Source organism: Talpa occidentalis, unplaced genomic scaffold, assembly GCF_014898055.3.
Source record: "Talpa occidentalis isolate TD23 unplaced genomic scaffold, MPIMG_talOcc4v2.1 talOcc4.3, whole genome shotgun sequence".
Lineage (NCBI taxonomy): Eukaryota > Metazoa > Chordata > Mammalia > Eulipotyphla > Talpidae > Talpa > Talpa occidentalis.
The window spans coordinates 57,842,101-57,914,189 of NW_023603184.1; the positions used below are offsets into that span (position 1 = coordinate 57,842,101).

At 44.5% G+C, this 72,089-nt stretch overlaps 2 pseudogenes; both read right to left on the reverse strand.

Moving 5' to 3' along the window:
- Positions 1–4,585: 4,585 nt before the first annotated feature.
- LOC119255089 (40S ribosomal protein S8-like) lies at positions 4,586–7,723 on the reverse strand (annotated as a pseudogene).
- A 24,184-nt stretch (positions 7,724–31,907) lies between these two features.
- On the reverse strand, positions 31,908–47,231 carry LOC119255091 (40S ribosomal protein S25-like; annotated as a pseudogene).
- Between the last annotated feature and the right edge of the window lie 24,858 nt (positions 47,232–72,089).

Here is a 72,089-nt window from a genome sequence, read left to right on the forward strand (position 1 = left end):
GTTCTGTATGCCATATTTGGTGGATTGCTGTCTAGAGGGCTTCTTTAACTTCTTCCTTTGACTCCTATATTTCATATGAACTGGTGGTTGGATTCAGAAACTTGATTGGATTCTGGTTTACTTTTCAAGGCAAGAAGTCTTCATGGAAGGTGCTGTGGCTTTCTACTGCATCCCATAGGGAAGGCTCATCAAAGAGGTTCCTCTTTTAGTGGTGATCAATTTGATTGGTAGTTTGGGGAGGAACCAACCTGTTTCCAGATTCAGATGGGGCCTCCTGTCCCCTCCAGTATAAAGTTCTTCATCAAAATTCCCTTACTTGACTCTTTGATCCTTTGAAATACAGTTTTTAAGGGAAAGAGAGACTGAATGCATGATTTTGTACCTTTATTTATTAATCTATCAATTTTCAGAGTAATGAGTTGACAATTAACACAGACCAAAGATGACTGCAGAGGTTTTATTTTTATTTATTTTCCCACTACCAGCATCCCTTGTGTCCTTATCCCTTTCTCTCTCCCCTCCCTCTTAACCTCAGGACCCTCACGAAGTTTATTGATGCTCACTAGTTATTGAAAGTGTTTTACATTGTTGAGTTGTCTGCTATATGAAAGTTTTGTTTTTATTACTCTGACTAGCTTTGCTGCATATGTTTTTTTTTTAAATTCCCTCCATTTGTTGAAAATGACTGCTTTTCATCCATTTTTGTAGCTATGTAATATTTCTCTTTTCTTAAAGTTATTTTTGCAGTTTGAGGCCTTTTGTGGTTCCACACAAATTTCAATATATTTGTGCCATTTCTTTGAAAAATATTGCTGTGATTTTGATGGGGATTGCATTAAATTTGTATATAATTTTAGGCAAGATGTTCAGTTTGATTATATTGATTTTCCCATACATCTCCTTATGTCAATATCTAAGTCCTTTAATAACATCTCATAGAGAGTTCTTTATTTATTTTTAAGAGATTTATTTATTTATTTATACAAGCACTGGGTACAGTTAGAAGCATGGGAGGGTGAGAGAATTGACCAGAGCCAGAGCGGAGAACAGAATAGGCAGACCGACGAAATACACTGCTGAAGGGAGCAGCGGGCAGCAGGAGAGGTCTGCGCACCATGTGGGACTCTCGCCGGTGGCTGGGGATCGAAATGGTGCTGCAGAGGCTGCAGGCAGCTTCGCAGCCCACCACTCAACGACTGAGCCACCAGGGGAGGCCCTGATAGTTAGTTCTTGCATAGGTCCTTTATCTCCTTTGTTAGGTTGATTCAAAGATATTTAATTCTTTTTGAAGCAATTATAAATAAAGGCATTTTCTTAATTTCTTTTGCTTCTTGTTCATTGTTTGGATATAAAATTACTATGGATTTTTGTATGTTGATATTGTAGCCTGTGACTTCAGTATTCATTTATTATTTCTAATAACTTTTTAATGATTTATTTATTTATACATACAAAAACTGGAGTACAGGCCAGATGTGCAGTAGGGTGAGAGGATTCACCACAGGCAGAGTGGGGAACAGAACAGGCAGACTGACTGAAATACAGTGCTGAGGGGAGCAGCAGGCGAGACAGGAGAGGTCTGCCGCGCCATGTGTGTATCTCACTGGCTGTCCAGGATCGAACCCGCACTGCAGAGGCTATGGACAGCTTCACAGCACTGCGCTCAAGTGCGTGAGCCACCAGGGAGGCCCTCTAATAACTTTTTGATGGTGTCTGTAGGATCTTGTATATATAATATTATATCATCTGCAAATATTGAGACTTTCACTGCTCTTTTTCCTACTAGACTCCCTTTATTTCCTGTGTTTATCTGATAGTTCTGACCAAACCCTCTAATACTTAAATAGAAAAAAAAAAAGAAATGGTGAACGGGTACCTTGTCTTGTGACAGATTTTATGGGGAGAGCTTTCTGATTTTCACCATTGATTATTATATTGGCTGTTGATTTGTGACATATGGCCTTTATTATATTGAGATGGGTTCCTTTTATTCCCATCTTGTTTGGATTTTTTTTTAAATCACAAATGGGCATTGAATCCTATTGAATACCTGTTCTTCATCTCTTGATACTAACACATGATTTTTATCTTTACTTTTGATGACATGGTATACTACATTGATTTACATATATTAAACCAAAGTTGCATCCCTGGGATCAATCCCACTTTATCATGGTGTATTATCTTTGTCACATACTATTGACTTTGATTTGTTGGTAATTTGTTAAAAATTTTTAATTTGATGTTCCAAAGTTATTGGTCTATAATTTTATTTTTTTGTGCTTTTTTTTGCCTGGTTTTGGTGTTAAAGGAACATTGACATTATAAAATTTATTAGGGGGATTTTTTCTTTTACTGTAAAAAATAATCTGAGCAATGTGAGCATTAGCTCCTCTTTAAAAGTTTGATAAAATTAATTTGTAATTTTATTTATTTAATTTTATGTGATTTATTTATTTTATTTATTTAAGCCATCTGGTTCTGGGTTTTTATTTTTGGGAACATTTTTATGACTGTTCCAGTTTCCATGTTTGTGATCTGTTTGTTTAGTTCATCTGTTTCTTCCTGGGTTAGTTTTGGTAGATTATGTTGCCCTAGAAATGTATCAATTTCCTCAAGACATTGACTTTATTCACATGTAATTCTTCATAGTAATCTTATAATCTTTAGTATTTCTGTGCTAACTGTAGTGATTTTGCCTCCTTCATTTGTGAATCTATGAATCTTTTCTAACTTTTAATTTTGCTATTCTAGAGAGGATTTATTTATTTTATTATCTTAAAGAACCACCTTTTTATTGATATTTTTGTACTTTCTGTAATTTTTATTATTTCCTTCCTTTGACTAACTTTGGGGTTTACTTGTTCCTCTTGTTTGAGTTGTTTTAAGTATAACATTAGTTGTTCATTTGGGATTTTTATTTTTTAATATGGGCCTATACTGCAATTCTCTTCCCTCAATTACCTTTGTTGGTAAGGTGTCTTATAAATAGTAGAAGGTTGGGTTTTGTTTTGAAATCCAGTCTGTATCTTCTGTCTGGTGAGTTCAAGTTATCAACATTTAAGGTGATTATTGAGATATAAAAGTTTACTGTCATTTTCTTGTGTTTTCATTTTAATTGTCTTGAATTATTTTTTTTTTATAGAGGCATGTTTTATTTATTTATTTGCTTGTTTGTTTGTTTATACATGCACTGGGTACAGTCAGAAGCACGGGAGGGTGAGAGAATTCACCAGAGCCAGAGCGGGCAGCAGAACAGGCAGAAGGACTGAAGTACACTGCTGAGGGGAGCAGCGGGCGGCAGGAGAGGTCTGCGCGCCATGTGGGACCCTCCTCCAGTGGCCGGGGAGCAGCCGGGGATCGAACCGGCACTGAAGAGGCTGTGGGCAGCTTCGCAACCCAGCGCTCAACCGCTGCGCCACCGGGGAGGCCCTTGAATTATTTTTTATATTTTTTATTTTTGAGGGATTCCTTTCATTTTTTGGTTTGGGTTCCATTTCCATCATCTTATATGTTACTTCTATTATTTTTTTGTGGTTTGAGGGTTCTACCGAGGTAGTATATGATGGACTATTTTTGTGATCCATTGGACAGTCTGGCGCCTGGCTGATTTTAATGGGCCACATTTTTACTTTCCTCCTCCTCAATGTTGAGTAAATTAGGTGTCTGTTGCCTTGATATTTCACTCTTCTGTTTCTTTATAATAATCCCCAGGATTTCTTTTATATATATAGCTAATTGTATGTAGCTTTTATATGTAGCGTCTATCTTCATTGTCAGTCTCGCTGGATAGAGGATTCTGGGCTGGAAATCTTTTTCTTTAAGTACATTGATTATCTCTTTCCAGTCCATTTGTGCTTGTAATGTTTCTTTTGAAAAATCTGCTGATAGTCTGATTGATGTTCCCTTATATGTTACCTTTTTTCTGTTCATAGTTTTAGTATTCTGTTCAAGTCATTGGTTTTCAACAATTTTATTACTATGTGTCTTTTGTATGTCTGTCTGGTATTATTTTGCTGGTCACATAAATGGGAAAAATATTTACAATACCTTAATTGCTAAGGGGAAGAATTCATTAAATAAATTAAAAAAAATGGCAACAAACAAACCGACCCCATGAACAAACACTTTATATGAGGATTTATAACATCCAATCAACACATGAGAATTCGTCTATTTCACTCTTGGAACATGAACATAAAACCACCCAGAAGTTCCAAAGTCAACAGATCTGCAAAAGTTAGAGTTTCATAATCCTAAATGTCAATGAAGTTTTTGATTAGCAGGAGATGGCTGATGGGAGAGTGAAGCCTTCCAGTTTTCTGGAAAGCTCTGGTAACACCCTCTAAATCTAAATAGCCACACACCCCTGAGAAACAGTTACACTCCTAGTTCAAGGCACTAACATTTTGGTCAAACATTTGCTCAAACAGAACCCAAATGACCCCAACTGACAAGGTAGGGTCATACTCAGCAGCATGGTGGCTGGATGACTGTGTATGGAAACAACCAAACACCCACCACCATCGGGGAGATGGCTACACGGAGGTGCTTGTGCAGTCAAGACCACCCAGGCACCTGCAGGCTAGTCCACAGGCTGCACCTGATCCCCTCGAGGTCCCTGGCATCTGCGAGGTGGTGCAGGGATACTACCCCATAAGCTCAGCAAATGTCCTAGTGGGGGAGTTCTGTCCACAAGGACAGCTTCCTTAGACTTTGAGAGGAAGAAGGAGGGCTCCCCAAAGGGCCTACGTGGGGGAGAGGTTTGGAGGAGCCCTGCTAGGGGAGTAACACAGGGTCTGCCAAAGGGACTAGGGCCCAGGTCCCCACTGGAGCAACCCTGGGCAGAGGCCCTGGGGCTGGAGGCCCCAGGAAGGCCCCCTTGGAAGAATCCAAGGGACAAGATTCCCTCTTCAATCTTGCAGAAACACAGGTCCCCTGGGAATACAGGGCCCATGGAGATGGAGACTTTAACAAAGTATTGGGAAGAATCCAAGGGACAAGATTCCCTCTTCAATCTTGCAGAAACACAGGTCCCCTGGGAATACAGGGCCCATGGAGATGGAGACTTTAACAAAGTACTGAGTAAACCAAGGTTCCAGGTTATTTGACTGGCTCCCACTGAGAGCATTTGGCCCCATGGTTCTTTTTTCTTTAAAAAAAAAAAAACATTTATTTATTTATGCATACAAGAGTTGGGGTGCAGGCCAGAGGTTGGGTGGGGGGATTGAGAGGATTCATCAGAGACATAATGGGGATCAGAACAGGCAGACTGACAGAAACACACTGCTGAGGGGAGCAGCGGGCGAGACAGCGGGAGAGACAGCGGGAGAGGTCTGCTGAGCCATGTGAGTAAGCTCCCTGGCTGGGGATCGAATTCATGTTTCAGTGGCTGCCGAGACCTTTATAGTACTGAGACTTAACCCCTTGAGCCACCGGGGTTGGCCCTGTGGTTCTTGACCCACACTTGCACTTGGTCCTCTAACAGGTTGAGTCTGGGGGTCAGGGCACAGTCCCTTCCTTATCAGCCCTGGCTCCTTGAGGGCTGGGGAGTCACCTCTTCTCACAGTGTATCTCCTGCTTCTGCTGCTGTTCTTCCTAGGCCTGGGAATGGGGAGGAGGGAGGGTCCACAGATTCTTAGTTTTTTGCATCCTCGCCCTTCTTCTGTTCCCCACACACAAGGACTGGGGTTTCAATCCCACCGTCCTGGCTGCGCCCATCTAGGCCCCGCTGTTGGCAAAGGATGCCCTCTCCTTCACCTGCTGCAGTCCCTGCCCCTCGCCCCACACTAGCCTGGATTGATTCCTCCGTAGCTGAGCAGCTGCTGAAGGTGGCCCTGTGCTGTCTGGTGCCACTGTACGATCACCTCATTGGTCTTTTATGGTGCCCAGGGCCAGCTTTCATTTTATACATTGTAAGCCCTTGACCTGAAATTAGCCAAAGTCCCCAGCAAATGGTACTTAGAGAGTGCCATCTGGGTGTATGTGTGCTCAGTGTTTGCAGGTGGGCACTGCTGCCAGGTGTCTCAGTGGGCACAGCTAGAAAATGTGTCCTTCTTAAGAGAAAAATGCAACATGAGTTCATATTGCTATTTCTAATTCATTTTTAAGATTATAGGATTTATACTTCCTTGATTTTATACTCTATCATTTTATCCTGAAAGTTGTGACTCTAACAATGGCAACATAATCCTTTAATAAAAATATCGATACCAATAGTATGAGTGCTGAATGTAGTTTATGATTTCTTTCCATTTTTATTATCCACAGGATATCTCTTAGTTGGCAAATGTAGTCAAAATGCTGCATTTTAAAGCCCCATGAAGTCATTGTTTTCTTTGCACGGTTATGCACACACTACACATGCATTCCAGTTCACTTCCATATTTTAGGGGACTCTTTTGGTGACTAAATTTAAAACCTATGTAAAACATTTGTAAAATATAAACTATTAAAAAAGTTACATCCACAGAAGTCTTGTTTCCATAACTGTCCCCTTCACTCCTTTTATTCCTCCCAGGAACCATTAAACATTGGTTTTGATTTATCTTTTTATTGTTTTTTAGGATACTCTAAGTAAATTATCATCCATGTATCATCTATCTACCTATCGTCCATCCGTCTCCCTATCGTCCCCTTTCTCACATAAACGGCACCATATTTTTAAAATTAATTAATTACTTTTTTACATCATTGTTCATTTTTAAACAATATTTGCTTCCCCCACCCCCTCAGGTGTAGTCCCCAAAGAGTTTCCTTCCCCAAGGCACCCGTGCACCATCACCTCAGTCCCCTGTGCTCCTCCTTCCCTCCCTCTGATCCTGCTCCTTCCTCTTCCCCTGCAGGATGGCTCTGATTTATAATTGTCCATTTTTCCTTGTTGTGTTTTGTACCGTTATTATTTTTTCACACTGATGTTTTATTGGGTTCCCCTATATTCCTGCTATAAGTGAGACCATTCAATAGTTTTCTTTTACTTTCTGGCTTATTTCACTCAGCATAATTCCTTCTAGCTCCATCCACATTGCTGCGAATGGCATGAGTTTATCTTTTTTGATTGCTGAATAATATTCCATAGTGTATATACACCACATCTTCTTGATCCAGTCATCTATTTTTAGGTATTTGTGTTGGGCCTTATTTGTATTTCCGGGCCGGATATAAAATGGGTTGCCTATGTGCTCTTTGCCCTCGAGCACATCTGCTCAGCCACAGTGGCCTGTTCTTAAAGCAATGAATGCAAGAAGTTTGCCCTGCCAGAACTGCTCCTCCAAAAGACTGCTGATTTTGGCATTCTTTTTTCTTTCATTATATTTCTTCTGAATTTTCTTTGATCCATTTTAGTCATCTCTTCCTCATCAGGAGCCAGTGCATAGTGGGACTCATATCACTGCCAGTATGGTGTGCTGTCAATAAGCACGATGCAATTCTTCACTAGGGTCTTGGTGCAGACCACCTCGTTGTTAGATGCATTGTAGACAACATCAATAATCTTTGTTTTGCGAGTACAACACTCAGAGCCCCAACAGAAGTTCCCTACATCCAGCCTCAAGGCTCAGTACTTCTTGTTGCCTCCCCAAACACGATCCGTGTGTAAGCGCCGAGTGCCAATCTTAGTGTTGGCAGCTGGGCGTCCCAACTCAGACTTTCGCTTCTTGAGGTAGGGCTTTCTCTTACCCTTGGCCTTGTGGCATTTGTGCCAGTTGTCCCGAGAGAAGCCCATTGCTCTGTGCTGGCCACAAAGAGGAGCTACATTTTTAATATAATTTTATTATTTACTTATTTCTGATTAATTTAGATTGCAATACATGGCCATTGTCTACCATTTCAGACAGTTCCATATCTGATCAGGGCTACCTAGAAGTTGGCAGTTGCATGCGCTGAGTGGTTCTTGATTGGATCTTTGTTCAACAAACTGACTGTAAGTCTTTTTTTTTCTTTTTTCTTTCTTTTTTTTGGATAATTTTTTGGAAAGTTGACTGTGGTCTGGGTATGAGATGATGTTAGGGAAAATTTGTCATTTTTCTGAGGTGACATGATGACATTATTTCTACAAGTTAGTGTCACCTTGAAAAGATTCACATTGAAATGTCAACGTACCTATAACTTACTTTAAAATATTGTATCCAAAAAAAGTAAATATAAAAATTGTTAATAATGTTATAATTGTTAATAATTGTTATAAACCAGATCTATTTTAAGATATGAAATGTTACAAATTAATGCTATTTTATTTATTTTTACATTATGAAAGGACAGGTTCATTAGGAAAAGGAGAAAAATAGGGTTACCTGCATAGTCACAGGCAGGCAAGAGACAATAATACTATTTTAAAATAATTTTTAGCTTTGATGTTGAAAATAAATTCTAAATATAGGCTTTTCACTCTACTATTTGCAGTGAATTTTAGATTCTGCTTTAAGGAGGTTCACCTTTTTAGTGGATTTTTTTTTTTTGGTGTGTCAATATCATTGGTAACAACCCATGTGAAATCTCATAACTTTACAAGTAAAAATTAAAAATTTCCTTTTGAAATTGAAGTCAGAACTGAAGTTCTGAATTTGTGCCTTTCTTTGTCCCTGCCAGCTGGCACTGCTGGGCTGCTTCTCCCAGGACCCACCAGTGCCCTCTCCTCTCCTGGACTGCAGGCTCTGCCAGGCTCTGGTGCTGCTGGCTGTCGTCAGGCGGCCTTCTTCACCTCCTGTCTATCCCATATGGTAACCTGGGTCTCCAGGGTTAAACCAGACGATGCTGGAATTTCCAGCAGGAGATTGACTAGAGCTGAAGACATCTGGCCAACTTGGGGGCAGCCAAGGTGGTGGTCAGGGTTGCTTGGAAAGACAAACTGGTCTGAGTAAAAAGAGCAAATGGAGTCTATTTGAAGGGATTATTTTAGGGGGGGTAAATACTTCTTTAGCTTCCAAGCAATCTTGCAGTTCCCTATACTTTGGGCAAAGAAATGAGTCAGATTCTGCCCCCAGTAAGGCCACAGTCTTGAGAGAGCCACACCTGGGAGTTGCGATGAGGTGTAATTACCGTGAGTGTTTGGGTCACCCTCTGCTTCCTTTAATGTCCAGCCCAGACCGCTCCTTTAGGCTTAAAGTATAAATATCCAGTTCACCTAACTGCTGCCATAGATTTCTCAAAGGTATCCCAGATCTGGCCACCATCTGAGATAAAAATGTATGTCTTGAGGCCCCCCAAGCCTCCTCCTCCTTCGTGAGAAGCATCTTTTCTCACCCAGAAATGGAATAATTTTGACCCCCTTCTTGCTGTTCCTCCCCCTCTCAGAGTCTACCTGAACCAAGCCTGGTTGGTTTTGCTTCCCTGGCCAGATGGCACATACTCCTGCTCCACCCTCTGTGCTCTCCCCCAAATAGGGATCTCCTCACATTGTACAGAGTGGCCCCCAGGAGCGGAGGGGAAGTTTCAGGTTCCCTGCCCCACCCAAGGGAGGTGGAGCAGAGCAGGGAGAGAAGAAGCTGCAGAGGAGACTGAGAAGGAAGGAGCAGGATGGAGCCAGAAGGAGACCTGGAGGAGGCACATGGAGCCGAGAGACACGTGAAGAAACTGCGCTTGCCTTTTGGTCGTGTACTGGCTGACACAGATGTGGGTGAGAGACCCGTGGGGAGGTGACAATGGTGGCTTTTATCTTGATGTTGATTTTGCTCTTTTCCTCCCAGACTTGTCTGGTTGATTCTGACCTTTTTCTGTGGGTCCCCACTGGAAAGTGCTTTAGACTTGGGGCAGCTTCTGGGCCTTGCTCTGGGCCCACACCCTCTCCTGCCTTTGTCTACTCTTTGTCCCATTGTCTACTCCAGTTCCAGTTCAAGAGGGAGGTGGGCTGGACAAGAAGGGGCTCTTTCGTAGAAGCCTTGTGAACCACAGCCCTCGGTAGAAGAGGGTGTCCCTGCTGGTGATCACAAATCTGCACTTAGCCAACAGGAGTGCTCCTTTCATGGGGACATTGGGTTTTAACAAACTCTGCTGGCACCTCTGCTAAATTCCTAAACCCAGATATTTGAGGGTGTGTTTGTGGAATGACATCTGTGACTTTCTGACAGGGATTTGAAACCTATTGGCTTTAAGTTGTTCCTTGAGCCTGGGTAGCATGCATGGTGGGTCACTCTTTAAATCCTGACTCTTCCATTTAGCAGAACACACCTCCCTGACTCTCAGTGTCTTCATCCATAAAACTGAAAAATTTCTTCCTTTTCTGTCTGCCCCAGTGGATTGCTTTAAGACTGAAAAAACCCATGCAGCTCATCTTGTATGGGAAAGGTGACCACATAGGTCACTGATTCCAGTTTTGAGAGTGACAGGGCGTGCTATTCATACTTCATGAGGGATGGCAGAGCAGCAGGGACAGCTGCTCCTTGTATAGGTGGACATTCTTCCTCTGCCCTTGGCCTTTGCTCTCACAGATAATGGCAGAGCTGAAGATGAGCAGGACTGCCAGGCAGGGTGTGAAAATGCACTTGTAAATTGCTTTGTACCACAGGCCCTGCGGAGGTGATTTCAATTCCTTAGAGAATGCAAGTAAACAGAAGGTTTGGTTTTGGAAGCTACTAAATTATTGCCTTACACTTTGCTACTGTGTCTGGCAGACGGCAAATATTAGCTCTTTGAAGGGAAAGCCTTCAGGTCTGGCCCAGGGGCCGCATGGGCAGGAGAGGGACTATTTGCATGAACTCTGGTGATCACTGAGTAGAGCCCAATCTGGGATTCAGGTTGATTCAGGCTGACTTGTCATCCCTCTCGCACAGTACGACCCAGCAGGAAACGGCCTTCACGAGAAGTCTCAGAGCAGTTACTTTGGGCTGGACCTAGGGTGACAGTGGGATCGAAGTTGTCTTGGGTACAAAATTAAAATTTTGGGGAGTACACCAAAAAACTCAGGGATCCAGAGAGATAGCATTTTAATGCATATTTTAAAAAGAATAAAAATAAGGCAAAAATTAAAAAAATATATACTCTTTTTCTTACATCTTTCCATAGTTATTGTTCCCCTTCGGTACAGTTAGCCAGCAAGAATCCACCCGTGTACCACCACCACCCAGCTCCCAGTGTCCCTCTCCCCGGCTCTGATCACTCCCATCCTCCGTGCCGCAAGACTTGTGGGTCTTGTCTTTTTCCTGGAGCCTTGTCCTTCCCTGGGTGAGCTCCTGGGCTCCTGGACCGCAGCAGACCAGGCTGCTCTGTGCAACTGTGCAGAGGTGCAACTGTGAGGCAGAGTCGTTCAGGAGCCTCCTGTAGGGACGGGGTGCAGAGTGCTTCAGCGGACTCAGTAAGGCTAAAATTTCTATGATGAACAAATTGTGAAAATTTTAAATGAAGACAAAAATCAGGGTTGCATCATGTTGGAGCCTGAGACAAAAGGAAACAAGTATCAGTAATCAATCCCATTTTTAACAAAAGTTTTGACATTTTAGTTAACATGGATTTTGGGGGGAGGGACATTAAAGCTGCCCCAGGGGCATCTAAAGCTGAAGCACCATGGAGACTCCTTTCCCCTCACAATGGGGTGTGCTTCTGCAAGGGGGCTGGGCCCCAAGGAACCTCCCATTGCATGCCCCCCAGTGCAGGGGGAGAACTGTCAAGACAGAATTCCTCCAGAGGAGGCAGAGGCTAGAGCTTCAGGGGACTGTGAGGGCGGCAGGAAGCAGGTGTCTGCAGGCCCGGAGCTTGGGATAGACATAGGCCTAGGAGGCCCAGAGCATGCTTAGAAGAGATTGGCAGATCGTGTGTGAAGAATCCTCACTTTGTGGACACGGAGAGTGAAGGTCTTGAGCTGCTGGGTTGCCAGCCATTCAAGAGTGGCTGCTGATGTGTGCTGACTCCCCGGGTGGCTGACATTCAGCCTGGCCTGTCAGAGCCCACAGCTAGGTGGGGAGGCAGTGACGCAGTTACAAATGACTGGCCTCTCAGATAAGAATTAACATGTTTGGGCATCCCCTGGTGGCGCAGGCAGTTGACTGCTGCGCTGTGAAGCTGTCCGCAGCCTCTGTAGTGCTGGTTCAATCCTGGCCAGCTGGTGAGGGTCCCACGTGGCTCTATAGACCTCTCCTGTCGCGCCCGCTGCTCCCCTCAGCAGTGAATTTCGTCAGTCTGCCTGTTCTGTTCCCCGCTCTGTCTCTGGTGACTCCTCTCACCCTCCCGCGCATCTGGCCTGTATCCCGGTTCTTGTATAAATAAATAAATCTTAAAAAAAGAAAGAATGAACACATTTGTCTTCCCCATCTCTTACAATTTTCCCCTTATTTGACAAGTTTACCTTCTTTATGATGGTCTCTCAGATAAGCATCAACAAATTTGTCTTTCTCCTATTTCTTGCAATTCCCCTCTTGTTTGACAGGTTTGTCTTCTTGCATTCCAAGGAGTTGAAAAAAGCAAGCTGGTGCCCACCTGTCTCCATGCAGACCCTCACCCATCTACCCCTTTCTTCCGCTTTGTATAAATACCCCTGCCTCTGCCCAAGAGCAGCACGGTGGGCTTTCAGGCACAAGTCTGCCGCCCTCCTTGTTTGTCAACAAATTAAACCACTTTCCTTTTCCTCAAACTCTGTTTCCTTTTATTGGCTGAGAGGAACTGAGGCTGGCATTTGGTATCAGCAGGGTCTGGGAGACTCCCGCTCCGCAGCCCCTTTTGGGGAGATAGAGTTGTCCTTACACATACTCTACCTTGGCCTCTAAAATCTCTGCTGGAACTTTCCCCAGGTCTGAGGCAGGAAGATAACTTTGGAGATGGTGGCCCTGAGAAGGGAGCCCCCAGGCGTCCCTTCTACTGGGGGTCTATCCCTCTGGGTGCGGGAGTCAGCACCTCTGCAGGAGGGCAGTCTGGAATAAACAATGTGCTGGTGGGAGTGCTGAGGAAAGCCCCTTCCCCCACCTGATGCTGAGGAGCAAAGCACATTTGGGCAGAGAGAGAATGAGGCCTTGATGTGGCTGGAGGCCGCCCTGCAGATGGATCTCCAGGTCATTTGGAGTCCAGACTGGGGTGGCATCCACTGGGCCCCAGGAGGGAGCAGCCTGCTTGGGCTCCAGCCTTCCCGGTGGCAGCTCCTGTAGGGCCCCTCATCTAGCCATGCTTGACACAGCACCTCTGTGTTTGTGCTCTCTCAGGCTCTGCCCTGTGGCTCCTCAGAACTGCTTTGTTAGCTCTGGGAGGCCCTGCCCACCTTCCCCACACAGGAACGTCTTGTCTCGGGAATGGTTGTGCACACCTGTGTGCCTCTCTCCAGACTCTCCCAGCATGAGGCTGTGGAGAGTGCCAGACCCCGAAATTCCGAGCCCGCGCACACTGCAGGTGTGCTCTCCTGGAAAGACTCTGAGGGAAGCCTGGGTGCAGTAGGCCTATTTGGGAGGTGACTCTAAAGGGGCGTTGGAGAGAAGGAGTGGAGTAGAGTGAGACAGAGCCAATGTCAGCCAGTGTTGGAGGTAGCCACTGTGGGCCATAGGGTCACATCCAAGGACTGTCCACCGGGGGGTCAGCACATTGTGCCTGGCCCCACCTATTGGTGGGGGACTCAGGGGCATTAAGGATGTGAAAGTCAGGGCATCCCTGGCCCCGGGCACCCACTCTACCTGAGCTCCTGGCCCCAGGGCTTGATTCTATAACGGAGCACACATGGGTGGAACCACATGCCTGCCCCTCATTTTCCTCATTTCCACTGTAGGCTCATGGTCTGGCCCACAGCACAGCCCGCACCAGACTCGCAGTCCTGCATTGACTGATTAAATGAAAGTGGACTACAGAAGACAGAGTTGTCTGCTGACTCCACGTGCAGTCCTGACACCGCCCCCCAGGTTTCATAGGCCACATAACGCCTCTCACTTCAGATACCAGTCACATGCTTTGGGGGCCCGAGGCCACCTATGCTTCTGATCAACTGGTTGTAAATTCAGGGGTGACCGCAAACACCTCAGATTCCATAGTTTACTAGAACGAGTCACAGAATGCAGCGAAGTGCTCTATCATGATTGGGGTATTTATTATAAATGATAGAAAACAGTCAAATCAAGAGAGGAATAGGACCAGGTCTGAGAGGGCCCCCAAATGCTACAGCTTCTTCTTCCACAGGATGTATCACTTTCCAGGCTCATCAGTGATTTACGTCAGCCAGGAAACTCACGTGAGCCTGTGTCCAGGGTTTTAACTGGACTTCTGTTATGTATCCACAGCTGACTCAGGGTTATGTAGTTAAACTTGATGTCCAGCCCCAACCCTTCCCAGAAGTCAGAGGTTGAACTGACATCACTTGGCTCAAAGCCCCACCTCTGCCATCAAGCTTGGTCCTTTTGGTGTGGCCAGGCTTCATCCTGAAACTATCTTGGGTCCACCATGAATCACCTCATTCGCATAAGCTGTCAGAACCCACCATTAATAACCAAGGCACTGCTATTAATCAGGAAATGCTAAGATCTAGAGGTCACCCTCCAGGAACTGAGAACAAAGACAACCCAAATTCTTTATTATACAACATGTGCCATTTGGGATCCATCAGTAGTGGCTGCTTTGAGCACTGAGTTAAGATTCTGGTTTATAGTTGCTTGTTGATTTTGATTTTTACTTATTATAATTAGTCTTTTTCCTGGTCCCTTATTTAGGTTTTCTAAATTCCTGCTATGAGTGAGACCATCCTATATTTTTCTTTTTCTTTCTGACTTATTTCGCTGAGCATGATCCCTTCCAGCTCCATCCATATTGCTGCAAATTGCATGGGAGTTCAGGTAGGAGAGATTACAGTCAAAATAAGGGGGGTGGGAATTGTATGGGGAATATAACCAAGATGAAAATGCACACATTGTGCAATAATGAAAAATGATGTAAAAATATATAAAATAAAGCAATTTTAAAATGAGAAAATAAAAAATAAAAAGGAAAGATTTCGAGGCTCAGTAGAGTGAGGACCAAGCTGTGTGAAGGGGAGCAGTGCTCCTGTCCCCTCTGACATCCCTGCATAGATTTATCATACAAAGGAGAGGCAGTTTTGTGGACAGAATTGGTTTTAAATTTATGTATGGAACCCATTACCCTGGCCCAGCCAAAACACTTGGAACATAGGTTTTTGTGACAGAGGAAAAGACCATTTCAGCGGTGACTGTTACATTAGTTTAGGTGCAAAAGTGGGAGTTCACTCTTTCCGACACAGATCTCTAAATATAGGGAGATAAACTCTAGCCCTACGGGGGCCAGGAGAGTCAGGCTGGGCAGGTCGTCAGAGAGGGCTTCCTGGAGGAAGCCCTGTATCAGGAGGACTCTGAAAGGAGAGAGGTGGCTAGTGTTTGGGAAGGAAAGAAATCAGGCTTGAGCACTCTGAGAGGGCCCAGAGGAGTGGTGGGAAGGTGACCATCCCCATGGGAGAGGAGAGAGCATGGTCACTTAGAGGCTGGTGGAGGGGCCTGGTCTGGAAGTGTAACCAGACAGGGAGTGTGTCACCCAGGTCCCTGGCAATATGGGTGCTGTGTTGGCTGCTGTTTCATCTGCTGGGAGCCAAGAGGCCCTGGTTCAGGTGGAAAATCCAGGGGCTCCTGGACAAATTGGTGCCCAGTTCCCCAAAAGAAACCCAAGCCCTTGAACATCATGAGACTAAGTGTAGAAAAAGGAACTCAAGATGCTTGTTAAAGGAAAGATTTATTGAAAGGCAACAGAATAAGAAACAGAGCCCAGGGAGACCTCCAGGGCCAGGAGTTTATATAGTTTTAGGGCTAAGAGTTGAGAACAAGGGAATTAAACTCATTGGCTGAGAATAGTGGGCCTGGCTAAAGTCCATTTGTCCATCTGAGTGGGGCCCATTTCTTGTTGCTAACTCTGAGCACCCGCAGCTGCAGCTGGGCGATTGCACACGACTTGTGGCCCTCTCGTGGGGGAGGATTTCATGGAGACCGTGTGCACATGGCTCCAGTTGACTGGTCTAGTCTTAAGTCCTGTGGAGAGCGCAGGAATTCATGGGGGCGGGGGGGAAATTAGTGAAAACAAACAAACTAACTAACTGTTGTAGAAATGAATTCTAGCCTTTTCCCCAGGCAGAGGAAGAACAAGCGGTACTTCAGGAATGGTGAGGTCAGAAGCATTATGACTCATGTATGAGGCCCCAGACCTGGGGAGCTCGTAAGATCTCCATAAGCTCCGTAAGATCTCCATAAGCTCCGTAAAGGGAGCACCCCTTTAAAGACCAAGGGTTCCTTTTATACACAACTGTGTCCATATCTGCTACATGGATAGCATCGTTTTCCAGCAGGCACAACCATTTGTGGCAAAGTCCCCAGACAAGGGGGCAAGGCAAGGGGGGAAAGATGCAGGCATTCGGGGATGGCCTTGGAGAGAGAGACCAGCTAGTTGGCTGCCCAACCTTGTGGATAAGGGTGCTGAGGCGCTGGCCATGAATCTTGACAGGAAGGAGCTGTAAGGAAGCAAACTTGTTGATGATGCCTGCAGTGGAGTGTTCATTGCACGTGGGCTGGAACTTCTGCTGAAATCTTCATTATTTCATTTGCTCAATAATATATTTTCCTGACAAACAACAGGAAAAAAACCACTATGGGCCGAAATCAGGTGTCTGGGCCTAGAGTCAGATTTCTTTATATTTACTTACCAGCCTAATAAAAGCAACAGGAACAGCAAAGTTCTGTCTTTGAGTCCTGTTCTCTTTGTATCCTGGGAATATGCTTGTCTCAGAAGCACAGTAGTCGAGGGCCCAGAGGCTGCGCAGCAGGGAGATGAAAACAATAGCTCAGCCCCCCTGAGGCTCCCGTGCTCAGAACTGGGGCTAGCAGACCCACCTCAGTCCGTCGCACAGTGGGGATACTGACGTCAGAGAAGTGTGGGTGCTCACCCAGCTCACCCACCAGGAGATGGAAGGGTCAGCACAGGGGCTCAGTGTCTGAGGGCAGGGCTGCGCCTTGGGTAACACATGCGGTGCCGCCCAATGTGGGAGGCTGTGAGGGAGCAGGGCCCACACTAGGGCTGGAGGATTGTGTGTGTGGCTGGGAGGAAGCCCGCAGGGGTTGGGGGGTTAGAGAGGCGGAGAGCAGGAGAGGCATGCTGAAGGGAGCACCGACCAGGATCTGGGAGTGTAGCAGCAGGAAGGCACAGAGCAGGCTCTCTATGACCCGAGCAGACAGGTAAAGCAGGGTCCTGGAGCCCTCAGTGGCTTTTTCAGGCTTTTATTGAGCTTTTATATGTAGTGTGGCAACCAGGTACATGGCAGGCAGGGGTGCCGGGGGGTCCAGGAGGCTGGCAGGCGTCCCAGCTCCGGCCAATCTTCACTGTTTCTGGGCTCTCTGGCCTTCTCTTGTGGTCTCTGATGCTCTGCTGGTTCTGCTGCCTTCCTTTCTCTTGTTCTCTTTCTGCTGTCATTCTGGTTCTGTTCCCCATGACGCCGCCCCTATAAGCCCAGTCTCAGCCCAGGTGAACCCACCCACGCATGCCCATACCCCACTGCAGATGCCTGCTGTCAGGCATGCATTCAGGACCGCAGGGATCCGTCATCAGTGCTGATGGCGGGAGGGCAGGAAAGCCTGACAATCACTTACCCTGCAGGGAGGAAGAGGAGAGACAGTTCAGGGAGGGCGCTTGTGAGCACCCCGATGATTTCACGTGTCCTCCACCCAGGCCACGTCCTGAGGGCCGGCCTGTGCTCTGTTCCTGCTGCAGCTGAGCCTGCCATGGCTGGTACTTCCTGACCTGCAAAGGCGGGACTGATTTTCAGCTGCCAAGTTAATTAGTCATTAGGCTGAATGCTAATGAGGACCGTTGCTTACACCCGCTTATATTAGAGTAAACCCTGTGTGGGAGCTTCCGGTGTGGCCCGTGGGAGAAGCCAGTAGGAAGAGAAACAAGCCCTTAGGGCTCCACAGGTGGATGTGGTGGGCAAATTGTGCCCCAACAGCACTGGCCCCACCTACCGCTGTCAGTCACCCCTGTAATTCCCTGCCACTGTGGAGCGAGGTCTTGAAATCTTTGTGAACCACCATCTAAGCCCACAGCTACAGAAGGTGCTTCAGCGGCTAGGTAGAGCAGCTCACTCAGCGAGGCATTGATGGGCTTGGCGTCAGGCTCTGTTGCTCGGCGCCCACATCCATCCTGAGCTGTTTTCTTGATTCTGCCGCCTCCGTGCCTGGAAGCCACTCTCAGGCATGCTGGGCCTCGCGTCTGTGCGCCTGACATCGTCCAGAGGAAGAGAAACGTCTCCATTCATCCAGCCAACAGATGCTCACTGGGTGTCTACTGCACACACTGTGCTGTTCCAGGTGCTGGAGCCGCACCTGCGCTCGGAGCAGGTGGGGATACCCAGCCCGTGAGTGCGGGCCCTAGCAGGGGCGGTAGAGGACACACCTGCAGTGAGTCAATGTATTACTGCAGCGCCCGCAAGGCATGGGGCGGGCTTCGTGTGGTCCGGGCAGACGGTGAAGGAGGAGTCTTGGAGACTTCAATGGCTTTTTCAGGCTTTTAATGATCTTTCAACACTATTTTTAGTGAGGCAACCAGGTGCAGGGCAGGCAGGGGCCCTGGAGGGGGTGGGGGGGGCAGGAGTCTGGCAGGCCTCCCAGCCCCTGGCAAATCTTCACTCTTTCTGGGCCCTCTGGCCTTCCCTCGTGGCCCCTTCTCTGGTCTCTACTGCACTCCGCTCCTCAGTCCTCTGCCCCTACGCGTCCTCTGCTGTGCTGTCCTCTGCTGTGCGCGCTGTTCTCTGCTCCTGTACCTCTGTGGTGCTGCCCTTATATACTCAGCTTCCAGGTTCAGGTGCACCCACTCACGCCTGCCACACTCCAGGAGCCACACTCAGGAGCCGCACTCAGGAGCCGCCGTCAGGCACGCGTGTAAGACCACAGGTGTTAATCATAGATGCCATTGGCAGGAGGGCAGAAGAAACATCACTTCCATTACCCTGTGTAGGGTAAGGAAAAATGTCAGGCTTTTCTGCCCTCCCGCCATCAGGATGGATGATGGATCCTTGCGGTCCTGAATACATGCCTGATGGCGGGCACCTGGAGTAGGGTGTGGGCATAGGGAGATGGGATTCACCTGGGCTGAGACTGGGCTTATAAGGGCGGCGTCACGGGGACGCCAGCAGCAGCAGAAGCCGAAAGAGAAGCCGAGAAAGAAGTAGCAGAAGCCAAGAGAGAGGCAAAGAGAAGGCCTAAGGGCCCAGATAGAGTGAAGACTTGCTGGGGGCTGGGAGGCCTGCCAGCCTCCTGGCCCCCCAGTACCCCTGCCTGCCGTGTACCTGGTAAACCCAATAAAAGCCTGAAAACCCACTGAGGGCTCCAGGACTTCTCTTTCACCCGGTCTGCATGGGATCCTAGAAAACCCACACTGTGTCTGTTCCCGCCTCTACACCCTGTAATTATGTAGGAGTTAGAAAGTGACAAGAATGAAGAAGGGAAGGGATTTCAGGGTGCAGGATTCAGCAAGGTTATCAGCGTCGGCCTCTTTGAGAAGTTTTCTTAAGGAAAATGGAGTGGCTAGGGCTTTTGTCTGCCTTTAGGACAGCTAGCCTGCAGCCCCCACCCGCAGCCCTTGCTGGCCTCCCAAGTTTCACTGCCCACACGTGGTATCATGTTGGTGCAAGAGGAATTTGGGAGCACAAGCACGGGGCATGCACAGACAGGGGGCTGAGGGCATGAGCATGGGATGCTGTCCAGGCAGAAGGCACAGAGCAGGATCTCCACGATCCAAGCAGACAGGTGAGGGAGAGTCTTAGAGCTCTCGGTGGCTTTTTCAGGCTTTTATTGAGCTTTTCACAAGATGGGGAACCAGGAGGCTAGAAGGCTGGCAGGCTTCCCGGGCCCCTGGCAAGTCTTCACTCTTTCTGGGCTCTCTGGCGTTCTCTCGTGGTCTCTGCTTCCCCTTTGCTGCGGTTCTGCTCTCGGTTCCCTGCTCTCGTTCTGCTTTTGTTCTGCTGGCGTCCCCGTGACGCCACCCTTGTAAGCCCGGCCTCTCAGCCCAGGTGCGCCCACCTATGCATGCCCTCACCCCACTCCGGGTGCCCGCCATCAGGCACGCGTGTAGGATCACACGGGTCTATCATTAATGCTAATGGCAGGAGGGTGGAAAAGGCTGATAATTTTTCACTTACCCTACAGACGCGCGAGCCTGTAATTGTGGACGCAGGCCCGGAAGCCAGAGGGCGGGTGTGCATACCTAAAAGTGTGGGCACCTGGGAGAGATCATTATGAATGAGAGGAGATTGTGAGGAGAGAGAGCTGGATGAGGGCTGAGTGAGACCGAAAGAGAATGCCAGAGAGAAGAGAGAGTGGACATTCACCGGGGCTTGGGGCGCTCAGTTGCTTGACTGCCTGCCAGCCCCTCCTGCCTGCTTCCCTGCCTGGTGTACCTGTGTACCTGGTTCCTGCTTCAGCATTAAAGGCCTGTCATCTATCCAGAGCTCCAAGACTCTTTTTCATCTGCCCCAATCCACAGAGAACCTACCTGGCCTGGGATGGCTCCTGTAGGGTAAGGAAAAATGTCAGGCTTTTCTGCCCTCCTGCCATCAGGACAGATGATGGATCCTTGTCCTGAATGCATGCCTGATGGCGGGCACCTGGAATAGGGTGTGGGCATAGGTAGATGGGATTCACCTGGATTAAGACTGTGCTTTTAAGGGCGGCGTCACGGGGACGCCAGCAGCAGCAGAAGCCGAAAGAGAAGCCGAGAGAGAAGCAGAGAAGCAGCAGCAGCAGCAGAGAACGCCAGAGAGCCCAGATAGAGTGAGGATTTGCAGGGGGCTGGGAGGCCTGCCAGCCTCCTGGCCCCAAGCACCCCTGCCTGCCATATGCCTGGTGAACCCCAATAAAAGACCTGCGAAAACCGCTGAGGTCTCTGACTCCTCCTTCACCTGATCTGCATGGGATCAGAAAACCTGCACTCTGGTCCATGTCCTGCCCTTACAATTGGCGTAAGTCGGTGAGATGATCCATGCACACGGGTATGGAGCCCTCTGAAGATCCGGAGGGACTAAGGAGTAAAATACTGCCTGTGACGACGCCGGAGGCATCATGGCGACCCAGGAGGTGGACAATGTCCAGGATCTATGGGATAAGACCTCGCCCGGAGGAGGAGAAGGAGACACCCGAGAGAGCCAGCCAACGACACCTGAAAGGACCAGCCAACGACCCCTGAGGCAGCAGAATCATTGGAGAGGAGAGGACCACGATTCAGAGCTCGCCAGTGCTGATGCAGGGAGAGGCCAACAGACTTTGATGGACTTGGACTGACAATCCCGCCAGAAGGCAGAGGACCTTGCAGGTTATGTTTTTTTTGGGACTCTGGGGGTGGCCAGTGGGCCTTGATGGCCAAAAGCAGCCTGTGCATGCCCAGCATCTAGGCAGAGGAGAAAAGTCAACTGAGAAGGCAAAGCTGGTGCTGATGCTAAGTTGAGAAGCCCTGAGTTGCTGTTAAGCAGCCTGAGTATGCTGAAGACCTGTGAGTCTCGTAAAATCACCTGTGGGTGATGCTCTGCTCATTCTTGAGTGAGGGTGAGGAGCTGAGGAACCTGTCCTTGGGGGACGGGTGGGGAATGTGGCTTGGGGTGGAGCCCAAGCCGAATGCAGAGTTTGGATCCCCGACCCATGTGCTTGTGCAGTGGGTTGGCCTGAGTGCAGGGGTCTGCGAGTCGCATTGGTGGCTATGAAGGCCGAGTGTTGGAGCGACTGCAGACAGAAGCCCTGAGGGTTGGCGATTACCCCCAACACAATAGAATCGCCAGTCCCAGAGCTAGTGCATCCTGGGGGTGGATGCTGTGTGGCTTGTAGCCGAGACTACAGCCAGTGAAGGCCAGGAAGACTGACAGCTCCTCGTGTGTGACAGTAGATGTTGTGAGTGATTCTCCTCCCTCGTATGAGCAGTGCCTTCGGCAGCAGATTTGGTGGCTCATCTGCTGGTACCAATAATTGTCTTTTGACACTAGGTTGGGGCCCTGCCTGGACTTATTTGTGTTCTGTTGTATTTTGTTATATTTGCTTTTGTATTTTGCTTTTGTATATTTGCTGTTGTATTTTGTTATATTTGCTTTTGTGGGCCATGGCTGCATTGTTTATGTTTGCTAAATTGTATATATGCAGATTATATGGCAGAAAACCCTGAGGGAGTGGACTGTAGGGTAAGGAAAAATGTCAGGCTTTTCTGCCTTCCTGCCATCAGGATAGAAGATGGATCCTTGTCCTGAATGCATGCCTGATGGCGGGCACCTGGAGTAGGGTGTGGGCATAGGTAGATGGGATTCACCTGGGTTAAGACTGTGCTTTTAAGGGCGGCGTCACGGGGACGCCAGCAGCAGCAGAAGCCGAAAGAGAAGCCGAGAGAGAAGCAGAGAAGCAGCAGCAGCAGCAGAGAACGCCAGAGAGCCCAGATAGAGTGAGGATTTGCAGGGGGCTGGGAGGCCTGCCAGCCTCCCGGCCCCGAGCACCCCTGCCTGCCATATGCCTGGTGAACCCCAATAAAAGACCTGCGAAAACCACTGAGGACTCTGACTCCTCTTACCCGGTCTGCATGGGATCAGAAAACCTGCACTCTGGTCCATGTCCTGCCCTTACAGTTCCTCTCCAGTTTTCCAGAGGAAGAACATTCTAGACAGAAAGAGCAGCTGTTGCAGAGACCTGAGGGGAGCATGTGCCTGGTGTGTGCCAGGAGCAACAGAGGGCCAGAGGACAATGGTGTGCTGCAGAGGGAGGTGGTGTGAGGTGCTAGTTGGAGGGGGAGGGGATTGGACCAGGTGGTGGACATTAAGGACTGGCTTTGACCTGCAGTGAAGTGGGGGTCGCTCAGGGTTTCAAGCGTGGTGGTGACACCATCTGACCTGCATTTCGAAAGGCTCCCTCTGGTTGCTGTGGTACCAGGTCCCCAGTTAAGAAGCGGTGACAGCCATCTAGCTTAGATCAAAGGTATAGCAATGGAGGTGGTGGGAGGGGTCAGTTTTGGACTCACTTTGCAGTCAGTGCCAAAGGAACTGAAGGATCAGGGGTGGGGTGAGGGAGGAAGAGAGTAGCGGAAGTTGACTCCAGATTTGGGCTGGACATTAGGAAGATTGGCATTGTCACCTCTGCCAGGTAGAGTAGTGTTCTTGGGGGACAGTCCATTGTTGGACCTGTGAGGGATGATTTGCCCCTGGGACATCCCCTGGGGGAGCCGGTGTCAGTGTCTGGCATGCAGGGGGAAGTCTGGGGTGGACTTGTGTGCAAATGTGTGCTGTTTGGATGGCCTGACTATTCAGGTGTGGGCCTGGCCGAGATCAGGGAAAGTATAGAGAAAGATGAGCACTAGGTGCTGAGCCTCGGTCCCCACTTGGAAGAGTCAGGAAGAAGAGACTCAGCCTGGGAGAGGAGATGGAGGCAGAGACAGAGTATCCATGGGGAGGGAGGACAGCCTGCAGATTTTGATGTGATTTTGTGATTTACAATATATATATATTTGGTCTTCACCCCCATTTCTGCCACCAAACTCCTCCAATGGCTTTTGTCGTTTGTAATGTTAATGATGCAACTTTTGGACCATGCTGAGGCTTGGGGTTTGGTTGCCAGGAGACCCAACCCAACCACATGCTTGGAGAGTTGGAACTCCCAGTTGTACAGCCAGAACTCCAGGGAGGGGAGAGGCCTGGAGAGTGAATCAATCACCAATGACAATGATGTAATGACCAATGATTTACTCTATCATACCTGCAAAATGAAGCCCCCCTGAAACACAAAAGGACAGGCTTCAAGAGCTTCAAGGTTGATGAACACTGGAGATTTGAGGTCAGGCATGTTCCTAAGAGGGCATGGGAACTCTGCACCCCTTCCCCATGTTTTGGCCCATGCATCTCTTCCAAGCAGCTATTCCTCAGTTACATCTTTAATGAACCAGGAACCTAATAAGTAAACATTTCTTTGAGTTCTGTGGGTTTTTTTTAAAGATTTATTCATGCATACAAGAGCTGGGGTACTGGCCAGAGATGCGGGGGCGGAGGGAGTGAGAGGATTCACCAGAGGGTAACAGACAGTGGGGAACAGAACAGGCGGATTGATTGAAGTACACTGCTGAGGGGAGCAGCAGGCGAGACAGGAGAGGTCTGCCTCGCCATGTAGGTTGCTCCCTGGCCAGCCAGGGATGGAACTCATGCTGCAGAGGCTGTGGATTGCTTCATAGTGTGGTGCTTAACCCCTTGAGCCACCATCTCCTCTCCCAGGCTGAGCCTCTTCTTCCTGACTCTCCCAAGTGGGGACCGAGGCTCAGCACCTAGTGCTCATCTTTCTCTACACTTTCCCTGATCTCAGCCAGGCCCACACCTGAATAGTCAGGCCATCCAAACAGCACACATTTGCACACAAGTCCACCCCAGACTTCCCCCTGCATGAAGTGGGTGGTAGATGCACTTTCTACTGCTTGGGCCCCAACCCTGGGGGCAGGGAGCATCTGGTGTGGGTGTGGGGATAGCTCTGTGAAAGTTAAGTAGGGTAAAATGGACCTAGAGGAGCAGCTCTCAGTGTCCTTGAGGTGAGTCCCCTGGCTACCAACTTCCCCATACCTACGCCTTCCAAGATACAGAAACTCTGAAAGTTAGCGATGCTAAAATGTCATCACCTGCATCACCTGTCCCAGGATCTCAGAATCTTGGCACTGATCCATCAGTCCCAGGTGGAATCTCTCCTAGCATAGCACCTGATGGCTGAAGGACTTGCTGCCCAGTCCTGGCACACCAGTGTGCGATGGTGGAGTGGCCATGGGAGAGTGTTAAGAACAAAGCTCCACTACTTGGAGAAGGGGGCACAAGGATGTGCTCACAGCTGTCACAGGCCCACACATGACTAGGGGAGGATGGAAAAAATCTTGTTCCCATTGGGCAGCCCCAGGAGTGCTCTTGTGGGGCTCTGTGGTCACTGTTCTCAATGCAGTGGGGATCCAGGCTCTGGGGCAGGGTGGGGGCAGGGAGGGCTCTGTCTTCAGGCTGCAGTGCTGCCCATCTCCTGCTGGTTTGGACAGGAGGTGCATAGGCTGTGTCCAGCCAGGCTTGTCCTCTCATTTATTTGCTTTGGGCTGCTCTCATAGTCAGATCTTGTTTGGATATAATCTTTTGGTCTGGGAGTTTCTTTCCATTTTCTAGATCAGTGGTTCTTGGACATGGGCCCACATGAGAATCATCCAGAAGTCTAATTAAAACACAGTGTACAGATTCCCCCACTTCCAGTTTCTGATCCAGTAGGTCTGGAATGGGAACCTGAGTATTTGCATTTCTAATACATTTCTAGCCGCTCCTGCTGCCTGTCCTGGGGCATAGTTTGAGAACCACTGTCCTGGATCTAACTTCAAAGGCTTCTGCCATCATCTTGGCCTCTAGGTTGTCTGTATGTATGCACAGATGTGTGTGTGTGTCTGTATATATATGCATATATATATATGTGCATATATATATGCACATGTCTATGCATGTGCGTATGCGTGTATATGTGTATGCGTGTATGTGAGTATCCCCACTGCTGCGTTCCAGGGGTAACATCCTCATGAGCACAACTATCCTTGCGATCTTCTGGAAATGCACAGAGTGTGGAGAGGTGGGGAGCCGGCTTCTCCAGTCCTCACTCATCTTCACTTGGATCAAAGAAATCAGCTTTTTCAATCTTGCAGTCTTCAAATTGCTGGTCCCAGCCTAGCCCCTGGGCGTCTGCTCTCCCTCAGGGCTCCAGGGCTTGGTGATCACCAGCCCAGAGAGCACTGGATTTAGACACCGCAGCATGGCTGCCCCCAGCTGTCCCTTCCGTCCCTCTGGGGAAAAACAGGCCCTGCCACATGCTTGCAAAGAGAAGAACATCTCTGCCACAGAGTTGATCTCACTCAATTTTCTGATGGGCAGATGAAGCTGGACCTGTGTTTCTGCCTTACAGAGGACAAGTTGAAGCTCCAAGTGGTCATAAAACCTGTCTAGGGATGCTCACCTAAATGTCAGAGGGCTGGGATCTGAGCTCAGCCAGTTTTATTTTTAGCTGTTCTTAATCCCTGTTCCTTTCAACTCGTAGTCTGATTAGACTGTGTGGTTTGTGGAACAAGAAACCTAGTCCAACCAGCTTCAATGCAAATCTACTCGTGTGGGGGTGTATCAGAGCTGCAGGGCAGATGTGCCCAAGCCTAGGGGTGCTAGGAATGGAGCCTGGAGCCAGTCACCAGGGGCCTCCCAGCTCAGGGGCCAGGTGACCTCCCTCTCTCTGTCTCTTTGTGTCTCTTCTGCACACACAATGGCCTTTCCTGGTCCTCGAGACATGTGGGCAACCATGGCTGCCCAGTCCATTCTGGACTCATGTCCTAGGAAACCCCCTCATAGAAGCTGAGAAGAATCAAGGTGGGCTTTCTAATGTTAAGTGTAAGAAAATTCTGGAAACACAGCACCTACATTTCAATGCCAGGTTTACCATTTCCTAGCATTACAACCTTGGGCATTTTACCAACTTCTCCAATAAAATGGTAATAGTAACGTTTAACCTGGCAGAGACAGTGTTAGGATTAAATAAGTTGCCACATGCAGAGCATTTAGAATGTAACATGGCATATGGTAAATATGTGGATAGTGCTACCAAATTTTCTTCTTGCCATTGTTGTCTCTGAATTCCAGCATCCATTCCTGGGAATCAGATCCTGCTGGACCCACTTTATGTAGGACTACATATTTGGTGTATTTGTTCTAATGGTCTTTATAAAAGTCACCTATGAGGATGGGAGTGGAGGGGGGATAGGTGGACTGCTGGTATAGCAGGGGTAGATTGAGTGAGCATCTTGAAAGTGTCTCTCAGATCTAGGACGACCAGTTACCCCAGTTTGCATGAACTGAGTGGTTCAGTGCTAAAATGAAGGCGGTTCCAGTCTAATGAGGATGGTTGGTCACACTGCAAGTCACAACTAATATCAGTGACTCTCAGATGTACCCAGCATGATTGCTGAGACCCTCTTTTGAAATCTTTGGTGGGGAAGTGAAAGGATGGATGAGACAGTGTTGGAAATATTTGTGATATGTTCTAGGTTGCTCCACACCTTTGCTTCTAGTATCCCACCTCACTCCTCCACTCTAGCCCTGAAATTTGCTGGCTGACGTTATTACCCAGATTCCGAAGTGCGTCCATTTTCTTAGCTGATGTCCAACACCGAGGCTGTTACTAGGTTTCTCCCATCTCCCCACAGCTCTCCTGACATGGACCTGCCATGGCACATACAGCTCTATTATTTCCTCCTTTGGCTTAATGCCCTCAGAATGAATTAAAATTCCAGTGTTTTATGGATGTCAGGGTCCATTAAGTTGTTATGGCTTATTAGGGTCTTAATGTGGACAACTTCATTGGATTATTCAATCTGTGAGCAGTGACCCAGCCTGGGACACGGCAACCTGTGCATGAAGGAGAAAGGGGAAGACTGGAACATGGGACTATACTAGAGCAGATGAGGGGTCCCTGGCCATGCAGAAGCAGGAGCTTATACAGGCTCACCCCTGCATAATGTGGGCAGGGGTGTGGAGGCAGTTTACTTTTGGCTCAATTCTGTTCTGAACTGAAAGTGTTGGCTTTTCTTTTACCCAGGGGGAAAAAATGACTCAGAATTGTGGAAAACCTTTCAAAGAACTAGAGAGAAGAGGATAAGGCTGAGAATGATCTAGGTCTTTGAAGTTGGTATGAAACATTCTGCACAAGTCTCCAAGGAATACAGACTTGCAGGATTTTATTACTTTTTGAACTTTATTCAATATCCATATATGGTGGGTGGGGACATGATGATATTAAAGGGGGGGATTATATGATACATTCACTCAGACACCCACTTAATCACTTAACCCCTGATGGATCTGGTTTTAAGCAAAATCCTATTTTAAAAATAAGCTTATATGATTTATTAAGAAAAAAGAGAGAGGACTCAAATTACTAAAATCAGAAATGAAACTGGGATCATTACTACCAATTCTACAAAAATATAAAGAGTTTTAAGATAGTAATGAACAATGATAAGTCAATATATTGGACACACTCCTAGAGACAAAACCTACCAAGATTGAATTATGAAAAAATAGAACAGCACCTCGCTGGTGTCTTAGGGGTTAAGTTTCAGTGTTATCACTGCCACAGCCTGAGCTGACCCCTGGCCTGGGAGCTAACTCACATGGCACAGCAGACCTCTCTTGTCTCGCCCAGTGCTCCCCTCAGCAGTGTGCTTCAGTCAGTCTGCCTGTTCTGTTCCCCACTCTGTCTCTGGTGAATCCTCTCACCCTCCCGCGCATCTGGCCTGTACCCTGGTTCTTGTATAAATAAATAAATAAGTAAAAATTAAAAAAAGAAAAGAAAAATCATTTGACAAAATCCCAGAGACTTACCACAGGATTCTTCAGTTCCACCCATATACCCAAAAGAATTGAAAGCAGGGTCTCAAAGAAATATATGCGCCCTGTGTTCATAGCAATGTTAATCACAATAACAAAAGGTGGAAGCGAATGTTCACCGACAGATGCATGGACAAAGAAAACATGGTAGAATTACACAATGGAATTTATTCAGCTCTAAAAAAAAGGAAATTTTGACATATGCCACTACATGGACAAGCCTTGAGAACAGTGTGTTAAGTGAAACAAGCCCATCAAAAAAGACAAATTCTGTATGATTCTTCATATATGAGGTACCCAGAATAGCCAAATCTATAGGAACAAAGAGTAGAATGATGATTGCCAGCTACTGATGGCAGGAGAGAAGGAGGAGGTATTATAATGGGTATTCATTTAGTTTTACAAGATATAAAGAGTTCTTAGGGTGAATGGTGGTAATATTTTCACAACAATATGAATTTACTTCATGCCACTTACTGCACACTTAAAAATGATCGAGATGGTAAAATTTACTTTATATGCACTTTTCCACAGTTAAAAAATGAACAACAAATTAGCTTAAAGTCATCAGAAGGATAATCAGGGATTTTTATTCACACTGTTTGAGGATGTGCCTAAGACTTTCTATAACCACAAGTCTAAGACTTAGATTTCAGTAAGAGGTAATACGATTATGTCTGTCTTTCTCTTATTCCTCTTCTTCCTCCTTTTCTCTCTTCTTTCCTGAAAATGCAAAACTACACATGACTAACATAGAACTTTATATAATACGCCCATGTGTCAGGAAACAATTATGTGCAGTAAATGTGCCGTGCCTTTTGGTTTGGGAAATACAAGCACAGAACCTTTAAGAGGCAATGATTACCACTGATAGCTATTATGTTGCCAACAAAACCTTGAAAAATGACCTTCAGACACTAGAGCTGAACACCGTTAAACCTTCCATTTAGTTGAGAACAGTTCTTTATGCTATTAAAAAATATTGTTTATAAAAATTTAAAAATATTCTTCAAATAGAAATACCTATGCATTTTGGATGCCATTATAAATGATAGAGTAATTTTAATTTCATTTTCCAATGAAATTATTAATTTATTCACCACTCTTGTGTAGAAATAAAATTGCATATATTGATTCAAAGACTTGTTCAAAAATGTTCACAGAACTGTATTTGTAATAGGTTTGAACTGGAAGCCACTCAAATGTGCACCAACTGGTGAACAGATAAACTGCAGCATATCCATTTGATGGAATACAACTCAGCAAGCAATTAAAAGTATTGAACCACTGATATAGGCTACAACATGGCTGAATTTCAAAATAATTATGTTATGTGAAAGAAATCGAGGAGTACCTATTGTATTCAAGATTCCATGCATGTAAAGTTTTAGTAATGCAGACAGCCAAAGTATAGAGTCTAGACCAGTGGTTGCTTGAGGATGGTAGAGATGTGGGAAGAATAACCAAGGGGATGCAGAAACTTTTGGGGATGATGGATATGTTCATTATCCTGACTTTGGTTTCTCCACTGGAATCCTGTGTCAAAACTTATCAAATTATGCAATGTAAATATATGCAGTTTACGATATGTCAATTTTACATTAATACAGCTGTAATAAGAATTTTAAAGAGAATAAATTGTATGCAACAAGGAAAAAAGGGTTTTCTCTCTTGCTCTTGCATCCTACAACTTTGCTAATTTAGTTATTGGCTCTTGCAGTTTTCTGTAAATTAAGATTTTTTAGGTACACAGTTATATTTTTATGTGAAAAAAGACAGTCTTTTTTTCTAATCTCTATGGATTTTCTATTTTGTTATCTTGCCACTTCTTGCTTTGCTCTTGATATTAGAAGGGTAATCATTCAGTCTTGGATCATTGATATGATATTGACTATAGATTCTAAGGTAGATGCCCTTTATCAGCTGATATTCCCAATTAAAAATCACAAATAGGAGTTGTATTTTGTCAAATGCTATTTCTGCATCAACTGATGCGACTATGTGATTTTTCTCCTTTATTGTGCTAATGTGGTGATCTATTTTGACTGTTAATCCAAATATACATTCTTGGAATAAACACACCCTGGACATAGTCAGTCTTTAAAATATGTTACTGGGTTATGCTGGCTTTATGAAATGAGTTGGAAAATGTTTCTGTCCCCTCTATTTTCTGAAATAGATTGTGTTATATTTGATAGAATTATTCAGAGAAAGCATCTAGGGCTGGCATTTTCTTTTTGGGAAGTTTTAAATTATAATACATTTTTGAAAACAGACATTTATTTAGATTATCTATTTTTTCCAAATTGCTTGTGGTGATTAGAATCTGCCTAGAAATTTCTATTTAATCTTAGTTGTCAAATTTATTGGCGTATTTAATAGTATTTGCTATCCTTTTATGTCTGTAGCATCTGTAGTGGTATCTCCTTGCATACCTGTTGGTAATTTGTAGTTTCTTGCATCTTTGCCTTGATTAGATTATCAAGGGGTTCACTAATTCTTTTAATCTTTCCAAAGAACCAACTTTTAATTCTAGTTCTCTGTTGGTTGTTTGCTTTCTGTTTCTATTGATTTTATTTTAGTTTATTATTTTCTTTTGTGTACTCATTTTTGGTTAATTTGTACTTTCTCCTTACTTTTTAAAAAAGATTTATTTATTTATGCATACAAGAACAGGGGTATAGGCCAGAGGTGTGTGTGGGGGGGTGAGAGGATTCACCAGAGGCAGAGTGGGGGAGAACAGGCAGATTGACTGAAAGTCACTGCTGATGGGAGCAGTGGGTGCCTTAACCCCTTGCACCACCAGGGAGAATCCCTTACTTTTTAAAGTAGAATATTAATCACTGATTTTAAAATTTTATTCTATGATAAGTCCATCTTTAGCTGTGTTCCATAAATATTGATACCTTACATCTTTATCACTTATTTTATTTGAGATTGTCCAGATTAAGTATCTTATTGATTTTTAATTTCATTTCATTTCGGTCAGAGAACAGACTTTGTATGACTTCAATGTTCTGAAATCATGAAACATGGTCTGTTTATGTGAAAGTTCCATGGACATTTGAAAATGCATTGCACTGCTTGCAGTGTTCTATAAATGTAAATTAGATAGGCCAGCAATTCCCAATCAGGGTTCATCTGATGAAGTCTGGTGAGGTTTTTGGTGCTACACCTGGGAAGAAGATGCTACAAGTGTTTAGTGGGCAGAGGACAGGGATACTGTTAAAAATACTGCCATGTATAGGAAATCCCCCCCACCCCCATTGCGTACTGAGTGCTCCAAAGTGTCAATAGTGTCTAGTCTGAGAAAACCTGTGTTAAGTATTATTTATACACTTTGTTTACATACCCTATATACACATCGATACTTTGTCTCACAGTTCAATATGTTAAGAAAAAGAAGTAAAATCTGCAACATGATTGTGCATTTGTCTATTTCTCCATTTATTTTGTCAGTTTTTGCTTTAGGTGTTTTAATGTTTGGTTACAGAAGCAGGCACATATCAGATTATTGTTTCATTTTTCTTTTTGATTCAATAAAGGTATTTTTAAAAAATGTATGGTTAGTGGGAGCTGTTCATGCATCTTCATTAGCAGTTGAAGCATCTCTACCCTGTTGTTTCCAGTGTAAATTACTTGAGCTCTATGTCTTGAAACCAGTTAATAAGGTCTTACCTATGGAGCTCCTGAAGGGCTGCCCTAGCCAAGGGACTATGAATCCTTGTTCTCTTAGACACAACAACTTAGAAGTTTATCATAAAATTATATCATTGGGAACTTCCTTGTAGAGTTTGTCATATGTGGTTTTGTTAAACAAGACTAGATTATTAAACTTGTTCTGAACTTGGCCCTTGGACCACTTCTTCTTCTTGGCCCTACCCTCATATTTGTTACTGGGTCTTTGTCTTTCTTGGCTAACTTTCCATCTTCTTCTCATCCTTGTGTAGTATTGTGAAGCTTGAATAGCAGCAGCTACCAAGACAGCTTCGCTAAGATAGCAGACAAAACAAAACAAAACAAAAACAGAACAAATAGAAAAAGAAGATTGTTTTCTTGAAGAATTGGCTCTTTCATTGTGAAACATCACTTATCTCTAGAAATACCCTTTATGTTCAATAGAAAACAGATTAAAGAAGCATACGAACACATCAGTATTTGATAAGCAAGATGATGATGATGTGCCGTGAAAAATTAAAGTAGAGAAGGGACTGGAGAAATAAGGGGTGGGGGGATGGCACCATTTAAAAGGGTGGTCAGGGGAAGGGACATCTAAGCCAATATTGGTCTGTTTCTCGCTTGTCATACTGTGCAAATACCATGTTGTCCTCATTAGTTGGCTAATTAAGTCTTCAGCATGACAGGCAGAGATCACACTTTATTCTTACTTAAACTTTACTTTACTTTTACTTTACTTTGATGGGTTGTTCATATAAATTTTAGAAATAGCTTGTCAAATTCCATGAGTAATCCTGTTAATAAATGCAGTAAGATTTTCACACATTTTTGTATATATGAGAAATTCCATAGATTTTAGATTTTATTTTTTTAAACTTTTATGTAAGAAAATACTCATCTTCTGTCTTAATTAAAAAAAAAAACAAATATTTGTCTTTTAGAAACAATGATGTCATCAACGATATTATTACCATTACAAATACATTATTCAGGAAGAAAAGGGATAAGAATCACATTTTAAGGAATTAGAAATTATTTTACAGTCCATAGTGATAATTCCTGAAGTTCAGGTACCTTTCAAGACTATTTTGTCAAAAACAGAAAGTAAGAACTCTTTTTTTTTTCTTTTTTAAAATTTTTTTTTAAAGATTTATTTGTTTATTTATACAAGCACTGGGTACAGTCAGAAGCGGGGGAGGGTGAGAGAATTCACCAGAGCCAGAGTGGGGAGCAGAACAGGCAGACCGATGAAGTACACTGCTGAGGGGAGCAGCGGGTGGCAGAAAAAAGTAAGAACTCTTAATATACTTTTCTGCATCAGCAAAACATCCCTCTTACATTGTTGCGCTTTATTTCACCAAAATTTCATAAAATCGATCCAACTAAGTACCAGAACAACATTAGTTAGCACCAGAGGAGAACAAAAAGCTGGACAGGAGAACCCCTGCTTGAAAAATGGAAAAGAAAAGGGGAGAATAGGATAATTAAATAAATGGCATATTATTTTGCACTTATAATCATTTGGGTGTTAGCTGAAACTGCAGTAAACTGATTTATTTAAAGAATTGCTATTTTATTGAGTGTTATAACACACAAGTGTGCTTTATCTTTCCATTTATTTGTATTTTTCATTTAATAAACCTTTGGAAATTTTTGCCCCAGCTCAACACCAGACAAGCGACACTCAAAACAGCAGCTGCAGCGCCTGAACAACCCAACAAACGGCCACACTCATGCAGCTCTGCGAGGTCCCTGGCTCCGGCTCTGGGTCTTCGCCTTCTCTGCCAGACGGTAACAGCAAAAAAAAAAATGGGAACAGTTTCACTTGGTCCACTGCTTGCAAAGCCTCCGAACTTTTCCTCTCTGAAGTTGGCTGCTGGAGACCTCCACCTTCAGAGGCCCGCAACAGCCTTCTGGAAGATCAACATGGTGGGGGCCGAAATCGCTGACCCTGAAAACTCTGTATCCCAAATGCTGGATGCTCAGGCACTGAGTCCTGAAGACTGAATCAGCAAACACTGAGTCCTGAATCATCTGCAGCTGCTTCTGAGGTCCCTTTTATATATATATATATATATATATATGCATACAAGAGCTGGGGTACAGGCCAGAGATGCGGAAGGTGAGAGGATCCACCAGAGACAGAGTGGGGAGCAGAACAGGCAGACTTAGTGAAATACACTGCTGAGGGGAGCAGGGGGTAAGACAGGAGAGGTCTGCCATATAGGTAGCTCCCTGGCCGCCAGGGCTCGAACTTGTACTGCAGAGGCTACGGATTGCTTCATAGTGCGGTGCTTAATCCCCTGCGCCACAGGGAGGCCCCCTTATATTTCTTATCAGAGTCTGTACCCAATAACGGGATACTTTATGCATTTTCCCTGGGGCATCAGTCCTCACCAGCACCTCCCTCCAGGGGGCACCGCCTGTAACAGTCTTCAGCTTCAGCCCCTCTTACACATTCAGTTCATCACTCAAGGTCCGCGGCTATCCCCCACCACTCAACTGGTCTCTTTTAAGCGAGGAACCCACCTGTCTTCTGCCCTACCTTCTGGTAACCACCAATGATCCTAACAGGTTTTGTTTTATTTAGTTCATCCATTTGTTTAGTGTCTCTTTATACATTATATGTGCAAAATCACACAGTGTTTGTCATTTTCTGTTTCCTTTCACCAAGTATATGATCTTCTAGGTTGGTCTATGTAGCAAGTGCCAGAATTTCATTTTTTTAAATAGCTTGAGTAATAAAATGTATGCTTTACAGAGATTGGAGATGATGTGCTGTAAGCAGAAGCTAAAGGTAGAAGTCTGGCTTCTGAACACAGAGTTGGGCCCAGGAACGTGATGGCGCTTGTCCTCCACGGTGGGAACACAGCCTGTGTGAAAGCATTTGGTTGTGTGTCATATGCACAATTAGTGCAGCAGTAGGAACTGTTAGCATACTGGTGTGTGATGCTTTTATTACTGCTTGTAGTGATGGCAACACAAAGCGGATAAGCTCAAACCAGAGACAGCCTGTCTGTGAGCAAATGTGAAGGGCTGGTGTGCTGAGAGAGCACTTCCCACAGGCCTTGGTGCAACTGCAAGCTGGGATGTTATGAGGTCAGAAAAAAAAAAACCAAAACACTCAGAAATGGTAATGAGGGGCAGCCTTGGCCTCCAGTGGATGTGGGCTTAGACTTTCTCATCAGTTCAGAGTCATCTCTCCCTGGTAGGAGGAGCCCCGGTCAAAGCAGAGTAAAGGTGACGCCCTCAAGGGCTGTCTGTTGGGTTGCTTTGGCAGGGGCAAGAGAATCCATGAGGCAAAGGTAAGAGGATGTGGAAGCTGCACATCTTCCCCCACATCTGTCCTAACCCTTCTCTTTTATAACAGAGCCCGGAAATACTTCGGGGGCATAAAGTGCCCCAAACTACAGTATAAGCTGCACTCTGGACCTTCCTTGCTCACTGTGTGATGGCTCAGGTGAGTTCTGCGCATTCAGACATAAAAGGGGTTTTGTGGTCCTTTCAGGTCCTGCTCTTTGTTCCATTGTGTTGCTGGGGAGGTGGACATGATGGCTGAAGCTCTAGCAGCGATATGCTATTGATTTTTCATTTCTTTATTTCTATCTTTAAAAAAACTTCAGGGGCCTCCCTGGTGGTGCAAGGGGTTAAGTCGCAGCACTATGAAACTGTCCTCAGCCGCCGAAGCACGAGGTCCATCCCCAGATGGCCAAGTAGCTACCTACATGGCACAGCAGACCTCTCCTGGCTCGCCCGCTGCTCCCCTCAGCAGTGTATTTCAGTCAGTCTGCCTGTTCTGTTTCCCATTCTGTCTCTGGTGAATCCTCTCACCGCCCCCAACACCTCTGGCTTGTACCCCCATTCTTGTATGCATAAATAAATACATCTTTTAAAAAAATACTTCAAAGCTTTATATGGTATGTATAATTTACATACTATAAAGTTCATTTGTTTAAAATGTATAATGCCATGGTTTACAGAGTTTATTTACAAAGTGTATTTGTATTTACAGAGCTGTGCAATTGTTACAGGACAGGGAGAGGGGTGTCTCAAGACCCTCAAACCTGGCTGGTCTAAATAGGTTTTGTCATCTGCTGCATCAGACAAAATATTCTAGCACATAAGACCTTTACTGGGAAGGAACTTTAATAAAATTAGTGTGCAACAAGTAGAAGGGAAAGAATATAGTTTCCAAATCAAGCACCCGGAGTCACTCATCCCCTCGTGGGTGAATGCCCAGCCAAACATGGTTGGCCCAAGCAGGGCCCCGGAGGCTGGAGAGCCTGCCCCAAGTCTAAGGCATCTCCTTGTGGAGACCCATAGAAAAAGGTCAGAAACAGCCAGACAAGTCTGGAAGGAAAAGAGCAAAATCAAAATCAAGAGAAAAGCTCCATCGTTAACCTCCCCACACATCTGTTTAAACAAGTCCAAGACCGAGAAGCAAGTGCAGCTTCTTTTCACGTCTCTGCTCCAGGCGCTTCCCACCCTTCTCAGCTCCACGCTCCCTTGGGTAGAGCAAGGAACCTGGTTCACTTTCCCTAGGAACCACCTGTTACAATGTCAGTGGAGAGAGTATCTTTGGGGTCTCTTTGGCATCAGGCATTTCTCCTTTCCCAGCATTGGGAGCACAGTGATGGGGCTGGCCGACCATGGGCACCTCAGGTAGATTCTTCTCTATCTCAACGTGTTCCTAGAGGAGATTAGCTTCAGCTAGAATCTAAACTGAGCTCATGCTCCCCTACCAAATTCCTGTGGCTTTAGCACCACCTGGTCCCAGGTACTCCCTCAACCCAGACCTACCCACCACACCCCACTATTTCCCTCTTGCCTCCCTCACATTCTCTTTGTGCAAAACTCAATTTGCATCTTGATGAAGATGAATAATTAGGACCCTCCAGTGTGAATAATTCTAGGCAAATTAATTTTCATGCCAATCAGGGAAAATTAATTGACTTCATGATGTTTCATATTTTCTAGGCGGGTTTCCCCCAAGACAGAGCCCCCATCTCAGCCTCTGGCTCTTCCCCAGCACTTAGAGAAGATTGCTTGCTAGTTTTTTTGTTTGTTTGTTAATGGCTTCCACCAGCAACAATGCCACGCCTCCTTGCAGCAGAATGACCCACTTAACAAGCATGATAAAAACCTCCTTAGAGCCTCTACTGGCTGAGTCAAATCCACCTGGTCCTCTACAGCCCAGTGTCTTTTATAACCTTCTTATTTGCTTTTGTGGAGTACAAAAGCATACAGAGAAGTACATAAAAGATAAATATGCAGCCTAATGAATTATTATAAAGCAAACACTCATGAATATCTTCTCTCTCTGTGATTCATCCATTCTCTTAACGATATATTTTGATGAAAGAAGTTCTTAGTTCTAATACAGTCAAATATATCAATCTCTTCCTTTATGACCTGATTAAAAATTTATTCCAAAATGAAGAGTTTTCATTACTGTATTTTATGAGAAAACTCTAGTCCTTCTCATTTTTTTCCCAAATGGAAATAGCTTTATTTTTCTCTTGACAATAAAAATAATAGATGAGCTTAGTAGTTGCTTTGCATGTGTGCGCACACACATGACTTAAAAGTAGATTGAAGACATATTAATTTACTCTTAAGTGTGTCAGATAAAAGATAACACTACCATTATTACACCTAAAAGGATGAAAAATCTCTAATCCTGTCAGGTATCCAATCCTATACACATTTTCCTATTTGTCACCCCCAATTTTTGACATACATAGAAGGTTTGCCTCTTCTAAAATTTCTTATTGTTAAAAAATAATTTTTAGATTTTATATTTGTGCATTAGAAGTTCACCTGCAAGTGGAAACAAGGTTTTTATTTGAGGTCGGTCATTAGAAAATTACAATTCAACAAATACAACTGGGCAAGGCCATGGAGATGTCTTCCTGTGGGAAGAAAAATACAGAGCATATGTAGGCATAACTGCCACTTAGAGGTAAACAAATGTGATTTCTTTAAAAGGAAAAAAACCCATGCAGATGAGAGGGAGATTGGCATGCCAGCGCAGTCACAGACCGCCCCCTTTGAAGCTGAGATCTGATGGTGTTTACTGTCTTTGGGAAGACCGAGTGCTCTCTCTCCAGACTCCCCAATCTCAGGCATCAGCTTGCTTGTGGTGGAGAGCAATCAATTGCATAAATCTGAGCTGGTAGACAAGTATAAATTCTACTCTCCTAATGGCTCTGACTTTGTTTTGAATCTTCCTTATCAATTTTAATTTCATGATTTTTCAGCTGCCACTGGTGTGGCACGAGTGGGGGCTCCTTTGGGTCACTTTGAAAGACTGTGACAAAGTCTCCATTCGCTGGAAACTTTGTTAAGAAAAAGAAGATGCCCTCATAGACACAGATGGCTGCGGTTTTAAAGGGCGAGAGCTGCCTTTTTAAGTGGGCGGGTGGCCTTATGTATTTTTTTTTCTGGAATTTATTACTTTTTTGAATTTATCACTTTGGGGTTGTGTTGGGTTTTTGTAGCAACTTGTTAGTTATCCTGACCCCCCTCCCCTCTGGTTCCCAGCTTTGGGAAACTTCATAGTCTCTTTAACAATGGTATTATTCACCCCCAATCCCTCTTGTGGTTCATCTAGGGCAGAGAGTGTAGGTAAGAGGAATCAAGGTGACTGACTTTCTCAGCAGGTTTTTTATTCTTCAGCAGCTGGCAGATGTTTGCTCCTGATGTCACTATCCACCCCAGAGGGACACAGAGAATTTTATTAGGGATATAATACAATCAGTTTTTCAAGTTTCCAGGAACAAGTTGAAGCCAAATTAACAGTTAATCATGGGTGGGGATATAAGGATACAATTCAGTGACTTAACAGCTAATTCTAAAGAGAGGCTACAATTCAGTGGTCAGAGTTTAATTCTGCTTATTACTAAAACTTGAGTTTAGGGGAGTTGTTGTTGCAAAATGAAGGGGTTCCTACTACAATCCTCACACTCAACATATCTCAGAATCCCAACATATCTCACTACTCCAATTGTGGTGTATGACTATAGTCAATTTTGTTCACTGATACATAATATTACATCATATGCATATGCCATAGATATACATACAGTCTACTATTGATAGAAAATTGGGTTGTCTCTCATTTATGAATAAAGTCACTATGAAGATTCTTTTGCATTACTATTAGCAAATTACAGTAAATGGGATGTCTTCATTTACATCCTTATATCCACTCATGAGTGTTTCAGTTCCACAATCTCCTTGCCAGTATTTGATATTATCAGTCTCTTTAATTTCAGGTTTTCTGGGGATATAGTAGTACCTTATGATAGAATTAATTTCTGTGTTTCTGAGGAGCAATGATGTTCACCAGCTTTTCATACGTTTATTGGCCATTGGCTATTACCTTTTATAATTCTCAAATCTTTTGCTTATTTTTCTTTTTTTTGTAGTGCTTTATATATTCTGGATACAACTCCTAGATTAAATGTATGTAGTACAAATATCTTCTAGTCTATGGTTAATATTCTTATGTTTTTTTTTTTTTTCAGATTTATTTATACAAGAACCAGAGTACAGGCCAGATGTGCAGGAGGGTGAGAGGATTCACAGAGACAGAGTGGGGAACAGAACAGGCAGACTGATTGAAACATACTGCTGAGGGGAGCAGCGGGCGAGACAGGAGAGGTTATGGGGTTATGGCCATGTGGGTCTCTCCCTTGCCGGTGGGGATTGAACCCACACTGCAGAGGCTGCGGACAGCTTCACAGTGCGGCACTCAACTGCCTGCGCCACCTGGGAGGCTCCATATTCTTACGTTTTAATGATATATTTTGGTGAATGGAGGTCTTAGTTTTATTTATTTATTTTAAGTTTTTTTAATTTAAATTTTATTTTTATATTCCCCATACAATTACAACCCCCTTATTTAAGTTTTTTTTTAAGATTTATTTATTTATTTATACAAGCACTGGGTACAGTCAGAAGCACCAGAGGGTGAGAGGATTCACCAGAGCCAGAGCGGAGAGCAGAACAGGCAGACTGACAAAGTAGGCTGCTGAGGGGAGCAGCGGGCAGCAGGAGAGGTCTGCGCGCCATGTGGGACCCTTGCCCAGTGGCCGGGGATCGAACTGGTGCTGCAGAGGCTGCGGGCAGCTTCGCAGCCCAGCGCTCAATCGCTTGCACCACCGGGAAGGCCCTGGAGGTCTTAATTTTAATAAAGTCAATTTTTATTTTCATTCTTCAGAGTCTTAAATTTAAATTGCAGGCTTCAGCCATTGAACCTGTTAGCACATGACCAAAAGGTACCCAGAGGCCCCCAGACTTGTACACTCTAAAGGGAGTCTGGTATTCACTACATAAATATAAAGAAAACACTCTCTTATTGTGGAAAATCTTCAATAGAATTAGTGTGCATAGAGAGGAAAGAGAAGAGAGAATATTCCTAATAGAAGTTTCCCAATAAAACACCCCAAGTTACCTATGCCCTGTGAGCAGATTTCCAAGCAAACAGGGTCTACCTGAGGTGGGGCAGCTGAGGCCTAAAAGCCTGCCACAAGTCTGAGTAAGGTAGCTTCTGGTGGGGAACCATGAGAAGGGGACAAAAAGGGCCAGATAAATCAGGGACAAAAGGAAAAATACAAAACCACTAATCAAGATAATGATTGCCATTGTCAGCACTCCCCCCACCCCCATGTCTCCTGCCCACATGTGTCTTCCAAGTAGCTCTACTCCATGCATCTTCTTCTAAATCCCTCCTGGTGCAAGTCCAAAGCCAGATAAACAAGAACATCTTCTCTTTATTTTCTTCCCTGACCACACCTGCCTTCTGTGTTGTCTGTCTCAACCCGGCCACTCAGCCCCACCCTACTCCAGTAGCAAGTCCAAGGGGACTGCGTGTAAGTGCCAGTGGGAAACATGGTACCTTCCTGTAGGGGCAGGAATGACCACAGAGCAGGTTTTCTAGGATCCAGCAGACCGGGTAAAGGAGGAGTCAGAGCCCTCAGTGGCTTGTTGCAGGCTTTTATTGGGGTTTACCAGGTACAAGGCAGGCAGGGGCGCTCCGGCCTTCTCTCTGCTTCTCTGCTCTTGGCTTCTCTTTCAGTTTCTCTTTCGGCTTCTACTGGCATCCCCGTGATGCCGCCCTTAAAAACCCAGGTGAATCCCATCTACCTATGCCCACACCCTACTCCAGGTGCCCGCCATCAGTCATGCATTCAGGACCGCAGGGTTCCATCATCTATCCTAATGGTGAGAGGGCAGAAAAGCCTGACATTTCTCCTTACCCTACACTTCCCTAACAGACCTAAGGCAGGAGAGGAATTTTTCTTCTCCTACAAAATGGAATGAGGCAGGGCCTCCCTGGTGGCGCAAGGGGTTAAGGGGTTAAATAGAAGGAATGATCTCAATTTGAAAAGCTGCAGCTGACATCAGAATTCACCATGAAGCAATCCGTGGCCTCTGCAGCATGAGTTTGATCCCTGGCCAAGGAGCAACCCACATGGCGCAGCAGACCTCTCCTGGCTCGCCCGCTGCTCCCCTCAGCAGTGTATTTCAGTCCATCTGCCTGTTCTGTTCTGTTCCCCACCCTGTCTCTGGTGAATCCTCTTAACCCCCTCCCGTATCTCTGGCCTGTACCCCAGCTCTTGCATGCATAAATAAATCTTTAAAAAAAAAACTGAATGAGGCAGTGGGAGCAGGACTAACCTCTACTCTTACCTGGTATCAAAGAAGTAGAATAAGGTAGCAGGAAATGGGACTACTTTGTGCTCAGCTTTCCTTTCATGTCACAGATGTCAGCAAGCTCGCTTGAACCTTCAACTCCAGCAGCAAAACAGTGTGTCAACCCTTTGCTTTTCTACCCTCATCTGGCATCCTCACTTGAAAAATGTCTCTACCCCATTGATGCCCCATTTCCACAGGAAATGGGGCAGGCCTGAGGGTAGGGATGTTAGGGACTGTTGCTGACCAGCCCAGTCACTGCCAGAAGACATTATGAGTCACTGCCCTGCTTTGCAGACGCTCTCTTGGAGATCCCAGTGGGAAGCTGAACATATAAAACCACTGGCCCTTGTAGTATGCCTCTGTAGGGTAAGGAAAAATGTATCTGTCTTTTCTGCCCTCCTACCATTAGGATAGATGAGGGAACCCTGCGGTCCTGAATGCATGCCTGATGGCAGGCACCTGGAGTAGGGTGCTGACATAGGTAGAAGGGTTTCACCTGGGCTAAGACTGTGCTTTTAAGGGCGGTGTCACGGGGACGCCAGCAGAAGCCGAGGGAGAAGCAAGAGAAGCAGAAGCCGAGAGAAGGCCAGAGAGCCAAGAGTGAGACCTGCCGGGGTCTGGGAGGCCTGCCAGCCTACCAGCTCCCCAGCGCCCCTGCCTGCTGTGTACCTGGTAATCCCAATAAAAACCTGCAAAAGCCACTGAGGACTCTGACTCCTTTACCTGGTCTGCTGGATCCTAGAGATCCTGCTGCGTGGCCATTTCCTGGCCCTACAGCCTCGAAGGGAAGACTGTAAGTAAGTGTAAATGTAAGTAAGTGTAAATGGGATCCAGACTCATGATTTGCAAAATGCCCAGAGAACAATTGAAAAATCAATCCTCATCTAAAAAAACAACAAAATCACAATGGGAAGGAAAAAGCAATCAACAAAAGGCAACACTGAGATGAATCAGGCATTGGATAATCTGACATGGATTTTATAGCAGCCATCAGTAAAATACTTTAATGAACAGCTGTGAATTATCTGGACACAAATGAAAAAAATATGAAATAGCACCAAAAGGCTGAAAAACAGAAAGACCGAAATGAAACAGTAACTAAGTGGAGAGGTTGGAGAGTTGGAGGAAGAGGACTGAGGACTGAATCAGAAAACATTAAATATGTAAATCAGAGACATTCTGCAGGGGAGGAGGAGGGAGAGAGATCAAAACAGGTAAGGGGAGAGCACAAGGGACTCTGGTGATGGCGCACAGGTGAATAGGTGGTGGGAGTTTACGGGGAGTACACCTGAGAGGAGAAAGCAAATATTGTACAAAAATGAACATTGATATAAAATATATAAATTAATTAAAAAAATTAAAAATATATGAAACACAGCTAAGACAATTCTGAGAGGAAAATGTAAAGTTTACTACTAAAAGCTTACATAAGAGGAATAATTTCAAGATAATCATTTAAGTACCTCCCTCAACAAACTACAAAAAGGAAAGCAAAATTATGTAAAGTAAGGAGAAGAAAGGAAACACTAAAAATAAGAACCAGAGAAAAGGAAATCAAAGAAACAAATAGCTGTTCTTTTGAAAAATAATAAAATTGATAAGCTTCTAGAAAAACTAGAGTAAAGAGAAAAAGAGAAAACACACAAGTCATTGATACTAGTAATGAAATAGGATATTAACTACAGAATATGTATGTAGAAATAAAAGGATAATAAGGGAACACCATGAACATATTTGCACTCATATATTGAACAATTTAGAACAAATGGACCAATTCCTCAAAACCTGCAAGCTATCAGAACTCAATCAAGATGAAACAATTCAATGAAATTGAGTTTGTAATTAAAAGGCTCTACCCCTCAGAATCCTCAGATCTAAATGGTTTCACTTGAGAATTCTACCAAATATTTAAAGAAAACAATTTTACACAATTTCTTAGAGAGAATAGAAGAGGAGGAAGCATTTCCCAACTAATTTTATGAGGCTGGTATCCAAATATCAAATTCAGACAAAGACACTGCAACAATAACATCAAAAGGCTCAAAAGATTCCAAATAACATCTCCCATGAAATTTGATGCAAAAAATGCTCAAAGTGTTAGCAAATTCAATCCAGGAATGTATAAAATTATCATATGCCATGACCAAGTAGGTTTTATTTCAAGCAGGTAAGGCTGTTTCAAAATTGTAAAGTCAACGTTATCTGCCATATTAACATGCCAAGATAGAGAAGAAAGAAAATGTAACAGAATCCCACACTCATTCATAACACAAAATCTCTCAGCAAATCAGAAATAGAAGGAACGATCTCAATTTGAAAAGCTGCAGCCATCAGAATTCACGGTGAACGACTAAATACCTTTGCTCTAAGTGGGAGCAAAGTAAGGATGCCAGCTTTCACCACTCTTACTCAATATAGTACTGAAAGTTCTAGTCACTGCAACAGTTAAGAACAATGGAAAGAAGTAAAAGACATACAGATTGCAAAGGAAGAAATAAAACTATCTGGATTGGTAAATGACATGATTCTTTATGTAGAAAATTCCCAGGAATATAGAAAAAACCCTAAACAAATGCAAACAACCTCCTAGATCTTATATGTGAGTCTAGCAAGGTCACAGGATAAAATACCAATACGCAAATATGAATTGCATTTTTATACACGAATAATAGAGATGCTGGAATTAGCAATAAAATGACACTTATAATCAAGCCAAAGAAAATGAAAGTTTTAACAATGTAAGATTTGTATATTGAAAAATTACAAAATCCTAATGAAACTAATCACAGAAGAGCTGATAAATGGACAGACATCCTATGTATGGATTAGAAGATTCAACAGAGTAAAGATATCAACTTATTCAATTTGATATATAGCTATCGCACAGTTTCTATAAAAACCCTACACTGGACATTTTTAGATATGGATAACCTTATTCTAAAATTCCAGAAAGTTAAGCATATTAGAATAGCTAAAACCATCTTAATAAAGACATATAAAATGAAGGAACGGTACCCAATATTAAAGTTCACACTATTACCACAGTAATCAAGGTATAGCTGGAAGGATAGACACAAAGGTGAATGGCACGTGTTAGAGGACCCAGATAGAGGCGACACAAATATCCTTAACTGTGCTGTAGAAATTTGATATAGTTAGAAAAAAGAAGAAACAACTCAACCTAGATCTCACAGCTAATACAAAAAGTAACTCAAAATGGATCATAGATTTAAATGTAAAATGTGAAAATTTAAAATTTTAGAAGATAGTATAAGAGAAAAAAAAATGTTGTGTATCTGTAAGTCTGGACAAAGAATTCTTAGATATGAGACCAAAAACACCAAAAAGGGAAAATTGATACGTGGACTTTGACAAAAGAAAAAAGCTTGCTTTGTGAAAGATCTTGTTAAGATCACAATACAGGGACTCCCTGGTGGCCTAAGGGTTAAGTCTCAGCCCTGCCAGGGAGCTGAAGCACATGGGGCAGCAGACCTCTCCACCCACTGCTCCCCTCAGCAGTGTACTTCAGTAGATCCCCCTGTTCTTCTCCCCACTCTGTCTCTGGTGAATCCTCTCATCCCCCCATACCTCTGGCCTACCCCCCAGTTGTTCAATGCAAAAATAAATAAAATCTTTTTAAAAATCATAATATAAATAGGAAATATTTGCAAAGCACTAATTTAACAAAGGATGAGTAGCTAGAATATATAATGATTTCAAAATTTAGCAGTAAACAATTGAATTAAAAAATGGGCAAATGTCATGAACAGACTTTTTAGCAATTGAAGATACATATGGAAAGCAATCACTTTTAAAAGTATTCAGCATCCATCAACACAAATTCTGGTACAATGAGATAACATAACACGCCTTTCAGAATGGTTACAGTAGTCCCAACACCACATGCTGGCAAGGATACAGAACATCTGGATCACTCGTACATTGCACCTCAGAACACAAAAGGTGTGGCTACATTGAAACATAGGCTGTATGTCAAAAACTAAACTTTTAGATTCCTTGCAACTCAGCTTTGTATTCTTTACACATGTACCCAAGAAAAATGAAAAATGTTTGCGCAAAAACTGTACACAACTATTTATGAGAGAATTAATAGCCTCTAAGTGGAAACAGCACATGCCCCTCAATGGATGAGCTATTAAACAGTGGTGCATTTCTTCTATGAAATACTACCCTGCAACTCAAGGAATGAACTATGACATACATAACAACTTGAATGAATCCCCAGTGAATTATATCAAGTGAAAAGCCGTCAATCCCAAAATGTTAGACACCAAATGACTCCACTTATATAACATTTGAGAAATGGCAGTATTACAGAAATTGGCAACTGATTGGTGGTTGCCCAGCATTAAAGAGAAAGGAGCTGAGTGTGAATATGGAAAGGTGACATGAGGATCATTTTGATGATGGAACTGTCTGTGTCTTTACTCTCCAATGTCAGTATCCAGTTGAGATTTTTTTTTAAGATGCAAGCGTTGTTAGGAACTTTGTAAAGGGCACATCGGACCTCTTTGTAGCTGAAAAAGTTTAAATAAAAACAGTGGAGTGGTTTTGGAATCAGGAAACTAGAGAAGATGAAAGAATTCGGGGGACCAAGATAGAAAAAAAACCCTTAATTTCCATGAGCAGACTTATAGTAGAAATATGGACACTAGAGATGGGGCCAGTGAGGGCTCAGAAGGAAGTATTATGAAATTGGAAAATGTTGGAGGCAGTATCTTTGATAAGAGATATTAACAAAATTATACCCTGTGGTTATGCAGACAAAATCTGTAAGGGATGAACTTGCATGTATTGACTAAGGGGATTTCAAAGGAAAGTTCGGAAGGCATTTCCTATTCAAGGTGCTTCCCGCTGAGGTGACAGTGCAGCAGCCCACAGCAGCAGTTTGAATCCTGGCTGGATAGCACCAAATGCCAGAATAGACAGTGCCGGATGCAATAGCACCGCGAGGTAGTGGTGGAGGGCCAGAAAAGAAGCAGGGGACAGCTCTCAAAAGTGGCCAGGCACAGAGTGCCAGTCACCTGTCAGCAGTGACAGTCGGCACCAGTCACCAAGAGGTGGTGCCAGAGACGCTAGTGTCACCCCTTTTTGTGAGCTGTTGGCATAAACCAATAGCAAACAGGTAATTGAGACATGGGTTCAGGCTGATGGTCTGCTTTGTAGGTAGTGTCAGAGGCAGAGTTGGAGGCAGGAGCAGGAGTCAGGTCTCTGTGAAGGTCTGGAGGTCTATGAAGGTCTGTGAAAGTCATTTGCTGAATCGATCCTCTTCAGAGCCCATCCGCTGAGTCTGAGAGATTGTCTGCCTAATGTTTCTCTTTGGAGGCCCTCTGAGGAGTGAGTTCAAGCGGGCTCCTGCTCTGCTTTATTCCTCCTTCAGGGTCACTACTCTACAAGCCTAAAGGGATCAATTTATTTGCATAATGATCCCACCACCTTGAATGTACTTGGAGAGCTCAAAGCTGATTGGTCCATTGAGCTTGCACTGGATTGGTCCATTCATGATCCTGGTGCCAGATTCCAAAGGGAAAACCCTGGCGCCTGCTCACACCCAACCTGCACTGAGGTCAGGGCAGGCTGGTGGGCCAGTAGGCCCCAGAGAGCCATGGCCAGAGCTGGCCTCAGTGGGGCGGAAGGCAGAGCGCACCCAGTACCCCTCTGCAGGACCAGGTGTAACAAAGCAGAGACCCTGTAACAAAGCTGGGACACAGGTTGGGGGCTACAGGGTGGGCTGTCACTGGGAACCCACCATGTTGGCTTTGCATGCTGTGGGCCTCTCTCCCTGAAATTTTAGGGAGTCACAGTGCTGGAGCTGCCCTTGTGGGGCACAACACTCCTCCTAGTAGCCCCCAAACTACAACCAAAGGGCTTGGGGTTTGCCTCTTCTGCTGGAGCACTGGGGTTGGACTGCTTTGGGGCTGGGTGACAACTGCCACCACAGATGCTGTAGCTGCTGCAGCTGCTCACTCTTGTGGAGGCCTGAGGCTGCCTGCAGGGATGTGCTGAGGGGGTGAGAAGGGAGATTCCCACCGTTGCTGCCACCACTGCTGCGTTCAGAGAAGCCTGCCCTGATAGGCAGGCTGCATGCTCGGGAGCCATGGGTGGGGCTGCCCTAAGGCAGGGTGCTCAGCTGTGTGGCATCAGCAAAGCTGCCGTGGCCCACTTTTAGGGCGCAGGGTCTCTGTAACAGTAGGACGCTTAGAAGCTTTGTTCCTCTGCCATATCAAGATAGGGAAGATAGGGAAGGGACTATTTTGTAGTGATCTGTGAAGGTGGCTTTTGACTAATAGAGCACATCCTACCTCTCATAGTGGGAGGACAGGAGGGGTGGCTCAGAGGACGGGAAAGGAGCCACAGAGGGTAATTCTCCGGTCATGAAGCCTAATCGTGGATTACTGGCTGGTGTCTGCCTGGGTAGATTTCAAAACTATTTTGGATTGGTGACTACTTTTAACCTTTGATTTCCCCCTTTGTTGAGCCAGAATGCTTTTAACTCTTACCCTATGCTTGTCCCACGAGTATGATGGGTGTGCTGGGGAAGGGAACTATCTCTAATTTCACAGAATGTGGAAGAAATGTGCCCAGGAGGTGTACTAATGGATAATACCAGAAGCCTCATCCACACCTGTTTAGATATTTATCTGGCAAGATTTTGGACTATTGAATTGATCCAATTTAGAGATTATGAACTTTGAGTGGATACTGTAGTGAGGTGAGAACATTGCCAACCGTGGGAAGAGGTTCATCTGTTTTTGTATTTGAGAGGGATGTGACTACTAAGAGGAGAGAAGGTAGACTTTTTTTGGCAGGATTTTAAGATGTTCTCTGAGATTACTATTGGGCCCCGGAAAAAGTTTTTTCAGAGTTTCTCAGTTTGTTTTTCCATGTGACCTTCAGCACAGGTGGCCTAGTAGATAAAATACAGCCTTGAGATACAATCTGCATGTGCGGAGGACAGTAAATAGTATGTGACCTTGTGGTATGGTTCGCATGTGGGAAAACATACTAGGCTTAAACTTGGCCAGCTTTGTCCATAAATCATATAAAAGCTAATAGGGCTGGTGAGGGGGAGGGGGGACAACCTCCACTGACTGGGCACTGATGGGAACGCTGCTGGGGCGTGTTGAGGTTGCCCAATGGGGCCCGAGGAAGCCGCCCGGGGGGCTGCAGATGCTGTAAATGTTCGTGCTGCTTGTATCTTGTCTCCCCATGCTTTAATAAAGACATGTAGTTAGGCCTACCTGGACTTCCTGACTATTCTCTTGTCTGCTGATATCATGAAGCTGGGCAAACTTTGAGCTACTGTGCCACGATTACCCTCTGTTTACATGCCCTGCACAATTCCTGGGATTATGAAGATTATGGAGATTAGGTTACACTATTTGACACACTTGATCTTGGATTGGGAGATTATCTGGATGGATCTGACCTGGTCATGTGAGCCCTTTAAAAGTAAAGAGTTTTCTCTGACAGGTGACTGGAAAGAAAGGCAGAGGTTTGAAGCACTAGTGAAATTTGCTGTGCAAGAAATGCTTAGATGCTGGAGAGGGTTACATAACAAGAAATGCTGGTCACCTTGAGGCATTTAGAGTGGTTTCTGATTGTCAGCCAGCAAGAAAATGGAGATTTCAGTCTTATAACTGCAAGGAACTGAATCAATAACAAAATGAGGTTGGAAGTGGATTTTTCTCCAGAGCCTCTGAATGACACTCAGCTTAGTTGGCAGCATGATTTCAGCCTTGTGATACTGAGTAGAGAACGAGCTATATTTTGCAAAGTCCTGACCCACAGAGGTGTGTAATAAATAGGTGTTGCACATGTGATAATGTGTTATGCTGCAATAAAAAACTAATATATATGTGTTCAATTCACCTCTATGAACATGTACAAGCTGGGTCCAGGATGGCACTGCACTGTATGTCATCATAAGTTGTTTCATCCTATAAATTTCATTTCTTTTTATTTATTTATTTATTTATTTATTATAAATTTTATATTTATATTCCCCATAAATTGTGACGCCCTTATTTTGACCCCAATCCCTCCCCTCCCTGCCCCCCACCCCCCCATAGAGTGTCTCTGGTTCATAGTTGTTTGTTGATTTTGATTTTTACTTTCTTATAGTTATTCTTTTTACTGGTCCCTTATTTAAGTTTTCTAGATTCCTGCTATGAGTGAGACCATCCGGTATTTTCCTTTTTCTTTCTGGCTTATTTCGCTGAGCATGATCCCTTCCAGCGCCATCCATGTTGCTGCAAATTGCATGTGTTTATCTTTTTTGAATGCTGAGTAATATTCCCATGGTGTATATGGACCACATCTTCTTGATCCAGTCATCTATTTTTGGGCATTTGGGTTGTTTCCAAAGCTTAGCTATTGTAAATAGTGCTGCTATAAACATAGGGGTGCAGGTGTTCTTTGGAATTGATGTTTCTGTGTCCTTTGGGTAAATACCTAGGAGTGGAATTGCTGGATCATATGGGAGCTCAATGTTTAGTAGGTCCAGAAATCTCCACCCAGCTCTCCATAGTGGTTGGACCAGTTTGCACTCCCACCAACAGTGCAGAAAAGTTCCTTTTTCTCCACACCCTTGCCAACATTTGTTGTTGCTAGTTTTTTTCATATGTGCCATCCTCACTGGTGTAAGATGGTATCTCATGGTAGTTTTGATTTGCATTTCCTTGATTACAAGTGATGTTGAACATTTTTTCATATGCCTGTTGGCCATTTGCATTTCCTCTTCAGAGAAGTTTCTTTTTAGCTCTTCTGCCCATTTTTTGACTGGATTATTTTCTTTGTTGTTGTTGAGTCTCATCAGCTCTTTGCAGATTTTTGTGATCAGTCCTTTATCATTAGTGATGGGTGCAAAAATGTTCTCCCAGTTGGTGGGGTTTCTCTTTGTTTTTGTTATTGTCTCTTTTGCTGTACAGAAGCTCTTTAATTTGATGTAGTCCCAGCTGTTTATCTTTGCCTTCACTATCACTGCTTTGGGTGATGTGTCTGTAAAGATGTCTTTGATGTGCAAATCACGTAGTGTTTCGCCTATATTTCCTTCTATATATTTTATGGTTTCAGGTCTTATGTCTAGTTCTTTAATCCATTTTGAGTTGATTTTCGTGTATGGTGTGAGGTAGTGGTCAAGCTTCATTCTTTTGCATGTAGCGACCCAGTTTTCCCAGCACCATTTATTGAACAAACTTTCTTTGCTCCAATGCATAGTCTTTGCTCCTTTGTCAAAGATTAGTTGACCATAAATCTGTGGGTTTATTTCTGGATTGTCTATTCGATTCCATTGGTCTGTATGTCTGTTCTTTTTCCAATACCATGCAGTTTTGATAATTATGGCTTTGTAGTATAGTTTGAAGTCTGGGAGTGTGATGCCTCCATTCCCTTCTTTTTTTTTTCAGGAGAGCTTTGGCTATTCGGGGTTTTTGGTGATTCCATATGAATTTCATCTATAATTGTTCTATTTCTTTGAAGAATGACATTGAAATTTTGATTGGAATAGCATTGAATCTGTATATTGCTTTTGGAAGGATGGCCATTTTATTAATGTTTATTCTTCCAATCCATGAGCAGGGGATGTCTTTCCAATTCTTTGTGTCTTCTTCTATTTCTTTTAACAGTGTTTTATAGTTTTCTTTGTATAGGTCCTTTACCTCTTTTGTTAGATTTATTCCCAAATATTTGATTTTTTTTGTTTCTATAATAAAAGGGATGGTTTTTTGATTTCTTCTTCTTCAGATTTATTGTTTGTGTGTAGGAAGGCTACTGACTTTTGCGTGTTGATTTTGTATCCTGCCACTTTACTGAACTGATTGATTAGTTGAATTAGTTTTTCTGTGGAGTTTTTGGGGTTCTCTATGTATATTATCATATCATCTGCAAATAGTGATAGTTTGACTTCTTCTTTCCTATTTGGATTCCTTGGATGTCTTTCTCTTGTCTTATTGCTCTGGCTAGGACTTCCAGTATTATATTGAAAAGCAGTGGTGAGAGTGGACATCCTTGTCTTGTTCCAGATCTTAATGGAATTGCTTTCAGCTTTTCACCATTGAGAATGATACTGGCTGTTGGCTTGTCATAGATGGCCTTTATGATGTTGAGGTATGTTCCTTGTATCCCAAGAATTTCAAGGGCTTTTATCATGAATGGGTGTTGCACTTTGTCAAAAGCTTTCTCAGCATCTATTGATATTATCATGTGGTTTTTATATTTCTTTTTGTTGATGTGTTGGATAACGTTGATTGATTTTCGGATGTTAAACCATCCTTGTGTCCCTGGAATGAATCCTACTTGGTCGTGGTGAATTATCTTATGGATACATTGTTGGATTCTGATAGCTAAAATTTTATTGAGGATTTTTGCATCAGTGTTCATTAGGGAGATTGGCCTGTAGTTTTCCTTTTTTGTGTTGTCCTTGTTAGGTTTTGGTATTAGTGTAATGTTGGCTTCATAGAATGTGTTTGGTATTGTCTCTTCCTTCTCAATTTTTTGGAAGTTTGTGAAGGATAGACACTAATTCATCTCTGAATGTTTGGTAGAATTCATTTATAAATCCATCAGGTCCTGGGCTTTTGTTTTTGGGGAGGTTTTTGATTACCATTTCACTTTCGCTGCTTGTAATTGGTCTGTTTAGGTGTTCTATTTCTTCTTTATCTAGCTTTGGGTGATTGTAGAGTTGTAGGAATTTGTCCATCTCCTCTAGATTGTTGAACTTGTTTCCATATAACTGTTCATAGTAGTTACTGATTATTCTTTTTATTTCTGCGGTGTCCCTGTGATTTCTCCTCTTTCATTTATGATCCTGTTTATTTGTGCTTTCTCCCTTTTTTCCTTTGTGAGCCTGGCTAGGGGTTTGTCTATTTTATTGATTTTTTTCAAAGAACCAGCTCTTGGTTTCATTGATCTTTTGGATTGTTTTTTTAGTTTCAATTTCATTTATTTCTGCTTTGGTTTTTATTATTTCTTTTCTTCTACTGGTTTTGGGGTTGTTTTGTTGTTCTTTTTCTAGATCTTTGAGGTTCGAGATTAGGTTGTTTCTTTGAGTTCTTTCTTGTTTCTTGATGTGAGCTTCTATTGCTATATATTTTCCTCTTATTACTGCTTTTGCTGCATCCCATACATTTAGGATATTGGTGTCCTCCTTGTCATTCAATTCAAAGAATTTTTAAATTTCTTCTTTGATCTCCTCATTAGTCCAGTGGTCTTCCAGTAATGTGGTTTTCAATCTCCATGAGGTAGGATAGTTCCTTGCCTTCTTTTTATGGTTTATTTCTAGTTTGATGCCTTCATGGTCAGAAAAGATGGTTGGTATGATTTCAATCTTGGTGTATCTGTTGATGTTTGTCTTGTGCCCCAGTGTGTGATCAATCCTGGAGAATGATCTGTGTGCACTTGAGAAAAATGTGTACTCCGTTTTTTTTGGGTTTAGTGTTCTATAGATGTCTGTTAAGCCCAAATGCTCTAGGTCCTTATTTAGAGCTTTAGTTTCTTTACTTATTTTTTGTCTTGTTGATCTATCCATTGTTGATAGTGGTGTGTTGAAGTCTCCCACTATGTATGTGTTTTCTCTGATGTCTGTTTTCAGAGAAGACAACAGTTGTGTGATATATTTTGGTGCTCCTTCGTTTGGTGAGTATATGTTAATGAGTGTTATTTCTTCTTGAAGTATTGTCCCCTTGATCATAATGTAGTGACCATTGGGGTCTCTTTTTATTTTTTTGAGTTTGAAGTCTGTTTTATCTGATATAAGTATAGCTGTTCCTGCTTTCTTTTTTGGTCCATTTGCTTGTAGGATTGTTTTCCATCCTTTAACTTTGAGCCTATTTTTATCTTTTGTAGCTAAATGTGTCCTGGAGACAGCAAAAGATTGGATTTTGTTTCTTAATCCAGCCTGTGACTCTGTGTCTTTTTATTGAAGAGTTTAGTCCATTTATGTTTAGAGTTAATATTGCTATGTTAGCATCTGTATTTGTCATTGTGTTTGTCTTTCCTTTCATTTTATTTATTTATTCTTTTAATAACTTTTTTTTTTGGCCTTCTTTCATTGTTATTCATCCCTCTGAGGTTCTGGCTTTAGGACTCCTTGTAGCATTTTTTGGAGTGGGTGTTTAGTCATAATGAAATTCCAGAGTTTCTGTTTGTCTGGGAAGGTCCTTATTCTTTCTTCATAGAGGAAGGAGAGCTTCGCGGGATAGAGTATTCTTGGTTGGCATCTGTTTTCTTGGAGTTTGTTGACTATGTCCCTCCACTCTCTCCTTGCCCGTAGTGTTTCTTTGGAGAAGTCTGATGTCATTCTGATTGGTTTTCCTTTGACTGTTATCTGTTTCTTCCCTTTTGTCAGCTTCATTATTTTTTCCTTGTCCTGGATTCTTGGGACCTTTACTATTATGTGTCTTGCTGTATTTTTCCTTTCTTCGTGGAAGTTTGGTGTTCTTCTGCTTCTTGTATATCAATTTTCAGCTCCTTCTTCACGTTTGGGAAGTTCTCTTCAATTATCTCCTTGAATATTTTCTCTGTTCCTACATCTCTCTCCTCTCCTTCTGGGATTCCTATAACTCTTTTATTTCCTTTCCTCATGGAGTCAGATAGTTTCTGAAGTCTTTCTTCAGTCTTTTTCCTTCGTACTTCTCTTTCCTTTTCTGTTTTGGTTCTTTTTATTTCTGTGTATTCAAGAGTACTTATTTGTTCTTCCATTTCATCTATTCTGCTTTCATTGCTTTTCCTAGAGTTCTTTAGCACCTCCATTAATTCTTTGATCTCCTGCATTTCTTTTACTTCCCTCTTTAGGGACTCAATTTCATTTTTCTGATCATTGATTATTTTCCCCTTATCATTGTTTTCCTTTATGACTTGTGTCAGTTTTTTAATCATGGCAATTTTAAATTCTCTTTCTGGAAGGCTCAGAAGTTCTTCCAAGTTACTGTCATTGCAATCTGGGGGGTGGTTTTCTTTTTGTGGTGTGCTTTTTTCCTGAGGAGTTGCTGGGTTGCGTGTGGTTTTTCTACTCCCTATTGTCTGTTTTCTAATTTGCTGTATGCATTGGGACACTGTGTTGCTGGTTCTGGCCGGCATCTTGGGCGTACTTCCCAGCTCACCTCTGGCTCTTCCAGGAGCCATCTGCCGGTTTCAAGCAGGCTTTACTGAAGAAAGTTCCCTGTTCTAAAAAGGCAATGCGGGTTCGCACTCCTCTGCGTGCCCGCTCTGCCCCAGTCTTGGGTGCCCGCTCCCCTTCTGGGCTCGGACTGCAGGCCAGAAGGGCCCTGGCATGGGCGAACTTCCCTGCTCTCCTCTGACTCCTCTGGGAGCCTTCTGCTGGTTTCAAGCAGTCTTTACTGAAGAAAGGTCCCTGTTCTAAAATGGTGATGTGGGACGCACTCCCTGCGCACCCTGTCGCGTAAATTTCATTTCTGAGTGTCTATTGCTGGTATATAAATCTACAGTTGAGCTTTTAAAAATATTTATTGAGGTCGTGTTGATTTACAACACTGTATATGTCTTAAAAGTATACTATTTTTTATAAAGATTTACTTATTTATTTATACAAGAACCGGGGTACAGACCAGATGTGCTGGAGGGTGAGAGGATTCACCAGAGACAGAGCGGGGAACAGAACAGGCAGACTGAGAATATACACTGCTGAGGGAAGCAGTGGACACAACAGGAGATGTCTGCGCACCAGGTGGGACCCTCGCCACCCAGATGGGATAGAACCTGCACTGCAGAGGCTGAGGGCAGCTTCACAGTGCTGTGCTCAACCGCCTGTGCAACCAGGGAGGCCCTTAAAGGTATCCTTTTACACTTCTACTAATAGCCCATATACGTTATTATACCACTTCCACCACCAAAGCACCAATAATCTTCTACCATAGTCCATTGTCTCTTTCCCCCTCTCTTCCTAACCTGCCACTCTCTGGTAGCTCAGTTCTATAGTCAGATTTCTAGGGTTTATTTTTGGTTTTGTCCTCTCCTTTATTTTGTTTTCTGTATTCCACATAGGAGGAGCAAAACTCCATTCAGTTCCATCCATGTTTTTGAAAATTGCTTAGTAGCACTTTTTTTCAATTAGCTGAGTAGCATTTCATTGTGTATATGTACTGCACCTTCATCTACTCATCTGTCATGCAATTAGGTTGCTTCCACAGCTTGGCTATTGTAAATAGTGCTGCAATGAACACAGGAGTGCACTGTCTCTTCAAATTAGTGTTTTTGTATTCTCAGGGTAGGAGTGTGATCCTGGATCATACCGTAGACCAATTTTTAATATTCGAGAAACCTCCATACTGTTTTCTAGTAAGACTGGACCAGTCTATTTCCCACCTACAGTTCACATGGGTTCCTTTTTCTCCCTCTCCTCCCCAAAACTTGTTTCTGGTCCTTTTGATAGGGGCCATTCTTACAGGTGTGAGGTGGAATCTCATTGTGATTTTGATTTGCGTTTCCTTGATATATTGACTGATATTCCTACCAAATTCAACTATTGCTCTTTATCTTTTGTATTTTCAACACATATGCTCATGCCATTTGTGAATAACGAGAGTTTATTCTTTTCTTTCCAGGCTTTTATAAAGCCTTTTACTTTGTTTTCCAGGTGAAGGCCTCCAGCATAACGTTGGATAAAAGTGGCTGTTCTTCCTGACCTTACGGGTGAAGATGTTCATTCTGTCACCATTAAGGATGTTAGTGGTGCCCTTTATCAGATTTAGGAAGTCTTTCTTCATTTTCAGTTGGCTGATAGTTTTATTACAAAGTGGCCTTGAAATGTATCATACTTATCTTTCAGAATATCTCTTTAAAGAATCATATGTTTTTCTTTATTTTGTTAATTTAAAAAATTATATCAATTTATTTTCTAATGTTGAACTGGTCTTGCCCTTCATGATGGAGCACACTTTTTATAGATTACTGCATTTATATTGCAAAGTTTTAAGATGTTTTGCACTCTGTTTATGAATGAATTTGTCCAGTAATTTCCTTTTCTCTTCTTGTCCTTTTCTCATATTGATGGCTATAAAATGACTGGGGCAGTGGTTCCTCTTCCATGTCGGAGGAAGGCTCTGTGCCTCTATTTCTTCTTTAAAAGTTTGTTACAATTTTTCTAGGGTAGCCATCTTGGTCCGCAGCTTTGTTTGTAAAAATATTTTTGTTCAATTTTTATTTTTGGTTTCTTTTCTCATTGTGGAGTTAGTCATATTTTCTATTTCTTCTTGTGTCTATTGTATTTTTTAAAAAATACATTCTTTTTTGTATCCAATGTTAAAAGAAAAAGATCTTCACATCATCTTCCTTTCCTGTGTTGTCCCACGTTTTCCTACCCATTAGGAGATGAACAGGCATTACTTCAAAGCTCCAGCTCCATGCTGGACATCATCTTCCACAATATCTAGTCCAAGGACAGATTCAAAGTAGATCCTAAGTGTTTGGTCATCAGTGTTTGTGTTGTCTTCCCACAAAGCTCTAGGTGGAGCTTATCTTTTCATTGTTTAGCTAGACCTTTAGGGAGCCCCTATAAGGAGTTTGTTTTCCTCCTATGCAGAATGGATGCTACTCAGGATGCTAAGTTGGTATTCACAAGGGATCCTGACCCATACATGTTAGGAATTGTTTGGTTGTTGAGCAGACAATTTTGTTTCCTTGCTGGCATGTCGCTCAGGAAAAAGAGTGCCATTGTGTTTGCCTTCCTAGAGCAAAGGATCCAAACAAGGGAAATGAAAAAACAAACAAACAAAAACACAAAACACTACTCTTGGCTGACTCGCAGGTACCAGCTTGCTAGACTGGCAATGGGACCCTCTCCAGCCTTCTGCCAACGTTTGGTGACTCAGAGATGAGCCAAAGAGAGTTTGATTAGAAAAGGAGCCATGTAGTCATGGAGAAAGGAGGTGCTTGGAGCAGAGCCCCTTCAGGGCAGAAACTTGGTAGGTTTTGAGAATAATGAACATGTACTGTTGGTCAGAATGTAAACTGGTCCAGCCCTTGTGGAAAACAGTATGGAGGTTTCTCAAAATATCAAAAATGGATTTAATATATGACCCAGCCAATTCATTGTTAGGTATCGATCTGGAGAATATAAAAACACTAATTTGAAGGGAAACAAGAATTCCTATGTTCATTGCAATGCCACTTACAATAGCCAAGCTTTGGAAACAGCCTATGTGCCCAAATACATATGAGTGGATCCAAAAGACATAGCTTATATACTCAACGGATTAGTACTCAACTATCAAGAAAGAGAAAGTCCTGCATTTGTGACAACATGGGTGGAACTGGAGAGGATTGTGCTAAGTGAAATAAATTAGAAGGAGAAACACAAATATCATATAGTATAACTTATCTGTGGAATATAGAGAAATCAAAAAGAAATCAAGCCAAACTAGCAACAAGTCCTAGATGAGGCTACCAGAGGAGAAGGGGAGGCATGAGGGGCTAGCACAAAGTGTGAAGGGCATGTCATAGATTATGGGGATGGATTGTGGGTGCTTTGGTGGTGGATGTGGCATAGTAACACCAACTCAAGGGGGAGTCCTGTACCTCTAAAATCAAAACATAATGTAAATCAATGTTATCTCAAAAAAAAAAAAAGTGTGCATTGTTGGTCAGAATGTAAACTGGTACAGCCCCAATAGACAATAACATGGAGGCTCCTCAAAAAATTAAACATAGAACTACCATGTGATCTGGTGACCCCAATTCTGGGTACATATCCAGAGAAAATGAAAACACTAACTAGAAAAAATATATGTGCCTGCACATTCATTGCAAACTTATTCACACAAAGCCAAATATGGAAAAAGCCTAAATGTCTATTGATAGATGAATGAATATACACAGAGAATATGATTTAGTCCTACAAAAGAATGAAATCTTGCCATTTTGTAACAACATGGATGGAACCTGTGTATATTATGCAAGGGGAAATTAGAGAGAGAGAAACAAATACTGTATGATTTAATTTATATGTAAAATAAAAAAAATATAAAACCTGAGCTCAAAGATAAAGAGAATAGATTGTGGTTGCCAGAAGTGGGGGTTGGGGTGGGCAAAGTGTGAGGAGGTCAAAGGGTACAAACTTCTAGTTACGAAATAAAAGGGTCAAGGGAATGTAATGTATACTATGGTGACCATAATTAATAATAGAGGCAAATCTTGGAGATATTGTGAGTTGGGTTCGAGACTATTGCTATAAAGTCAGTCACACAAGAATTACCTTTGTTTCCCAGTGCACATAAGTTATGTTTACACTATACTGTAGTCTATTAAGTGTGCAGTAGTATTATATCTAAAAAATAACATACATATTTAATTTAAGAAATACTTTATTGCTAAAAAAGTCAACCATTATCTGAGGCCTTCAACAAATTGTAATCTTTTTACTAGTGGAAGATTTTGCCTTAATGTGGCATATTGATGGCTGCTGACTGATTAGGGTGGTGAAGACTGTGGTGTCTATGGCAATTTCTTAGAATAAGATAACAATGAAATATTGTTGGGAAATATTTCTCTGTAGCATGCAATACTGTTGGTAGCATTTTACCCACAGAAGAATTCTTTAAAACTTGGAAAAATTCTATTACCCTAAGCTCTTATACTTTTTCTTGGAGCAAGCACATTTAGTTGCAACCCCCCACACTCAAGCAAAGGAAACATCCCCTCTCCCAAGTACACAGTGGGGCAGGAGCCTGTATTTCCTAGTGGAGGGGGAGGTGTGCTCTGACTGGTAGACCCTCCCCTTCCTCTTTGAGTCTGGCCACTCCCATGTGGAGCATGAGGAAGGAGTGAGAGGGGTATGCTTTAAAAAAAAGAAATTAGGGCCTCCCCTGGTGGCACAGCTGTTGAGTGCTGGGCTGTGAAGCTGCCCGCAGCCTCTGCAGCTCTGGTTTGATCCCCAGCCGCCAGGGAGGGTCCCACATGGCGCGCAGACCTTTCCTGCTGCGCCCGCTGCTCCTCTTAGCAGTGTATTTCATCAGTCTGCCTGTTCTGTTCCCCACTCTGGCTCTGGTGAATTCTCTCATCCTCCTGCGCTTCTGACTATACCCAGTGCTTGTATAAATAAATAAATCTTTAAAAAAATTAAAAAAAAATTATACATACATATATATATATATATATATATATATATATATATATATATATATATGTTATTCAACTGTTCTGAATGGCAGTCACCACATGCTAAAGGTCAGGGATGTCTTCTGTTAGGTAGATGACCGCATTCTGTCTCTCATGGTGAAACAGGGGCCCCAGTGACCCTGGTGCAAGCCGTGGAGCACGGCAGACTTGTTGGTGCTGATGCCTCAGCTTACTGCCCGCCCACAGCCCTCACCCTGCTGCCCCAGTGTGAGTGTCCCCTGGAGCTCTGCCAGCCAGGCTTGTCAGCTGGCCCCAGCATATACCATCTGGGGCAGATTCCAGGCTGCATCCTTAGCAGGCAGTTATGACGGAGGTGGCAGTGGTAGTTGTCCTGCCCCAGAGCAGGCCACCCCAGGACTCCCACCGTGGGGGAGACCATCTGGCTCCATGGAGTTCCGGCACTGAGGCTCCCTGAAGCTGAGGAAGAGAGCGCCACAGCATGCCAGGCCAGTATGGTAGGTTCTGGAACTAGAGAACTGGACTCATGACACAGCACTGCTGCAGGTCCCCTGCATTGCTACACCCAGGGCCACTGAGGGGAGCCAAGGGCAGCAAACCTCTGGCCTCACTGAGATGAGGTCTGGATGTGGCTCCCTGGAGCCCACTGACATAAGAGCCTGCCCTGAACATGGTACAGGTCTGCTTTGGGCAGGTGCTGGAGTTTTCCTTTTTGAAACTTCACCAAGATCAAGAATGGACCAATCAAGCTCGAGCTTTCCAGCCCCATTCTAGCCTTTGAGTTCATTATATGAATCAAAAAAAAAAAAAAAAAAAAAAAAAAAGGAGCAAATTGATTGGTGCTTATCCAGCACAAGTCACCAGAAGGGACTGAAAAATGGTCCATGGTATCAGGTTTGTGAGGTGGGGACCCTAAAGGTGATATAAGCAGGCAAGAGCCAGCTTGATTGATTCAGTACATGTCCTCCAAAGACGATTCATCAGATGACCTATGTATACCCTTTGTAGACTTTGCAGACCTCTGCAAACTTTGTGGACTTCCAGACCTCTGAAAACTTCCACACCTCTGCAGATCTTTCTAGAGACCCAGCCTGTGCACCTACTTGTGGTCTTGTCTCTGATAATGCCTGAAAAGATCACTGTTGACCTAGCCTCTCTAAAAGAGCTCTTTGCTGTTGGTGTAAGCCACTAGCTCACAAAGAACTGTAATACTGGTGTCTATTTACATGTCTTGGTAACCAGTACTAACTGGCACTACAACACAGTGCTGACCAGCAGTGCTGACAAGTGACTAGCACTCTGTATCTGGCCACCGTTGAGAGCTATCCACTGCTTCTGATCACCCGGCCCCACCTCCTGATGCTGTTGCCTCCTGAAGTGTCTCATCTGGTGTCTGGATTTGTCCAGCCTGGCTCTTAGACTGTCACGGACTGCTGCATTGTCACTTGCTGTGCCACCTCTGAGCACCTCCAGCTGTCACTATGAGTTGGAGTCTGGCCCACTGCTTGCCAGTGTGCCACCAGCTTCAGGCCCTTGTTTAAGGGACAGCACCATCTTGCACAAGCAGCCTTTGTTTGGGACTACTGGACACTGTGGATACTATCTTGGGTGAGACAGATAGGCACTTGTGACTTTAGAAACTTTTTCCCTTTCCTGAATCTTCTGTTTGTTAATAAACCCTGTAGTTGTAACACACTGAGCTTGTGTGATATCTTGCTATTATCAGCAATATCAGGTGAGAAACCACAGACAGTGGCCTGTTCCCCCTATTTGTCACTGTTTTAATGGGACTCTAAGAGTCCCACTCTCATGGCCTGTGGGGCCTTTGTATGTCTCAGGGCTCAGCCTTGAGGTCTGGGTGAGGATTCATTCTCATACCTCTTTGCTTCTACTATAGTGAAACATCCCATAACTCCCTGCCTCTGGAGATTTATTCCTTGACAGGCAGCCTCTGTGGGGAGGAAACTGGCAGAGGGATCCAGCTCTGTTTGCTTCAGCCAGATCAAATCCACAGATTTTTTGCTGTACATGGGACAGAGCAATGGGCTTATATTTGCTAGGGGAAGGAGATGTAGGTTTTTCCTTGTTGCAGGTGGCTTAGAGTCCCACCGCCCTCTCCCAATCTTAGTTTGGGTGGGAAGAAGTCTAGGGAGGCAGTGTCTAGTACCACAAACACTGTATTCTTAGCAACCTGGCTCTTTCTTGCCTCCATCCTAGTCTTTTTCTTCCATAAATGTGGGTGTGCTGTTGTTGATCAAGGTAGGGGTGATTCTGCCAATCCTTACAGCAATGAGGGAATTTATGCCACATAATTCTTTGTGGCCCTGTTTTATAGAGAGAATTAGTGATTCTTTTCCTTTAGCTGCATGCACTAGTTGTATGGTAAAAGGGAATGTCTTTATCAGTAACCTTTCAAATTACTATCACTTTAGTTACTTTCACAGTCATTAAACAGACATGGACAACATGAGTCACATCATTATGATCATCAGAACTGCCATTGGCATTATCACTTCCACCGTCAGTGCCCCCTTCACTATGGCTGCAACCTCATAACCACTGGCCATCTTCACAATTACCACAACTACAAACACTGTAACCTTCTCCCACATCCTTGTATCACCATCTGTAGTAGTTAGTAGCACTAGGTACCCTAGCAAATGCACAACAAAATGTGAGATGATTCAAATACAATGAAAGTTTATTTCTGAATTTGGCAAAGAAGAGAGAGAACACTAATAAATAAAATCAGAAATGAAAGAGAAGTTATGCCAAATACTAGAGAAAAACTAAGGGTCATAAGAATTTCATGAACAATTATATGTCAACAAATTGAAGAAACTGAAAGAAGTGGAAAAATTCTTTAGAAACAAATAATATTCCAGGACTGAATCAGGATGAAATAGCAAACCTGGACAAACCAAGGAAATTGAAACAGTTATCAAAAAACTCCCCTAAAAAGCAAAAACCCAGGACTTGATGGGGTTACTAGTGAATTCCACCAATCTTTCAAAGAAGAAATAATACTTACCATTCTATGAAATTGAAGAGGGAAAACTTCTAGAGACATTATATGAAGCAATATCACCCTGACTCCAAAACCAGACAAGGACATCACACAAAGAAGAAAACTGCTGAGCAATTACTCTGATAACCAGAGATGCAAAAAATTACAATAAAATACTAACAAACTGAATTCAACAATTCACATAAATATTCATACACCATGATCAAGTGATATATAGCATACAAGGATGGTTCAACATATGCAAATCCATATGAAACACTGCATCCACAGAAGGAAGGAAAAAAAATGATATGATTATTTTAATATATATAAAATATATTTGACAAAATTCAACAAACATCCTTTTATGATAGAAACCCTCAGTGCAATATGTAACCTCAACATAAAAAAGAATGTATATGATAGACCAAGTATGATAGACATCATACTGAATGATGAAAACCTGAAAGTTGGGCCTCTCCAGTGGCGCAGTGGTTGAGCGCTGGGTTGCGAAGCTGCCCGCAGCCTCTGCAGCGACGGTTCGATCCCCGGCTGCTCCCCGGCCACCGGAGGAGGGTCCCACATGGTGCGCAGACCTCACCTGCCGCCCGCTGCTCCCCTCAGCAGTGTACTTCAGTCCTTCTGCCTGCTCTGCTCCCTGCTCTGGCTCTGGTGAATTCTCTCACCCTCCCGCGCTTCTGACTGTACCCAGTGCTTGTATAAATAAATAAATAAATAAATCTTTAAAAAAAAAAAAAAAAAGAAAACCTGGAAGTTTTCCTCTAGGATCAGAAAAACGAAAAGGATGCCCATGTTAGCCATTACTATTCAATCTAGTGTTGGAAGTCCTAACAAGGGTAATTAGACAAGAAAAAGATACACAAAGTACCTAAATTGGAAGGAAAAAAAAAGTCATCACTGAGTATATGACATGATAATATACATAGGCGATCCCGAAGCTTATAGTTAAAAGCTACTAGACATAATAAATGAATATAGTAAAGTTGCAGGCTACAAAATTAATACATAAAAATCATTTGTATTTCTGTATGTAAATAATAAACTGGCAAAAAGAGGAACCAGAAGCACAATCTCATTTATATCACATCAATTAGAATTAAATTCCTTGGGATAAATTTAACCAAAGAGGGGAAAAACCTGTACACCTAAAACTATAAGATATTATTGAAAAAAAAAATAGAAGACACAGAGGGGTGGAAAGCTCATGGGTTGGAATAATTAACATTGCTAAAATGGCTATATTACTCCAAGCAATACACAGATTCAATATATTGTCTATTAACACCCCAATAGCATTCTTCACAGATATAGAACAAAAGATAATGAAATTTAGTTGGAACATAAAATACCTTAAAAAGCAAAAATACTCTTGAATAAAAAGAACAAAATGTAAAGCATTATGCTTCTTGATGTCAAACTATACTACAAGTGATAATAATTAAAACAGCTGGTATTAAGTAAACACATACACACACAGACCACAGTAACAGAATTGAGAGCTCAGAAACAAAATCACATGCAGACAACTAATTTTCAAAGGAAACAGGAGCTTACATGGGCAAGAAAATTCTCTTCAATAGATGGGATTAGGAGAGCTGGACAATTATATGAAAAGAATGAAACTAGAACATTATCTTACACCATACACAAAAATTAATTCAAAATGGATGAAAGACTTTGATGTAAGATTTGAAACCATAAAATGTGTTGAAGAAAACATAAGTGATAGATAGTCAAGTATATTTGAAATCATTAGTAGAGATATATTTGGGGACTCAATTCCCTTGACAAGGGACACAAAAACAAAAGTAATCCAATCAGATACACGAAACTAAAAAAGTTTCTGCATGGCAAAAGAAGCCTGCATCAAAATAAAGCAAGACATTTTATTGAATGGGAGAAGATACTAGCACATCAGACTTCTGGCAAAGGGTTACTGACCCAAATGTACAAGGAACACGTAAAACTCAACAATACAAAGTCAAACAACCTGATTAAAAATGGGCAGAAGATCTGGAAACATTTCTCCAAAGAAGACATACAGGTGGCCAATAGAGATGTAAAAAGATGTTTGTCACCACTTATTATCAGAGAAATACAAATCAAAACAACAAGGAGCTATTCCCCCACACTTGTAAGAATGACATTATGGAAAGACAGGAAAGAATAATTGTTGAGAAGAAGTGGAGAGAAGGGAATCCTTCTAGACTGTTGGTGGGAATGCAAACTGAGTTAGTCATTATGGAAAGCAGTATGGAGATTCCCTGAAAAATTAAAAATAGAAATTCCTAGTTAAACCACTTCTGGGTATTTCCCTGAGAAATACAAAAACACTAATTTGAAAAGTTGAATGTACTCTCATATTTCTTGTAGCACTGTTTGCAGTAGCCAAGAACTGGGAACAACCTAATTTCCCATTGACTGATGAATGGAACAAGATGATGAGTTACGTATACACGAAGGACTAATATTCAGATATAAACACATGAAATTCTGCCCACTGGAACAATCTGGATGAACCTCTATGGTATTTTAATTAGTGAAATAAGTCAGAGAAAGAAACACCCCCTGATTTCACTCACATGTGGTCTATGGAGAAGACAAATGGATGAACTAAATAAGACAAAAATAAACTCTGAGACGATAGGAACAGTTAGTGTTTACCAGAGGGGAAGGGGAAGGGGTGAAGGGAGAGCTGAGCCTTTACAGGTGAGCATAATGCGGCGTACACACATGCTTGTGTCAGTGACGCGGACCTGAAACTCGTGCAATATTCTAATGCAGGGCTGTTCGGGGGGTGAAAAGAGAAACTGAGAGTCTCGATGGAGAGAATGCATGTGGAAGACTCCCCAGTGCACAGTCCTCCCGCTGCCGCAGCTGATGTGACAGCAGCCAGCAGGAGGCAGGTGACCTGGGAAGAGGGGAAACTGGGACTGGAGAATCTCCCCCCCCCCCCCCCCCCCGTGGCCTGCCCAGCTGGCAGTGGCAGTGCCAACTGGGAGGGTGCTTGGGGGCCTGCATGCAGGGTGCTGGCTGCGAGAGTCATGATGGAAATGGAAATGTAATTTTCAATTAAGAGTCCTCACTCGTTCTTGCTTACATTCCTCTCTAATCAAATTGCGAATGGAGCTTGAGGCCTGGGGGGACCATTACCCCAGCCCTGGGGCTTGCTCTTGGAAGACTGGGCTGGCAAATACGAGCTCCCACTGTGGCTGGAGAGGCCGGGAGGGGACTCTAAAATGTCGTCTTTAAAAACCTCATCATATCTTTTGCTCTCCCTGCAAACATGCTGATTACTGGGGAGGACCAGGCCAAGCTCCATTCTTTTAGCAGGAGACGTCCCTGGTTTCACACACTCAGGGGAGCCATGTTTACTTATGGGTGACCTGGGACACCCTCCTTCATGCACAGGGAGGTCCCAAGGTCAGAGCAGGTGACTTGGGCTGTTCTTGCAAGCCAAGAGTACAGCAGATCTCCTGCTCCGAGCCGCCTCGGCCTTCCATACTCTCCTCTGGATAAATTCCATCCCTTTTCCTTTGCTCTGAGTGGGGACCCAGCAGGGCCCCTTCCATGTGGGAATCACAGACCAATTTCTTAATGGCTATTGTCCCAATTCCTCATCTTTCCAGCAAGAAAGGGTTTCTTTCTCTCTCTCTCTCTCTCTCTCTCTCTCTCTCTCTCTCTCTCTCTTTTAAAGATTTATTTTTTATTTATACAAGAGCTGGGGTACAGGCCAGAAGCATGGGTGAGAGGATTCACCAGAGAGAGAGCAGGGAACAGAACAGGCAGACTGACTGTTCTGTGAAATACACTGCTGAGGGGAGCAGCGGGCGAGACAGGAGAGATCTGCTGCACCATGTGGGAATCTCCCTGGCTGGCTGGGATCGAATCCATGCTGCAAAGGCTGTGGACAGCTTCACAGCGCTGCGCTCAACCCGCTGCGCCCCCAGGGGAGGCCAGGTTTCTTTCTCTCTTGCTGCATCCCCAATAGGAGAGGGGAATTGCTGGGTTCGCCCCTTCACTGTGCCTCCAGTTCCTGCAGCATCCTCTCGCTTCTGGGCCCATGGCCAGGGCTGTGGAGAGGTCCCGGAACTCCCTCCAGAGGTCGGTGGTGGAGCCAGCTGCCCTCTGGTTGGAGTGTGCTGTGTGGCCATGGACAAGTACTTCTCCCCTGCCCCTCCCTGCCCCTCCAGTGAACTTGAGGGGGTGGACTTGATCCTGCGTTCTGCATGTTTCCTACATCATGAGTCACTTTAGTGGTTCATGAAGGAAGCTCCAGGTTCTTCCCAGAAAACCCCCAAAGTTTAATAGTCTCCTCTTATCCTTGGGGGATACTTTCCAAGGTGCCCCAGTGGGTGTCCAAGCCTGCGGCTAGACCCAAATCCTATATTGTGTACTGTGTTTTTTCCCAAACATACACACTAATGATAAAGTTTAATTTATAAATTAGGCATAGTAAGAGATTAACTATAACTAATAAGAAAATAGAACAATTATATGGGATTTACATTGTTTCACAATGTGAGACAATTCAGAATTTCCACCTGGGTGGCATTCCAGTGGGTAGAGGGAAAGAGCGGGGGGGGGGGGGGGGGAGGGACTGATTGACCCCTCGGCTCCTGAGCCCCACTCTTGTGCCCTGACTGTCCCTGTCCACCCTGCAAAGTCTCATCCTGATGAGGAAAGGCTACTGTGTGCTTACCGCACCCCAGGTTCACGTCAGGCAGGCTCAGGTGGAGGGCAGCTTCTGTATGGCCAGCCCTGCTGGCCCTCTCCCCTCTGGTGGCCGCTGATCTGTTAGTGCTGTTCTCTTGAACCCCTTCCAGTCCCAAGGAGCACAGGGGCTGGCTGCTCTTACAGTGGCCTGGCAGAGGGACCAGTTCAGTCGCAGGTCCTGGCCTCACAGCCCAGCATGCCTGGCAGCTGGAAGTCTCTGGAGCTGGTTGCCCAGCTGCCGCAGGGAGGGCCATGGGTAGCTGGGGAGACAGGCTTGCAGGGAGCGCTCTGCGGTGCTGGCTCTGCTCCGCAAGGGGGCGATGGAGGCCCACGTTTGGCTCTGAGGCCTGTGGAAGGCCGCACGCGCGTTGGCCTAAATCTGGCCTGGTGCTGGGCAAGGAGGCTGTGGGCCCCCACAAACGGTGGCACTCCCCACCGGGCAGAGACGGGGCTGAGAGGCTCAGACTTCTGAGCTGTGCGCTGCTCTATTATCAGGGTGCTGCTCTGCGTACCTACTTGCTATGTGACAAAGCACCCTGATACTCAGGGGCTTAAAAGAGCTATTTCATTATTCCTCAACTTCAGTGAGGTCTCTGATCACATGGTGTTGACGGGTCAGCTGGCTGGGTGTCTGGCCGGTGCATCTATGTGGCTGGCAGCGGGCCAGGAGCACAGCGGGCCTGCTGACTGGAGTGGACTGTGTCCTCAGGGGGAGCTTCCTAGGAGTGAGTGTCCGAGAGAGAAGAAGTCCAGGTTCCCACTTCCTAGTCACCTTCCAGGCAGACACAGCACTGCTGCTACAGGGCAGGTCACCGTGACCAGGGGCGGGAGTGGCCAGGGCCCCAGCACTGGGGGCCATTTTCCCCGCCCCCACTGCCTTGCTGCCAGCTTCTCACATCTCACATCTCCCAATGTGTCATGAGTGGACTTCCAGAGTGTGGACAACTGAGAAGAAGGAAGGTTAAAGATGAGTGGAACAGAGGGGCAGGGGCATCAAGCAGGGAGCTCGTTCCTGTCTGGGTCTGGGGGGCTTGAGTGCTTTCATCACACAGGCTCCTTAGAGACACAGGCGGCAGTTCTGCTTTGCGGGCCTCTGCTGGATTCAGCCTGCAGGGTGTGTATGGCCCTCCCTCTACCCCCTCCAGAGCACCTGCCTGAACCTGCTGGGGCTCCCTGCTGGGAAGTGCCTCCTGGTGCCTGCGCAGTGGCCCCACCACTGGGCATTCGCTCTCCAGGTGATGAGTGATTTTGGAGTTTGACCTGGAGTCTGTGTTTGAAATTCTTTCTTCTGTCTCTTTCTCTGCCCTTTGAACTTCTCACCTGTTAAAAATCTTCATGCTCAAAGATTTTGCTTTCCTTTCCTTTATGAGTACAGGGTCCCAAACCCTAAAAAGGGACTTCTTAACAATGTGGGGTTCTCTGGGTACCCCTCGGTTGCAGTCAGTGTCGTTTTTTGATTCCTTGATGAGGAATGAGCTTCCCACCACGTCACTGCCTGACTTTTTCTCAGTGCTCAGTCCCACAGCCAGCCACAGGGGCAGGGAAAAGTCATGAGGAATTCCAGGCCATCTTCGATGAGCCCTAGCAGTGGATATCTCTGGGCCTCAGGTCCCCTTGTCAGTGGAGCCATGTGCTATCGTAAGAGCTCCCACTTGTTTCACAAGAGTTTACCAGACCTTCAGACCCCACAGGGAACCTCAGGGCAGGGAGCAGCTGATGGTGTGGCCCAGCAAGGAGGGGAGAGGCAGCTGGGGTGGGTGGATCTTAGTGGGTAGTGGCTGGCTAAGGAGGAGCTGCTTTGTCCAGGGAAGGCAGCATATTAGCTGAAGGCCTACTCTGTACCAGGTCACATATTCTGCTTTTATTTTCTCCAGTCCTCAAAATAAACTTGTGAGGTGGGGAAAGTGCCCTCTTTCATAGAGGAGGGAACAGAAGTCTTGTCAGTGACTTCCAGGATTTTCCCAGCTTGAGAGAGGACAAGGCAGGCTCTGAGTACAAGGCTTTCTCTCTGGAAAGCCTGTGCTTCTGTCACGGCACCATGCCCCTGGAGCAAGTTGTGCTTTGCTTACTGCTCAGGAATCTTCAGAGGAGAAAGCGTGACTTGGACATTGAAAGGGCCCATCGGAGGCACTGGCGGTGGGGAGCGGGGGTACCCAGGGAGCCAGCAGGGCAGCCTCAGGAAGGAAGGGCGCCAAGCTGGCCACCATGCTGGTGGGGCAGGGAAGCGAGGAAGAAGCTCCTGGGAGTCAGCAGGGAGAAACAGGTGTCACGAGCTCCTCTGGAAAAATGGAGGAAGGAGGTCTTTGCAGGAGTCAGGAGGCAGAGAGATGATAATGGGGAACAATTTGAAGGAACAAACCTCTTGCTTTGTTCTCTACACCTTCAGGTATAGAGAAAATGAAGTTAGTCAGGCTTTTTTTTGGCCTCCTGCCGCTAGCATCTCTACCACCATCTGCGGCCTTGCCAGCCTCCTGGCTGCCCTGGCTGCCTGCCCGCCTGCCTCCCTACCTGCTGGCCTGCCTGTGTCTGATCCCCTGCTTTAGTATTAAAGGCCTGTTAAATCTTCCAGAAGAGAATCTACTAAGATTCTCTTTTCCATTTGCCTGAATCCACAATGAACCTGTTCAGCCTGGTATGGCTGCACAACAGAGTTTGAATCTGGGGATTGTAACAAAAGCTACTCATCATTTTACCTCTGTCCATCCTTCCACGCATGCATGCATCCATCCACTCATGAATTCATTATGGATTTCAACATTTGAATTTCTATTATGTGTCTAGTCCGGTTTTGCATAAGTGGTTAAGATGCAGCCCTGGTCCTGGTGAGCTCAGATCAGCCTAGGGCAGGTTGGAGCCAGGTGGTGCATTATTGAGTTGATATTGGGATGAGTGAGTGGGAGGACAGAGACTCTGCAAACCAGAGACCAGGGCAGGAGGCAGGGGCGCCAGGGTACACTTGGACCTGAATTTGGAGAGGGTGGATCTGGGGGCACTGTTGCAGGAGCCTTAGGGGTTCCCAGACTCAAACTTGGCTTTTGCTGCCTGTAGACAGCACACTCCTGGTGGCTGGTGGGAATGCCCAACTCCTCCCCCTTCTCCCCTCCCTGCTGCCACTTTTAGAAGGGCATGCACACTGGCCCTGGAGCAGGGGAAGTCGCCCCTGCTGCTCAGCCTTTGGGCCTCTGGCCCTATGTTGGGCACCTGCAAAGCAGTCCTGCCCTGTGGCTTGTTTCTTGGGGCTCTGGTTTCACTCTGCACAGCCCCCACATTGTGTGCAGTTGGGGTGCTGTGGCTGAGGCCAGGCCTATGACATCTCAGGGAATGGTGTCTCATGGTCCTCTCGGGAGGGCCAGACATGAAGAGGGATGCATGGGAACTGAGCTCCTCTTAAGACAAGTTAAAGAAAAAGGTTTCCCCCTTGATGTGAAGAAAATGCCATATTATATTGGGGCAAAATAATCACACAAAGCAGATTATTTTGATATTGTCAAAGGATTGGCTTGTCCTTGGCAATGCTCTTTTCACTAAAAATTGGCATCCGAACCATGAGTATAAACTTGACCTGGAGCAAGGGGGCAGCATATTGTCATACAGAACAGGAGGACCCCAAATTCAACTTTCTGTTAATGAGAGGACGAACAGGAAGAATTGATCAGTCACAAGCACTTTCTCCTCAAGTCTCCTTGCCAAAGTCAATGATGACTGTCATGTCGGGGTTCCAGGGTCTCTCCATGTGCAGGGATTCTCCACAGGACTACATGCAGCCCAGCTAGCTAGAAGTCTAACATTACCTCTTGTTCTTCTGTCTTTTTTCCTTAATGCTATAGTTTTGTGGTTGTTCTGGTTGTTGTTGTTGTAGGGTAAATGGATTAATCACACTAGTCTCTGTGGCTGTCAACTGTGGCCTTCATCATGTTAATGCAGAAGGCACTCGGGAGTGTGGGCATGGGGCACGCATGCCTACGGTAGACACCTGGAGTGTGGGTGTGGACATGTGTAAGTGCGTATACCTGAGCCTAGAGGTCAGGGCTATAAGGACAGCTACGAGAGGACGAGTGACTACGGAGAGGCAAGACCCCGAGAGAACACCAGAGAGAGATCAGGAAAGAGTAAAGATTCACAGGGTCCTGGGAGGCCCAGTTGCCTGGCCAGTGCCTGCCTCCTTGCATGCCAGCCTCCCTGCCTGGTGTGCCTGTGCACCTGCTTCCCTGAGAGAGCATTAAAGCCTGTAAAATCCACTGAGTGCTTCAGGACTCTCCTTTATCCATCTGCCCGAACTGACAGTGAACCTGCCCTGTACTTGCTGGCACTAGAACCTTATACGGAGTAACTCATTTGCACGAGGAGAGGAAACTCAAAGAGTAGAGGGCCAGGAGATGTCAAGGAAGTCACCAAGGGCATGACTTGCATCCTGGACTCAGCTGTGTGGGGTATCATCTACCCTGCTCACTCCCCGCATCCTTCTCGGTTATGAGTGAGCACCCCGTCTGTGCTGGAGCAGGTGAGTGCAGTGTTCTTATCACTTGT